The following is a 60948-nucleotide window of genomic DNA, read 5'->3' on the forward strand; positions in this document are numbered from 1 at the left end:
TAACAATTAACAAAGTACATAAAATATCTTAACTAAAGCTACATGCACACATATACAAATTAAAAAGTACATAAATTATCTGTGTGAGTGACATATTATACAAATTAACATTAAGTACATAAAATATCATAACTACAACCAACATATACACATTACTATTTACATACCTATCTATTTATGTATAAATCAAAGAAATAATATAAAAACTTTTGGAAAGTTCACATTCAATTCATACTCTTTATAAATATAGGATGATGTGGTGTGAGTGCCAATGAGACAACTCTCCATCCAAATAACAATTTATAAAAGTAAACCATTAAAGGTCAATGTACGGCCTTCAACACAGAGCCTTGGACAACAAGCTATAAAGAGCCCCAAAATTACTAGTGTAAAACCATTCAAATGGGATAACCAAGGGTCTAGTCTATATATAGTCAGTACATTTACTCTAAGTAAAATATAATCTTTAGACTGTATGTAGCCATCGGTACAATTCCATCATCATGCAGTAATATAGTTTTCAATGAGACAGGTTTTCAACAATAACTGAGACCAGAGTCCCCCAGACAACAAGCAACAAGCTAGAAACTGAGAACACCTACATTATCACTTCCCTGTATTTGAAAAATTCATAACATAAGATAAGGACTTTTAAAGTCTCGATATACAAATTAAAAAAAACATCTATAAAAGTCTTGGAAAACAACAGCAGTTATAAACAGGGGAGACAATTATTGGCTTAAAATACAAACATTACTGAAAATCAAACACAAATGTAACTGGAAGACAAAAATGTCCCTCACCAAGACTATAAGTTACTAAGGCCTGATTGTTAATGATACACAAATGTAACAGGAAGACAACAAATTACCACTAAACTACACGGAAGACAACAGACTGACTTATTTTAAGGAATATTGTAACTTTCATACTTTTTTTTAAACTCCTCTTTAGGTAACAAGACTTGCAAAATCAAACTTTATTCAAAACATGATTAATTACGAACAAAATTTCTAAATTCAAAATTTTAACTCAAACTTTTAGTCTGATTATGACATGTATAAGTAGAACCTTTTTGTCACAAAATAAATATTTCAGTGCAGCATTAATATTATTATTCTATCAAATATTGTTTAAAATATATATGTGAGCAGTGTCAAGAATTGTTTAAGTTTTTAGCAAATAATGAATCTGTTTTGATACTTGTTGAAATTTTTGAGAAGTCTTTAGATAGAGATTTGACAGACATGATGGCCTCCTTTGTAGAAAGTGGTTTATTATTGATATTGTCAGATTTCCCGACACCAAAATAATTTGTGTTTACTCCAAGTCTATTCACTTTTTCATCAATTTTTCTACATTCTTCTGTTGTTTCCTTTATTCTTTCAATCTTTGCTTTTTCATAAGCCTGTAATATGAGAAATGTATTTGTAAATTTAATATTTAAATTCAAAATTCAAAAAAAATATTCTGGCTTCATATTCAGAAAGTATTACAATAGACAATATTTTATTCACACAAACACATTTACATTAAATGGTTATGGCATACAAAATTAAGACAATAAACTGACAATAGTTCATACATTTTGTATGATGCTGAAAGAAAAAAATTGCTCTGGATTGACTGAAAAAAACAATTTTAGCCGTCAGGTTTGCAATGGAAAAAATAAATGTGGTTTGATATGAAATAAGTTTAAAGAAAATACATTTTATCAATGAATATAAGAAACAATTTCCTCAATGTTATATTTTTGATTGAAATATATAAATACAAATAGGCATAATATATATATGTAGTAATGAGAATACATGTTTCTATAATATTTTGATACTAAGGGAGATAATTTGCTGTTTTTATGGGTTTTTTTATAAATCATGCAATAATTGTGGAATATTAGTAAGTCATATTTTTCATTTATTAACCCAAAAGATGAATTACAAAATTCTTTGAAGTCTGATTGGTCAGTGAATTATAACCAGTATATTTTAGGTACAAGAATGTTAAAATGTGGAATTCAAAGATTTGTATAATTTAGTATTAGTAAAGATATTTAGCACTAGCTTAAGAAATAATTTACTTGATAAATAGTTAATATAAATAATCACAATTTTAGATAAGTGTAAAGCAAATTATTATGTAATCCTCTGAGGGCTAAATTGACAATAGAGAATTAAGGATTAAAGAAGTGTTATATTTACAAAAAGGATTTCTTACTTTTTAAGATGATTTAGGTTATGTCACAAATAGATATAGGAAGATGTGGTGTGAGTGCCAATGAGACAACTCTCCATCCAAATAACAATTTAAAAATTAAACCATTATAGGTTAAAGTACGGCCTTCAACACGGAGCCTTGGCTCACACCGAACAACAAGCTATAAAGGGCCCCAAAATTACTAGTGTAAAACCATTCAAACGGGAAAACCAACGGTCTAATCTATATAAACAAAACGAGAAACGAGAAACACGTATATATTACATAAACAAACGACAACTACTGTACATCAGATTCCTGACTTAGGACAAAGACTGGATATTTGCAAAATAGATAAACTAGCATTATTATGTAAATTAGATTATTTGAGTATTAATGTTATGTAAATTAAATAATGAAAGACAATATATATTAGTTGACCAGGTAGTAAGGGACAGTCAGTATTGACACTTGCTTTATTGTCACGTATTGGACACTGTGTTATAGACTTGGATTTATGTTAGACATGCTGTTTTATTATGTCTCATAAACTTATGTGATTATTGTGATTGATAACTATATTGAATGCTGATTAATAAACATTATATATTGAACTTTGAATCTGTGTTACGTTGACATGTATTCATATCAAAGCTACCAGCTAGTTCCCCCAAACTAGAAAGATGAATAACCAGGTCAGGAACGAACATAGTACTGGCCTTGGTTATAGAATAATCAATATTTACTTTGTACAAAAATTTTAATATGCAATTATCTTAATCTTATGCATGTTAAGTTAAAAAAAAATTCAACAAATAAAGTTTTGTAAACAATTATTAGTTAATTATGAAAATTTAAATAACAATTCATTTAAATGCAGAATTACAGCTGACTACTGGCATGGCAGTCAGTGGCTGATGGGCCTCAACCTCTAACAGCAATAAATCCATAAAACTGAAGTTGTAACAAACCTTTTTCCTCTCCTCTGCTTGTTTTTGTTTCTGGAAAATCTCTTCTGATGATTTTATTTTATTTACTTGTGATCTTTGTTGGTATTCTAAGAAACGTGCTGGTGGTTTTCCTGATTTTGGTCGAATATCCTCAAAATTAATTTAATATCAAACACAATGCAATCTTGTCCGTCTTTGTTTACATTTTCTGAATCATCCATTGTCTTGGTAGTTAGTCCCTGGAAAGCAAAAAATATATTTTATCTTAGCATCTATTATTTTAATACTACTGTAGAGTTTTCCTAAAAATCCATTCTGTATATCAATATGTATAACCAAATGTATGAATTAAATTATTTTGGGGGCATACATGTACATTGTACATTATTTTTCTTAATTTGTAAAAATAATACAGATTTTAATTTCTTATTTTGTTTTTATGCAGAAGATTATATAGGAAACGTGTAGTGAGTGTTACATACATGTATGTACCATATTTTAATGTTAAAACATACTGTGGATTCATTATTATCCGTTGGATACCAATTTCCATGGGTATTGTGGGTACAGGTCAACTACAAATACTACATTGTACAAAAATGGTAAGTAAGAACTACATTTGTATTTTGGCCAGGGTTGGCAAAAACACGGGTTTTATGAGTATTGCCCAGCCTGGTGGCAAATACTGGGAAAACCCGGGTTTTACTGGGTTTTAGTGGGTAATACTGGACAATACTGGGTAATATAAAATACTGGTCTGAATTTAATAGAGTATTCAGTGATCAAAGACAAATGTTATACATTCAAGATATATATAACCTTTTTTGCTTACAAGTCTGGATTGGTGAAACTGTAAATATAAAGCAAAAATTGATGTTTTTAAAATAAATATAACTCCTATGTTAGGATTAACAATTACATGTAAGAAAAATTATATTTGAATTGTCTATGTACTGCCACTAATTAGTAAGTAATTATTCAGATTACAATTAATGCAGATTTGTTTATGTAACAATAATCAGCCCTTTCAATTCTATAGTGTTAATGGCATGACCCCTTAGGGTGTTTATTTAGCAATATGAATGTATAACATTTGAAATTAACAATTCCCTTAAATATTGCAATGTTTTTTCTTTTTCTTTCAAAGTATGGATTAATATTGAAACAATGCTTGGTAATTAACAAGGTTTCCTTAAATGTGCAAATCTTGTGTACTCTGTTAACATAGAAGGGAATGAAATTGAAATTTTCATTATTTTAAAAATGACTGTCAATGGTTTATCTGTATAAAAAGTATATATTTAGCTGTAATACTATGAAACTACACCAAGATTTTACCATTTGGTGTTAAGATAAGCTTAAACAAGAGGCTGTCACAACGACAGCAAACCGGATTTATTAACATTTATTTGTGTCCTGGCAATATCACAAGAACCATTACTGATGATTGGTGAAAGTGAAAATCGTCAATATCAAATTTGACCTCTATTTTGTCATCAGTATCAACATATTAAAATTTGAAAAGCTTAGATTGAATGGTTCGTGAGAAAATGCAACAACGTGAAAGGAAACACAATTTTACAATCTTTCAAGAACCATAACTCCTGAACGGTAAAAGTCAAAATTGCCATTATTTAACTTGACCTTCATTTAGTTGTCAGTAACAACATATTAAAATTTTAAAAGCTTTGGTTGAATGGTTCATGAGAAAATGCACGGACACGACTGGAAACACCATTTTTCAATCTTTCAAGAACCATAACTCCTGAACGGTAAAAGTCAAAATCGTCATTATTGAACTTGACCTCCATTTTGTCACCAGTAACAACATATGAAAATTTGGGAAGCTTTGGTAGAACTGTTCATACGTAAATGCACGGACACGACTGGAAACACCATTTTTCAATCTTTCAAGAACCATCACTCCTGAACGGTAAAAGTCAAAATCGACATTATTGAACTTGACCTTTATTTAGTTGTCAGTAACAACATATTAAAATTTTAAAAGCTTTGGTTGAACGGTTCATGAATCAATGCACGGACAACATTTAATTGCCGCCCGCCCGCCGAGCATCCCCAAAATCAATAACCAACATTTTTGTCACAAAAATCTGGTCACCAGTAACAACATATTAAAATTTGGGAAGCTTTGGTAGAACTGTTCATACGTAAATGCACGGACATGACTGGAAACACCATTTTTCAATCTTTCAAGAACCATCACTCCTGAACGGTAAAAGTCAAAATCGCCATTATTGAGCTTGACCTTTATTTAGTTGTCAGTAACAACATATTAAAATTTTAAAAGCTTTGGTTGAACGGTTCATGAGTTAATGCACAGACAACATTTAATTGCCGCCCGCCCGACCGACCGCCCTGCCGCCCGCCCGCCGAGCATCCCCAAATCAATAACCGCCACAAAAATCCGGTTAAAAATCATACTGCCCAGTAATGCCCAGTATTCCCATTTCTGAGAGTATTGCCCAGCCTGGGAAAACCTGGGAATTCCCGGGCGGGTAATACTTTGCCAACCCTGATTTTGGCTTTGTAATATTATTCTTTCAAAACAAAAAATGAATGATTTTGTCCTGTAAATTTGTATGCTTCTGATTGAATCAAAAATGGGTTGAAGGCATGATTTGGGAAGACATACAGTACATTCATGTCAGTAATAGCAGACCTAAAAACAGGTACACAGCAACTAAAATAAGTATACTGGGTTTACCCCATTTCAGTGGTCAACGTCACAGTTATTCTTCATATCCATCTTCAGGTCGAGCTGAAGACTGAACAAATATGTTACAAATAAATAAAATTCAGGAGTCGATTTCACAAAAAAACTTATGACCATGATTGATCCTAAGTATACAGTTCGTTCTTATGTTGTACATTGTACTGTTATACAATGTACCACTGTCCCAGGTTAGGGGGAGGATTGGGATCCCGCTAACATGATAAACCCAATGACATTATTTAAGCATCACAGTGTCTGTCCCAAGTCAGTAGCCTGTAATTCAGTGGTTGTCATTTTTTTATGTGTTACATATTTGTTTTTTCGTTCATTTTTTTAAAATAAATAAGATCATTAGTTTTCTCGTTCGAAGTGTTAAATTAAAGGGTACAATCAGGAACATATATATTGACGTTAGATAAATATACTGTTCCCAGGTACAATTAATGTCATCAAATGTGAAATACATTTCATTTGTTAACTTTCATAATTACATTGGTTGCAATGAACGTAACATTGATTTCCCAGTTAAATAAAAACCAAGACATTGATAACGGTTGATCAAAAAGTTTTCTAATAATTCCTAGGCTTATGTATCTTCTCAGTAAATCAAGATATGGATAATCATCTTTATGAAAATTTGCTGCAATTACTTGCAATTACTTGTATCAGGTCCGTTCACGCCCAATACATTTTCGCACCCTTCACATTCACACCTCGCACATTTGCTCCCAAGGTCCGATCGCACCCAATTTAAAATCAAATTCCAGTTGAATAATTTATTATGAAAAAATCAAGATGGTTGTTTGTAATTGAGTTGAATTAAATAAGTACTGCATGTATTTAACTTGGTATGAATAAAACATTGTTGATTTTAAATGAAAAACACAAAAGATTTTAACAGCTTGGTCATTTTGATCTGAAACAATGAAACATAAATTTAATAGCAATACACTAACCGACATGCTTAAAATTTATTCATCACAAAAAATATGTTGTAAGAGTCTCACTTTATTTTGAAACATTTTGAAATAAAAGTTAGCAATACACATACCAAAACAAGAATAAGATATACATTCAACACAAAAAAAAATGTTGTCTCACTTTATTTTCAGACAATGACAACAAATATACTTATATGAATACACTTGCCAAAACTTGATTACAAAGTTATTTTAAAAACACAAAAAGCAATGAAAATTGGGTGCGAAGGTGTATATAGGGTGCGAAAGTGAATGGGGGGGAATGTAACCGGGTGCGAACGTGAATAGGTCCGAACGGACCCGATTCCAATTTTCATGAATATTTGCCATTTTATGAAAAAAGACTCAGTTAAGAAATTTTTCTTTTTTAGCAATACTAAATGATTACTCTGATAAAAGGAGGTTTTGGGAAACAGTTCCTTCTGTAACTCGTCTAATAGAACCTGCCGCATATCATTATTTTTTTTTTTATCATAACCCATTTTTGAGGGGTATTTTTGGGGGACTAGTCCCAACCTGTTTTTGAACTGTTTAATGGGCAATTTGTTTTTATCTTTTTTCGACATACCTTTTCATACGATTGCAAATATTGTCCACAGATTGGATGCAAACTGACTGTATTACTAGGCTGGTCCTCTCCCTTGCAACATACGGGTATCACAGATACCTTTGTTGTCAAGGGCCGGTAACTAGTAACCATTTTCTGTGTCGGAATTCCGACACAAAAATATGCGCATCCAAACTGGCGCATTTATACGGAAACGGATGTTAAGAACGTAAATACGCCTGCTGGAAGGACAAGAATGAGATGACTATTTATAGGAGAATTTTTATATATATCTTTACCGTTTTATATTTATATATATATTTTTTAACTTGATAAATTTTTTATATACATGTCTGAATCTGGTCAAAATGTTAAGAAAAAGAACACTGATGAATGTCTGGTATGTTCAAAGCCACCGTATCAATCTAAGAAAATATCTTCCAAATTATTAGATTTTTCGATAAAGGATTTGTTGTTAAAATATGGAGGGATTTCAAAGGATAAAGGGGTGATTTGTCGGAATTGCGAACGCAGATTAGAGACACTTCACAAGAAAACAGTAGAGTTTTATGACGAGTGTCAATCGGCCGCCAGAAAAGATGACTTTACAACACCAGTAGTCTGTAACAAGAGGTTACCAACTTCACCTCTTGTTGGGTTTCACCCTAAAAGAGCTTCTCTTGAAATTAATGAGGGTAGGTAACAAGCGAATTTCATCCCAATGCAACCAGTTATTATGTAATACAGTCATACAGTGTTAATCTGAAAACAGAAATCATTTTGAACAAAGTTATAAAGGCACACTACTTATGAGTGGAAAAATAGCCTACATAGATATATATAGGGAGATGTGGTGCTAGTGCCAATGAGACAACTCTCCATACAAATAGCAATTTATAAAAGTAAACAATTAAAGGTCAATTTACGGCCGTCAACACAGAGCCTTGGCCAATTTACCAAATTCAAAATTACTAGCGTAAAACCATTTATACAAGCTAGGAAAGCCAACGACCTAATACATGTAGATAATTTTTATCTGAAGTAAAGATTCTGGTCAGTTTTATTTTCCTGTGATGACACAATCCAAATGCTTCAACAACTAAAAAAAATTCCAGTTCTAACACATGTCTAAATTGAATTATCTTTTATAAAAATGTATATATTTGACTATGTATATATTTGACTGTTAAATTCTGTCCACTTACATACATGTATACATAGGGATCAATATTTCATGGAAATCCAAATGGATCATATTATTTGACACCAAAATTATATATTTTCTTTTGCTTTCTTTTCATTATAAATGCATGAAATGTACAAAAATGTAGTAAAGTTCTTCAAATTAGATTTCCTTTCTTCTTACATGTATTGTGATTCTCCTATTGCAATTAGCATTACATGTTCATTTAGCTGGGTATTTTTAGAACTTTAATGCCCATATTCACTTCCATTAATTAATAATTCTTCAGTAATAAATTCCACCAGTCTTTGCTTGTTTGATTGTTGATTTGTTTGCCATATATATTTTTGTAAATCATAGATACATTTATATATATATCTAAAATTGAGAATGGAAATGGGGAATATGTCAAGGAGACAACAACCCGACCACAGAACAGACAACAGCAGAAGGTCTTTAGTGCAAGGAGAGATTTAAGCACCCAGAGGCGTCCATCTGCTGGCCCCCAAACAAATATATATACTAGTTCATTGATTATAAATGTCATACCAAACTCCAATTTATACAATTTATACACAAGAAACTGAAATTAAAAATAATACAAGACTAGCACAGGCTTTTATAATTGGACACATATTGTCAAAGTCTTAAATTTAAAAGAACCTTGATATGATCAGGATGCAAGGAACAAACATATAATAACAACTTAATTCTGTGAATAGATATAGACAGATGTGGTGTGAGTGCCAATGAGACAACTCTCAATCCAAATATCAATTCATAAAAAAAAAACATATTCTTGTTTGTACAAATGCTTTACTTTTATTCAATTAAGTTACATTTGTAATGAGACACATATATATTTTACAGATTTTCAACAACCAAGTCAACATGCAAGTTCTGAGAATATGTTTGTTGATTTATCTTCCAATGCAGAGCCTAGCAATAAAGGTGTGTATCTAACATGTCTAAACATGACAATTTGTTCAATTTGTTCATTTAATTTGTTTAAATTTATGTGATTTGACCAGTGCATGTACATGTATGATTTTATGGGTTTTTTTTTCAAGTGGACAGACATGCTAAGCACCATTAATCTTTGGTAAATTTATAAGGCTCCATACACCATAGATCTTTGGTACATTTACATTTGTATGGAACATGTAAACCATATATTTAGTGTAAATTTATATTGCAACATACACACTAAATACATGTTCAATATATCTATGGTAAATTTAATTTGTACTTCACCATTCACCATAAATCTTTGGTATATTTATATGTCACCATTTGATATATCTTATATCTATGGTGGTACATTTATATCTAAATCATAATTATTTTGTTTCATTCTATATATCTATGGTAACCTCTTACAACAATAACTCTTCCTTGCAAGCAAAAAAAGGGATGTCCTCATTAAAAACAACATACATGTAAAAACTACAGTAAAGCAAAAATACTTTTATACTGTCATATTATGCTAACTTTTACAAGTTAAGAGAAACTCAGACCCATGTTTGAAACCATATGGGTTTTTTTATTTGGGAAGATAAAAATAATCTAACTTGTTACTGTACCTTAATGAGGAATTGGAAAAACTATCAACAATGAAACAAATCTATGTTTTAATGAAAACGCTACCAGTATGTCAATAAGCTATTTATTTAAAAAGCCCTTATTTTACGGCCAGTTAGTAAATGAACTATGTTACTTTTACACACAAACTCCAATAACATTTATTCAATATACATACATGTACTACAAGAAAGTGTTCATGAGTTTTTACTGCTTGTTGTTCATTGATGGCCTGCTTGTAACAATAATCCAACAGGTCTCTCTGAATACTATTATGTAGTATTGATTCAAATCAGCCAAATTTCTTGACAATAATGGAAATGTATATTAATTGTTATTATAATTTTTTGTTCAGTTTTATGTTACAGTTATACAGTTATTTTATGTTATGGTATCCAATCAACTGAAGACAGAAAAGATACAGCGCAGCATACAGAATGCAATTCATCTGACAAACCTTGAAACTTACAGGAAAAGAACATTGAACATATAATTTATTGTACATTTGGCAATTAAAGTTATTTGATATACATGATTGGGGACTGGGTTTAAGTAAGAGGTATACACTTACCGATTACACCCAGATAAATGTCCTGATACTCTTGGCATTGAAAGTAACTTTTATTGCATATATGTGCATTAAGTTAACTTATTAATAGATCTAGTTTTGAAATAAAGTGTATGTTAATAGTATGTGCAAAGATAAATTTTATCCTTTTAGATTATACATGTTATATATGCAAAGAATAAGAATATGAAACATAACTGTTAAACAGAAAGGAAAATAAGTAACATAAACTTGAATTGAACACTTACATGGGAGATAATCCTGATAATCAGTGTCTATGTATTTCGGCTTCTTTTTTTTAATATCTTTTTATTATAAAAAAATGAAATTTGTCAGTTATTATATACATTGCATACTTTTTCAAACAATATTATTTTGTGGTCAAAAGGCTCTGTTCTCATAGTTTTTTCCTCTGTATTAATTTAAATGTTAAATATAAGCATTTATATTCATTTTAGGAATTCCTGACCATAGTTATGCTGGTGAAACCATTACACCAATTTTGACACAACCGGAAAATAATGTAAGGACATGTATTGATTCTGACCATGATTATGTATACATGAATAGAAATACACTTTACAATCCAGTTCTACCAGATATTACAACATTTTTAAAGACCACTACACCAAGCAGAAGTAACAACCATTTAAACCAGGAAGAGAATCCATCTTAATCAATGTCATTCAAAATGACAATAATATATATGGTGCATTAATGAAGATGGATAACTTTAGAAATGGAGTTATTTCTGAACTATGTTCAGAAATAGACTCATCAATTTCTACAATGGGAAACAGGAAATTGCTGTTTGTCAGTGAACTAATGAAAAAAGATGTTAGTAGCTTGAAATCGCTTGAATGGTCTAAAATAATCAAAGAAATGATGGAAAAATTACCAGTACTTTGCACACTGCTCTTTTCAACCATGCTTCCACCACAACAACGATCCTGTTACACCAAGATTGAAAAAGTTATACCAAAAGCTGCATTTGTTTATGCCATTTTGATGCAATCCAGAAATATAGAGTTGAGCCGTGTACAGAGAATGGTGTCAATGTTATTGATGGATAACATTTGTGATCAGAAGGTATAAAAAAGTATAATATAGACTTCCACTGTTCTTTTTGCACAAAAAAAAATTAATACATAAAAAGTTGTTTCATGGGTGATGGGTATCCAAAAGCCAAACAGATAAAGGACAGAGAACCAGTCTAACTGTATTTCCTGAAAAGATTTGTTTAAGTCAGTCAGATATCTGTTTGAAATCTTTGAAATTGTTGTGAATTGGTATAAGCCTAGGACAGGTTATTTGGGAACATACCAGTTAAAGAAATATTCAGTTCTAGTTGTTTACATTAACGACAGTTCCGAATGTCTAAATTGAAAAGATAGATTTTACTGCTTTATAGTTATTGTACTTATTTGAAAAAAAGTTACTCAAATATAATTAATTGCATTAATAATCGATAATATCAATATTCATAGCCATTGAATATTACATAAATATCATTATTATTTACTTTTTCAAGTCTTTTATTTATGTGATGACATTAAAATCGTTCACTTATTCTGAAAACTCTTTCGGAACTACTCAGATGTTTTCTACCCTAAACGCTGTCTGCTACAATAGTCTGAATAGAGAATAGAGCATGGAGCAAAATGAAGATGAAGAAAAGAAAATTGACCTGTTCCGAGAAACCCCTGTTAGATATTTAGGTCTGAACAGTTTAAAAATTGTAATTGAGACTGCAGTAAAACCAAATGTCTTAAAATATATATTATACATAAGTTATTACACCTTACATGATCTTATATAGTTAATGGCTAATGCAGGATAGTCCAAATCAAAAATGACTCCACTCTCCAGTCTTACTAATTATTACTCATCTAAAAAAAAGATGTGGTATGACACAACGCTCCCCAATAGACAGAATGCAGAAATTAACAACTAGAGGTTACTTAGCTGCGGAACCGTAGCTCATAGGTCCTTATGTTATTTTTTGACTATTTGCGGACCATCAAAAAATAACATAAGGACCTATGAGCTACAGTTCCGCAGCTAGAGGTTACTGTACGGTCTTTAACAATGAGCAAAGCCCATACCACATAGTTTAAGTCAGTTTTACCAATACAAATTTAAAGGACACCAGAATCACACAGACTATGCAAGGGCTGTATAGCCATGCAGTCAATGTCCTTAAAAAGGAAGCAAGTAAACTCGTACCAACGAAAACTCGTACCATGTTAACTCGTACCAAAAAAGTTAACTCGTACCAACGTAAAGTCTTACCATTAAAAATATATTCAAAAATATGAATGTTTTATGGTGTTTTTTCTTTGTAAATTTAATAAAAAAAGTTGAATTACTGGAATTTTATACTGGATTTTAATGAAAACTTTTTTTAATTTAGACACTAACATTAATGCAATTTCTTATAACCTTGAAACTTGTAAGATTGGTCTATCGTTGAGTAGTGCTGAATATTATATATAATAAATTTCATACTTTTAACTGTTGGTCATAAACAATTTACAACCTTTAAAACACAATAAATTAATTCTTTCAATGAATAAAATCTGCCAAGGTATTGTCTATTTAATACACATGGAACATTAGCTTCAAATTGGTCATTGTACTTTCAAATTATATACATTTTACAAACTTAAGAGGTATCAAGGAAAAATAACAGTATATTTTCATAATTAAACACCAATCAAATGCATTTAAATAAGTTGGTACGAGTTAGCAGTGGTACGAGTTTGCAATGGTACGAGTTTTATTTTAGTGGTACGAGTTGGCGTTGGTACGAGTTTACAATGGTACGGGTTAACTATAATTCCTTAAAAACTTCCATTTGTTGTAGTAAAAACAACTGAATCAAGAAAACTATTGACCTAATTAAAGACCTCATAAAAAGTCAGAGAAAAAAAACATGACCTTGTGCAATAGCAACATACTGGAATCAACAGATTGAAGTTTCATGAAAGTGCATAAAAATGTATATAAAACAATGATAAATTATTTAGTTTGCTTTTAATTCAATACAAATAACAATTAATTGATAATAATAACAATAAAACAATATTCAAAGATCGAATTACGTACAGTCTTGAATTCGTAACTTCTTCAAACAAGTTTATTTAAACATGTTAAAGGATCGATAAGTTTACCAGTGAGGATCCTTTCTAAATATCTGGTCGCGGTAAACAACATCTGATTAAAAATGAGGAAGTGCTATCCCTTTTGAAATAAGTTTTCTACAGGTACAACCAAACTTCAAAACCAAATCTTTATATTAATAATAATACATACATATTTGTATATTTCAGAGTTGGGGTAATTGTAATTGTAATCGTTAATCAGCTGTAATTGATTACAATTTGTCAAGTAATCAGTGTAATCATTAATCAGCCTCAAATCTGATTACATGAAATTTAATTTAATCAATTACTTTTCAAAATAGCCTGTAATCCTGATTACATTTTGATTACATTCTGATTACAATGAAAAAAATCTAAAACTGTGTTTATGTCAAAAAATGAACTTTTTATTATTCATAATTAATAAATATTTTACATGTTAAATTATTTTTGTTTACTTTAAGCATGCTAATTTGATTTGCATACTTCAGCAAAAATATAAAATGTTACAGTATTGAAAATTCATCACAATTGCATGTCTCTAGCCTTTGAATAAAGATATTGTAAATATATTCACAATTTACAGATACATATATACATTTGATAATAACTGTTACATTCAAGTAATACTTTTCGTTATAAACTTAAATTATATTCTTTTGTTAAAATTGTGATTTTTGTCAACTTTGAATTGACAGGTAGGAGACTAATTAAGGTTTTATTGCAATTACCAATTGAGCATAGCTGTAGGGCAATACATATGATAAAGGTTAAGATTTATCTAATTAGCACAAACTAAATAAAAGTGGACAAACATGTTGTTTAAAATAAACAAATTTTGTTATGGATTTGGACATGCAAAATGCAATGATTTTAGTACTTATAATTTGTTTACAATATGATGAAACAATTCTATTAAAAAAAATCGCATACTTTTTAACTGTTAACTTTATTTCATTCATATTTCAACTTCCATAAATTGCACCTTGTAATACATATAAAGCCTGGAAGAGACCAGAAGACAAGTTACAGCAAATTATTCATAAAACTTTATTCATTAAACTTTTCAGAGATCAATGGCGATAAAGTGTGATAGGTCATAACCAATGGCAAAATGTGCATGTACATGTATATATACATTGAACTTTTGTGGTTTATTAAACTGATGAAAATTGAAGTAACCATTTTATAATAATTAAAAAAAATCCTATACTTTAATAAATTGCAATTCGGATGAAGAGTTGTCTCATTAGGGCTTACACCACATCTTCCTATATCTATATACTAGCTATATTTTTAAACATTTATTCATTGACATCAAAAATGTTATTTTTTTATTCATTGTAATCAGATGTAATCATGATTACTTTGCCAATGTAATCATTAATTTAATCAGATACTTTCAGAAATGATGTAATCGTTAATTTAATTTAATCATACAATTGACAAAGTAATTGTAATTTAATCAATTACATTGAAAGTAATCAGACCCATCTCTGGTATATTTAGGTTATGCTAATGAGGTTGGAGAAGCTTTTAGATCAATGGTGAATGTTAATCTGGTACGGTTTACATATGTGGTTGCTAGTGGTTACGTGGTAGCAGACGCAGTTCACAAGGGTCAAGAGGCATCACAGGTAAAGATAAATATAGATATACAGTGAAACCTGTTTTTAACTATAAGAGACTAGTTACAATCACAGTTCTCATTGTCTGGAGCTTGGTTGACTCAAAATTTCAGATGATTTGAAATTTTCACGTGGTCCTGAGCTTTTTTCCATGTAAATGGATGTATTTCGACTCCTGATGAGTTTTTTAGGTGATCACCTTTATCCTTACATTATTCACCTAATGGGTCCAAATTGGATGAGCTGAAATTTCACCAAAGCATTAAAAACTCATTATTTATCTCAAAATTAATACAAATATGTCAAAACATGGCCTCCGGATTCAAATGGATTGAAGAGTTTTATCTGACAATACACATGTAATTAAATTTCTAGTTACTGACTGCTGTATTGATTTATGACATGCTACATGTATTTCCATGAGTGTTTACCTAAGATTATCTTTATAGAATTTTTATAGATAATTAGTGATACATTGTTAATGTTCATGAAAAAGTATTTAAAATATTTACAAAAAAAGTAATTGTGATTTACGCCAAGGACGTATGTTAGTTATATGTCCTTGTTTTTTTACATCCTTGTTTACGCTAATGAGCTTGAATGCAAATTAAGTGAGGATGAGGTGATCACCTAAAAACTAATTAATTTACATCTTTAATCTTGTTTTATTTTCTTTTGAACATGTTGAACAGAAAGAGTGGGATGAAACAAAAAATAAATCAATAAATTGAAAATGAAGAGAAATATGAATTTTCTAAAATCTCTTGTATCCTAGAACATCAATTTTGTCAACTTTGAATGACCTACATTTGTAAATGATGCTTAGATTGATTGGAAATCACTTTCTCTGTTAACAGCCATTAGAAAAAATTGTAACTGAAACAATTAAAGTCATATGAAACGAGTGAGTACTCAGTAGTGTAAAATAATTTTTGTCCAATTCTTGAACCAATGCATGTATCTATAATACTAAAATTACGAGGTCCAATTTGTCAGCCGTCATCACGTAAAAAGGATGAATCAAAGAATTCAACTTTATATATAACTAATATAGTACAATGGTGTTGATTAAAAATTACACCTATCCAGGTCCATTTGTTTTCCATGTAAATAATATTGCCAATAATTAAGAAGTTCCGGGTCGAGTCAGACACCGATACCAATAGTATATTCAACTTTTCCTATCACCTTATCTGTACGTTCCGCATCTGAAAGGCGCACCACCGAACGATGTTTTTAGAATTTTGCTGTATACTGTTGAGTAAAAAATACTCCATTCCAGGCCCTGTTGTTTATTTTAACAAACTAATAATATTACCAATGATTGATAGGTTCCAGGTCGACGGGTTCAAACAGAAAGATTTTGAAAGCAGAGAAAACTGTGCATCTTATAATCGGCATGACTTTATCAGATGACAATAGCAATACTAAAATAGGGCATACGCATATAGTTATATACTTTAATTCAGTCACAGACCCGCGATATCACAGGTGTGTTCTAGTACATCATAAACTTAGTCCTCTGTGCCTGATTTTATCATTATTTTCGCAAATATATCATATAATTGTCATTTTTTTTTCTCTCTGTTTGTTATGATTTAACAAATATGGCTGCTGATTAAATGCCGTGTTTTGAAGCTGAGTTTTACCGATTGTCACCTGATAGTAAACAAATCACAAAAAGCATGGGTATTGAGCACGTGTTTAACATGTTATTTCAATGACAGATCCATGCGTATTGTGGTCACCAGATTTTTACGAGGAGGGTTACGCTCGTGTCACTATGCATACGGAAAATATGTTGACAAATTGCTTCCTGGAAGCAAGTAATTAAAAATAAGTAAACTTCTTATAAAAAAAAAAAATCATCAGAAAGAAGTATATGTACATAAGTTGTATAATGAAACTATTCATTTAGTTATAAAAAAACATGCATATTTTTTTTTAATTTGAGGTTTGTTATGACTTTAAGTTACATGTAGTAAAAATAATGTTATTATAATAATGAAAGACCAGGACATTACTCTAATACCAGAATAGCGATCCCCATCCCATATTTATCTGGACTTATTTTAGCTTTACCAAGCTAAGCAAGAGTTGTGTCCCTTGGTCTGTCAAAACATCTGGTTTTCGTTTGAGTCAAAATATGTGTATCTTGAAGTATTTCTCTGGTCCGGCTGACTTTGAGATAATGAGAGTTGACTGTTTTATAAGGGAGAACAATGAAGTTTTATACAGTTTCAATCTATATGAAATTACCGACATTTTCAGAGAGACCTTATGTGTCTTATGACACAGGGGTTTTGCTTAATAAAGGTGCTCTCTTAAGCACATTGGAGTGTGCATGTATACCAGTAGTTCTTTATATCATTGTATATCACTCCAAACGTGAAAACATTATTTGAAGAATTTTTTTTTAAAAAGTTGTGTAAAAAATAAAATCACAAAAATACTGAACTTAGAGAAAAATCAATTAGGAAAGTCCATCATCACATTGCAAAATCAAATAACAAAACGCATCAAAAATAAATTTGTTTAACAGAAATATGAAATGTAAATACACATACATGTACTGATATATCTAACAAATAATGTCTTCGTATTCACTGATATAAGGTTATATAGATTTTTAAAGAGTGTTATTTAACAAATTAATAGTACTTTCAGACTTTATTCGTTACTGATTCACAGAGTTATCTCGCGTTTTATAGGTCTTTCCTTCAGGTTCAATAATTACTGACAGTTCATATTGTCAGATTGTACATGTTATCTACTTATAAAATACTTGTTCGTATCAATTGTCTAATTTATTAATCATGTTAATCTTTGTTAATTGTGTATACAGGAATATAATTTATAGAAGCATTTTTAACATGGCAACAACAAAAAACCAACCAAGCAAAAGCAACAACAACAAAAAAAAAACTATGAAAAAGGAGAGGTGGCCAATATGACAATCAGACATGGATTTAAATACCACCTTCAAATCAGTACAGTTTTAAAAAAAAAACTGACATGATAAAATGAGTAAGGATAAAAGTTTTTCCAATTCACAAAATTTTTAAATAATTTACAAATAAACCGACCAAAAGGTTATAGTTATAATGGTTTTCAACTTCATTAATCATGCTTTATTGGCATTTTGAACCCCTTTTTGTATTCGAGCAGCACTGATGAATATTTTGAAGACAGAACACATATATATCTATGATGAGTTTCTTTACTTTTCAGAAAACCTATCAGGATGAGAAGAAGAAACAAAGCCGAGTTAGAACAGCAGTATTAGATACTCTTATTTGGCAGGGACTAGCCTCCGTGGCTATACCAGGCTTTACTATAAACAGAGTTTGTACATTTAGTGGTCTCCTTCTGAAAAAATCTACATCATGGCCTGCTCCTATGAGACATTGGACTACAACCTTCATTGGATTAGCTTGTATACCTTTTATAATAAAACCAATTGATAGATCTGTGGACTATTTCATGGAGAATTCTTTCAGGAAATGGTTCCAGGTTGGACCTGTTTTAAAAGAGTTGGTCCATCATGAACGGAATGATTGAAAACTGTCAGCCTTACTTGTAATATTTAATTCCAATAAACCATTATTTTTATATCTATGCATAAATTAGTAATACTCAATTTTAATTCATTTAATCAAAGCAAATGATAAGAAAAATAGGAAAAAATTGTATGTTTAACAAAATGTCTAAATTATTTGTCTTATGTGATAGAATTTTTTAGGAAAAGAAACCGGGTCAGTATGGATCATTTTTTGCCAAACCTAAAAACTAAACATTTTTGTATTTTAGTCAGAAAAAACATGTCTTTCTGATCAAATAAAATTTTCTTAACTTTTTTGAAGCATTTTTCCTAATGAAATTTTTTTTTTTAAAAGTAAAAAAATCGAAGGATGATGATGGATTTTTGAGTGCATATATATATTTATTCATACATTATTTAACAATATTTCATTAAGTTCCCTTGTGACTCAAATAAACATAAAAGAATGCAAAAAATAGTAAAAATAGCTTCAAAAATATATTTGGGACATTTAATTATCATTACAACCTTGTATGCTTTGATTTTACACAATATCATGTATGTAATTTGTGTTTTTTTTCATGAATTTGAAACAGCATTATAAACCATGTTTGACTTTTTTATAAGATTTGAAGAAATTGTAATGGATTGTTGACTATTTTAGTATGCAATGGTTAATGTATTGTTATTTTTTGTTATTTAGAATATTTTTATTGTTTTATAAGAAAATAATTATTGCTTGCTTTATTTATTGCTATATATATTTTGCCAATTTCCATGGTAGAGATTGATAATTATAATGATCTTGTACACACATTTTTGATCTATCTTTATTACTCTTTCTGAAAAACAACTTTCAGGGGCATATTGTAATCTGTTTGTCAATCCATGTGTCTCAAGCTGGTAACTCAAATGTCCCAATCTGTCAACTATGATGTCCCAAGATTTGATGTTCCTAAAGGGTATGGGAAATGTGCCTTAATGGTCACTCAAAATACCCAACCTGGTAACTCGAATGTTCGTAGATGGTAACTCAAATGTCCCAAAATTGCAATTCTAATGTCCCTTAATGGTAACTCAAATGTTCCTTGATAGAATTCAAATGCCCCAAGCTGGTAACTCTAATGTCCCAAGATGGTAATTCTAATGTCCCTTAATGGTAACTCAATTGTTCCAAGGTGTTAACTGGAATGTCTTGATGGTAACTCTAATGTTCCAAGCTGGTTATTATAATATCCCAAGATAGTATACTCGAATGTTCCTTGATGATAACTCTGATGTCCTAAGATGTCTTAGATGGTCACTCAAATGACCGTAGTTGGTTACTAATGTCCCAAGATGGGATGGTAACTCTATTTACTTAGATGGTAACTCGAATGTTTTGATGGTAACCCCATTGTCCCACGATGCATGGTTACTCTAATGTCCATTAACGATAACTCGAACGTTCCAAGATGGTAACTCGAATGCCCCAAGCTGGTAACTCTAATGTCCCAATATGGTTACTGTAATGTCTCAAGAAGGAATGTCACAAGATGGTAACCCCAATGTCCCATGATGGTAATACTAATGACGCACTATGTTAACTCGATTGAAACTTGGCAGTAACCCAAATGTCCTAAGATGTTAATTCAAATGTCTCAAGATGGTTACTCAAATGTCCTAAGATGGTAACTCGAATGTTCCTTGATAACTCTGATGTCATAAGACGGTAACTCAAATGTTCCTTTATGGTAAGTTTGCCCTATGCTGGTAACTTAAATGTCCCAAAATTGTTACTCTAACGACCTAAGAAATTATGCCCTAAGATGGTAACCCAAACGTTCCTTGCTTGATAGAAATGACAGATATACAGATCTAAGATCAGGAAAAAGTAAAATCACAAAAATACTGAGCTCCTAGGAAAATTCAAAACGGAAAAGTCCCGAATCAAATGATAAACCTCATTAAACGAATACACAACAACTGTCATATTTCTGACTTGGTACAGGTATTTTCAAATGTAGAAAATGGAGGGTTGAACATGGTTTTATAGCGCTAAACCTCTCACTTGTATGATAGTCGCATCAAATTCCATTGTATTTACTATGATGCGATACAACAAAACAGACACAACAGGGAAAATAGTTAAAATAAGGGTACAGCAGTCATCACTGTATCACAATCTCAAAACAAACAAATATTTTTTTAACAAAAAAGCTCAGAGAATATCCATCAAATTAAAAAACCACATGCATTGGTTTCGAAAAGGGGACTTTCGAAGGCCTTATTTGAACAATTTATTATAAGGTTTTTAATTGTACAAAGTGTGCTGGTAAGAAGAATAGACAATTTAGTAGTTGAACAATGGATTGAAGACGAAATAAATCTATATTTGTAAGGGGTTTTGTGTAGCTTCGGAAGCCAATACATAGTTGGGACTTTCATTGTATTTGGCTCTGCTTGTAAATCTGTAACAAAACTGAAAAATGACTTACATGTCCCCGTCTTTCCACCAACAATACGGTAAGGTCCACGTTTAATGGTCGCACATTTTCTTTAAATTTTGAAACTGATATAACTTGAAAAACAAACAGTATTATTTATTTACTCACATGAAACAAACCGGGGTGTGGTATTCAGTACGTAGGAGAAACTGGACGATATTTATCTAAACGCACTCAAGAACATCTGTATCGTTTTAAAAGACCAAATAAATTCAAAAGTATCATTTACCAACACCTTAAGAAGCACAACCATCCGTTTAAATATTTAGCAGTTCAACCTTTAGAAGTAGTAAATAAGCAGCCTGGTGAATCGCATTCAAAGTTTGTACGATCACATCACGGAAAATAATTGAATTAAATTGGATTAAAAAATTACAGACAGTTTACCCTCTCGGTCTAAATGATAATATCATGGGAATTGGTAATATATCTAGAACCAATTCCGTTAACATTTTGGATATAGTTTCTAAAACTGTTCGTAAAAACCGTTCTCACGGTCGAAGAACAAATCGCAATCAAAGAAAATTTCGGGCCAATCATACCAATATTTCGGACCTAATTTCTATTTCAAAAAACAACGGCAGACATTATCTGTTAAGGGCATACGATACAGTTACAGGGAAGGCAGTGACGTTGCTAACGTAATTTGTTATTTTCGCGACGTCAAACTGTGACATATCGGGAAAAGATGCATTTTTCGACTGATTTTTATCATTCAAACTGATTTAATTTGAAAACGAGTTCATGGACCCCTATTTTTCAAAACAGCATTTTGTTTCATTTTGCAGGGAGATTATGTGACCCAAATTTTATAAAACTGTAAATAGAGGATTTTTCTTAATTTTGATAAACATGCAGTAAAAAATGACGTTTTTTCCTCAATTCATGAACATTTGATAAATATGAGTTATTTTTTAATAAAAAAAAATTGCATATTTTTTAGGATATTTTTAAAACACAGAAATTACCGATTATTTAACAAAAAACAGTTTGTGTTTATCTTTTATAACAAAACAGTTATGTCTTTCTTTCGAAAAAGAAATTACGGCCACAAATCTGAATTTTGAGCAAATATACAAAATTTCGACCTCGTTTTACTAAAAAAGTAGCACATGAAGGTATATTTTTTATTACATATTTAATTTAATCAGGTAAAAAATAGCCTATATGCAAATTGTCATGAACTTGTAAATACAGGATCAAAACTGTATCGTATGCCCTTAACAAAACTCTGTTCGTTACCGGTTAATAAGTTAAATAAAATTTTGGAGGATTGCAACACAATTTCATATAGCAGTCCTAAGTATGAAATTGTTCAAATTATTATGGCATATTGTTATTCTAAATTATTTCCCAAAATTGATCGCCCTGAAGATCATAAAAAACATTTTCTTAAAATTAAGTATGTCAATAAAGGCTTTGATTTTGTAAATATTGCCGGTATATTTAAAAAACAAATTCCTGGTTATTTTGACAATACTGAGCTACCTCTTATTTGTTATATTTACAAGAAATCTACCCGGAAATTTGTGTTTTATTATAGTCAATTGTGTAAAGATGTTAATATCAGTGAAAATACACCTACTTCATGTAATTGCAGTAATTCTGCATATATTTATGGACCCATTTCCCATGTTATAACAGGAGATCTTAACATAGTTCAAGACCGAGAGTTAAAATCATTCCTCAGTAAAGGACCTAAATATCGTCCCCCGTCAATTATTAATTGGAATGAGTCGTAATATCATCCACGACTCACTCCATACTTACTGTATGAAATGGATAAAACAGGAAAAAGTTGACAAAAAATCTTTGGACTCTTTTTTTAATTCAGTAATGAAGATAGTTGATATACGTATTCAACATTTTAAAGAACATTTTACTGTTAACAATAACCGCAATAAACCTATTTCTCGTATCAAACATAAACTAAAAGAACTAGCCAAGGAATTTGTTTTTGTCCCGGCCGATAAAGCTGCTAATAATATTATTATTGTTTGACGTAAATTTAACATTGAGGTTCTGAAAAAGGAAATCACCAATTCACCAACATTCCAACTGACTCCATTTTCAGAAAACGAAATATGTAACAAACATAAACTTTTAGCCACCGCTTTACAAGCAGAGCCAAATACAATGAAAGTCCCAACTATGTATTGGCTTCCGAAGCTACACAAAACCCCTTACAAATATAGATTTATTTCGTCTTCAAGCCATTGTTCAACTACTAAATTGTCTATTCTTCTTACCAGCACACTTGGTACAATTAAAAACCTTATAATAAATTGTTCAAATAAGGCCTTCGAAAATAGTGGAATAAATTACTTTTGGAGTGTCAAGAACTCGTTGGAAGTACTTGATAAATTGCATGCTCATATTGGTGATTTTGAATCTGTTCAAAGTTTTGATTTTTCTACCCTGTATACCACATTGCCTCACATTCTCATTAAGAAAAAATTCACACACCTAATTAAATGGGCATTCAAAAAATCAGAATGTGAATATATATGTTCAAACTCTTTTAGGTCATTTTTTAGTAGCAATAAACAAAATACTATGTTAATTGGACATGCTTTGATCCTTTATATGCCCTGGAATTTTTACTAGATAACATTTTTGTTCGCTTTGGGGATTCCGTATATCGTCAATGGGGACTAACTGTGCACCACTATTGCGGACCTCTTTTTGTATTGTTATGAGTTACAATTTATGACAAAAATAAGCAAAGACCCATCAAAACAACATCTGATAAACAAATTTAATAATACTTTTAGATATTTGGATGATATTTTGGCTCTCAATAATGACGACTTCAGTATGTATATTAATGAAATTTATCCTGCTGAACTTACTTTAAATAAAGCTAATACTAATAATGACCACTGCCCTTTCCTCGATCTTGATATCTATATCACTAACGGAAAGCTGAATACTAAAATTTATGATAAAAGGGATGATTTTTCATTTCCTATCGTTAATTATCCGTTTTTAGATGGTGACGTTCCCTTGTCACCATCTTACGGTGTTTATATATCTCAACTTGTACGATTCGCTCATGTTTGTAACAATGTTTTAGATTTTAACGAGAGAAATCTATGTATTACTGAAAAATTCTTACACCAGGGTTTTCGATATCACAAACTAGTCAAAACTTTAACTAAATTTTATCATCGGTATAAAGACATCATTCGTAAATATAGCTCAACATGCAGACTTTTTATACGTTCAGGTATTTCACATCCAATTTTTTATGGAAATATTCTTTATAAAGCACAAAGGTGTCAGTATTCATCTCAGAAACTTACAAAACCTTTAAATAGACTGATTAAGAAGGGATATAATTACGATACTGTTGTCAAGTCATTAAAGATTGCATATTTTGGCGTTAATATTGAGTCACTGATAAGGTCTTTGCGTCGGAACTAAAGACATTTATTCTAAAAACAGTTGTTGGCATGACACGGGTTATGTTCTTCTCATATATGTTGTGATGGTATGATACTAAACCCCTAACGGGAAGGATTGTGCCTGATGTTCATATGATGAAATCATAATCTTTCAGTCAGTTTAATTGAAGTCTGGAGCTGGCATGTCAGTTAACTGCTAGTAGTCTGTTGTTATTTATGTATTATTGTCATTTTGTTTATTTTCATTGGTTACATCTTCTGACATCAGACTCAGACTTCTCTTGAACTGAATTTTAATGTGCGTATTGTTATGCGTTTATTTTTCTACATTGGTTAGAGGTATAGGGGGAGGGTTGAGATCTCACAAACATGTTTAACCCCGCTGCATTTTTGCGCCTGTCCCAAGTCAGGATTCTCTGGCCTTTGTTAGTCTTGTATTATTTTTATATTAGTTTCTTGTGTACAATTTGGAAATTAGTATGGCGTTCATTATCACTGAACTAGTATATATTTGTTTAGGGGCCAGCTGAAGGACGCCTCCGGGTGCAGGAATTTCTCGCTACATTGAAGACCTGTTGGTGACCTTCTGCTGTTGTTTTTTATTTGGTCGGGTTGTTGTCTCTTTGACACATTTCCCATTTCCATTCTCAATTTTACTGATTGATTGATCGTTGCCAACATAGTTTTTATAGGTTAATGCAGCTGGAATGCCAGGAGAGAACAACGGACCATCCGCATAAAAAACTTACAATCCTATTATATTAAGACCAGGAGATGAAAGACATAAAGAAGCGACATAAAACGTGTTCATGTGCAGAAAAGGCCTATAGGTCAATACCGCTGTTATTACAATGAGAAAAATGATAAAATGGTTATTAGTTGGTAACTTGAGTTTTCCCCAACTAGAGTGGGATGAAATTTAGATTATAGTTGGGAAATAAAGGAAAGGGGAAGAACACTATAAATTGTAGGACATAAAGGTCAAGGTCACTGTTACTAAAATATGTTTTTTTAAATTTGGTTTCAGGACGATATTCGTCTATGAATCGTAAGACATGTTTTAAGATATTACTATTACATGTTTATTTGTCATCTCAAGCAAACTTGCCATTTAATGAATTAAAATGGCTCTCAATGTATGGGGGAATCGGTTAGCAGTGTCATCTTTCTAGTTTATATATTAGTTTTAATGATGTTATATGGAAGAAGCTTTCATCATATACAATCTTAAACAATGTTGTACAATTGAAAATCAAACTAATAAACGAAATTGTCCCAGACGTCCTTTTTCTTGTCCTGGATAAGTATTTCATCCAGGCGTACTCTGAAACCTGGTGTATTAAAGTGCCTGTACCAAGTCAGGAATGTAACAGTTATATAAATTATCAATTGTGTGGAACTAATATTGTAATCTGCATGTCAGTCTACCCGTTTGTTAGTCCATTAGATACTAGTATTACTGTGACACGTTGATCAGCTATCACTTACAAGAATGGATTCCTAATTGGCCAGCAGCTTGAGTGTGAATAATTGTAATGTATGAGTACTTTTCTGACCTATTTATGGTTTGCTAGAACTTTCAATTTTTCAATTGAATATGTTGGATTACTAGTAAATAGAATTTGCTTAGTAACACATTTCTCCGGTACATCTGAGACCAATGATGTCATATTTTGTAAGCAGCATAACAGTAATCTCTTGTAATGTGTGAGCACTTTTTCGGGTTATGTTATAATTGTTATCCCCATAGCATATATTGTACAAAAGAAAATCATATTTGGTTTAATAAGAAACTATATTTTGTACGTGTTTTTAACAGAAATATCAATGATTTGCTGATGCTTGTAATTGATGAATACATATATAGACTTTTATAACTCAAAAATACCCGGAGAAGAAAACTAACACTTGAAATAGCACAAATTTATTTTAAAAGGGGTACGTTGCTGAAACACTTCGAGGTCGGTAGTATGCCGTAACTCTGTATTCTGGATGATTCCCGCAATGATGCCAGAAATATTCTGCTCGGGACAAACAACTATCCATGTTATCATCTGAAATATACATCAAATTATACAAACGTCGTCAACTTAACGTAGAAATAGAAATATGTTATGCGACTGCTAACAAGTGAGAGGTTTAGCTAGCTTTAAAACCAGGTTAAACCCACCATTTTCTACAAAAGAAATGTCTGTACCAAGTCAGGAATGTGACTTGTGATTCCTTCGTTTGATGTGTTTGAGCTTTAGATTTTGCCATTTGTTAGAGACTTTCCTTTTTGAATTTTCCTTGAAGTTCAGTTTTTTTGTAATTTACAATTTATAACGTAAAGATGGTTATAGTGAACATCAGCCAATAGTCATAGATGAATTTATTTACTGAAGTTCAAATTTCGTAACTCGATGCGACGGAGACAAAGCAAGGGTAATGAATTTAATATTTTTCGTTGAATGTTTGATCAAACTGTTGATTTTAACGTTACTGATAAGTTGTTATGTAGACAAAACGTGCATCTGCATACGAAATTATAAACTTGGTACTATTGGTGAGATTTTAAGGCAAGAATTGCAAATGATAGAAATCTGCTTTTTAGCTCACCTAGCCCAAAGGGCCAAGTGATCTTTTCTCATCACTTGGCGTCCGTCGTCGTCCGGCGTCCGTCGTCCGTAAACTTTTACAAAAATCTTCTCCTCTGAAACTACTGGGCCAAATTTAACCAAACTTAGCCACAATCATTATTGGGGCATCTAGTTTATAAATTGTTTCCGGTGACCCGGCATACCAACCAAGATGGCCGCCATGGCTAAACATAGAACATAGGGATAAAATGCAGTTTTTGGCTTATAACTCAAAAACCATTTAGCATTTAGAGCAAATCTGACAAAGGGGTTGAAGTGTTTATCAGGTCAAGATATATCTGCCCTGAAATTTTCAGATGAATGGGACAACCTGTTGTTAGGTTGCTGCCCCTGAATTAGTAATTTTAAGGAAATTTTGCTGTATTGGGTTATTATCTTGAATATTATTATAGATAGAGATAAACTGAAAACAGCAAAAATGTTTAGGAAAGTAAGATCTACAAATAAGTCAACATGACCAAAATGATCAATTGACCCCCTAGGGATTGCCCTTTTTGTCAATTTTTAACAATTTTCATAAAATTTGTAAATTTTCACTAACATTTTCCACTGAATCTATTGGCCCAAGTTCATTATAGATAGAGATAATTGTAAGCACCAAGAAAGTTTAGTAAAGTAAAATCTACAAACACATCCCCATCACCAAAACACAATTTTGTCATAAATCCATCTGTATCCTTTGTTTAATATTCACATAGACCCAGGTGAGCGACACAGGCTCTTTAGAGCCTCTAGTTTACAGTGATCATACAAATATGAATCTAGACTATTCACATCGTTTATCTACATCATCAGTACTGCAGTTTTATTCGTATAAATAATTTGTAAATCATTGTATAAAACTAGACCTGTTTGAAGGTTGGCCGCACCAAAACCATCATAGAACATGTGCTTTAAAGTAGTATCTGCTGGGCACTTTTCATTTTTGATCCAACATCCAGCTCCCGCAGCTCTGAAATGACCTAAAGAGGACAAACTAACTAATGTGTTGAAGTAGTCCGTGCTCAATTACGAGCATCAACTGTTACTGGTTTTTTTTCTGTTCTCAAACGGTTAAAAAATTCATTCGACAAAGTATTTGTACAATGGGTAACCAGATTACCAACAGCTACATGTTTTGTGTCTAATGAAGATAAAAAGCGTGCTAAAGAACTTACTTATTAGAATAGTAAATATTCGTTCAATTACTTGTATGTCAATTCAACATATTTGTGACCACGTACTCGCACCACAACTATCATTTCTAGATAATATCAACTTTTTTATTTATCAATAAAATTTGAATATCTATGAAACGAATGAAGATTTTTTTTCTTTTTTGCAACTTCAGGGGTCGACTCAAGTCAGTACAACCAATGGCATGATCACATCACTAAGAGTTTTATTTCTCTCAACTGCACTAGTTTCAAAATGTTTTTAATGCTTGAAATTCTCAGCCGAACAAATTTTACTTTTTTAATAAATACAAAAAGTTAATCACAAAAATAATTTGTTTTGACGTTTAGGTCTTCCAAAACATACTCCTTATCAAACATTTTAAAGTAAAAGGAATATAGACAAAGCGAGAATAACAACAATTGTGAGGCCCAACTGAACTTATTGGTTACAACACAGGGCTTATCATACGGTGTCCCAAACTAGTATTAGTTTACTCCGCTAACTATTCTAGAAGAAAACATTTATTGGTTGTAAGAAATTTTATCAACACTAAAAGTATAAATAATATAAAAATTAACCTTACTTACTATGTTCGGCAAGATTTGTTGATAAAAAAATCAATACCTGTTGGCTTAAATATGCTGACTAAAGGGTATAATTTACTACTTCCGCACCATTTCCATTGTGCATTTACTCGTGATAAACATACTGATTCGTTATGAGCACCATTTAATTTTTGATCAGCATACTTGTCCTCGAAAAATCCTGTTGCATTCCATCCTGTTCTAGGACAATAATATCTCGCAAAATAGCATCCTTCCCCTCCTAGTGTCATGGCACCTTTGATAGAATAAATGTTAACATATATGAACTCATAAAGTCAATACTTTTTAACGCATTTACACGTTACAAAAGGATTTATCGATGGAATTACTCGCAATCATAGCCTGACTATGCATTATTAGTTACCAAAGGTACGAGGCTTATAATTTAATACGTCAGACACGCATTTCTGTGGTATTTTTTCCCTGATAAACCTATTATTTTTACTTTGTCTTATATTTCGCAACTCATACTTACTTCGACTCATATGATAATTTTGTTCAGTTACTTTTATATGTGTGATTGTGTAAAGTTTCCTGAGCTATTGATTGCATTAACGCAAAAGACAGGTCCTTAATAAACTTTCCGTTTAAAAAAAATCCAGAATAAAAAGAAAAAATCTTTACCCGTGGGACCATATATAACTGCAAAAGATGAGCCACTTCCACATTTGTTCACCATTTCCGGAACTTTGTTGAGACACGCGGTCTCATTTGTCCCAGATTGATCACTTTGTTCAGCTTGTGTGTCTCGATAAAACTGATTGGATGTTGGTCGTCTGTGTTTTTCAAGCTCTTGGTGATTGGGACATTTGTCAAATGAAAACCAACAACCTGCAATATAAATAGATGTACTGATGTTCACCTATATCTCTTAATAATACGCTTGTACAAGTCAAGAAATATATTCATATAGGATAATGACATGTTTTGTTAAACAGGTTTCATTTGGAAAAATTTCAAGCGAGACTATAAGTGCAAGCTGATGAATAAATTCAGCATAGATACCAGGATTTAAAAACAATATTTATGCCACACGCACGTTTCGTCTACAAAAGACTCATCAGTGACACTCGAATTAAAAAATATAAAAAAAGACAATAAAGTACGAAATTGAAGATCTTTGAGGACCAAACATTCCTAAAAGTTTTGCATGAAGTCATTTTCAAAAGATAAAATGCCATTATTTTATATGTACAATGTATCTACTTAGTATTCTTTTTTTTTTGTTTATAAGAAAAGTAATAATACGACTCAAGAAAAACAGAGGCTGCAGTTTATGTGACTCATGCGACATTGGTCATGAGTACCATAACATTATGACTTGCACAATATTTTTATGATAACGAATATTTTCACAACAGTAAACTGCTGATCAAACCATTAATGTCTATAACATGTATCAGTGTATTCAACTATTTGACTCAATAAATATCGTAAATTAAAAAAAAAAAAGAGAAAAAAAAAGAAATTGATCGAGTCTTTGAAGTTACTTTCTTTGTATTGTTCACAAATGTATATATATATTTTTTTTATCTTATAGTAAGGTTCAGATATACAAATAAGAAGATGTGATGTGATATAATTGCCAATGAGACAGCAGGGGAATTTATTGGTGTGATATTCATAAAAATGTGAATTTCATTGACATGATTTATAAGTAGATTTGAAAACTTTGCAACAGTTTATTTTCAAACGTTTTTTAACTCGTGCATAACTGAACAGACATTTATTGTTAAACTGCACACCTAATACAGCAAAATTGGTACTGTCAATATTATTTCTAAATCTGGTTCGATACCTCTGCTAGCGGACTGTTAGTCCCTGATGGTATCACCAGCGGCCCAATAGCCTGTTCTTCGGTACTGGCATGGGCATACGAATATTGTGTTTTTAAAATTAATGTTACACATTTTTGTACTTATTTCAAATTTAGGAATATAACTACCTCATACAAAGCTCCGATTCCTTCCCTGCATTTGGCTATATATTTTTTCTCATCTATAAGCTCAATATTTTTAAAAACAAGTCTACGTTTTTCAAATATTTTGGCCTCGACTATTACCAATCAGATTTATTTTTTTTCGATTATGGATATAACTTAAGTAAAAGGATTGATTGTATGTCCTCCTTACGAAATTCATTGTGATGGTCATTTTTAACTTTCAAGCTTTATGTATTAGCCATAATATATATGTATGATTTTGTTTTATCCTAATACGTGGTTTCAGTAAAAATATCTTGTTGTGTGTCAACAATTCTTATCACTATGTTCATGAATTTCATTTACAAAACATATATGAATAAACGGAATATGTTGCTTAAATTGCATTAGGACATCAAACCGTCAACAATAACCAAAAACCATCTAGATACCAACATGAATCTGCAAAAAAAAGTAAATTGTAGACCAACCTTTATTTTCAGGAACTTTATACAGAGTATTTGGCATTGATCCATCAGGCAGATATACTGGAGTTGGGTGTTTTGCTGGAGGTTTTACTACGCAGTTTGAAGTTGAGTGGGGACTACCGCTCAGATATCCAGTGTCTGGTTGGAAAGTCTCTACGTAATATAATTTATAAATGCATAATATTTAATTGATATCAGAATAAACTTGTTAAATGAAACCTTTTATGATATTTCATCGACGGGTATTGCCAATTTCATACACGTAAGATACTTTTTAGAAGCTTATATGTAGACTTTTTTTTGGGGATGCGATATATTGTTATTTTGCAGGACCAATTTATGTCATTTCTTCTCATATATTAAGCTGCACACCAATTTGGCGTTTCATGATCTCTGGTAATATAGGTAACTTTATTGTTTATTGTGTGCAATACAAAATAAAACTTCACACTATTGGTTGAATTTCTGTTGTGCTGGACATTTTTAGCCAATCAAATAGCCGTGCTGTTACTTTTTTCAAAATTTTACTCATAATTATTAGGATCTGAAATGGTCTATTCATAATTTTTGAACTCACTGATATGAGGAGTACATTCAGTACTATCGGTATTGTATAAAACGTCACACTATTGGTTAAATTTCTGTTATTTTATACATTTGTAACCAATCAAATAATTGTGCTTTTACTTTTTTTTTTTTTTCTATGAACACATTGGATTCTGAAATGGTGTATTCATATTTAAAAAAAACTTACGGATATGAATAGGACCGACATTGTTCCTTGGTCCGACTTGATTAGGAAGAATAGGGTCTTTGAAATTTGTCTGATTGACAAAATCTTTTAAAAGACATCCTGGTTTGAAATTACCATATCGAGGAGCAGAAAAACTTCCCACATCAGAAATCTACATAAAAAATATAGTTATACAAATTAAAAAGGGACCGTGAGTTAATTAGAAATATTTTCACAGAACTAGTCTATGTGTTTTTTGTTTTTTATTAAGATACTTGATGGAAGTGTAGCATATTGTCAAAGACATGTTTACTGTGCTCTCTTTGTCTGGTTCTGGATCTCACTCCATTTGAAGCATATTTTGTTTTATTTGTTTAATGTAAATGGAATTAAGAAAAGATAACAACGGTCAATGGCATCTAATCTGGCTTTGCCATTGAACCAAGCTCGGTGAATCACGGATTACTAATATCACTCGAGGAAGTTGAAATATCTTTGAGAAAGAACAGGCGTGGTTTTATTATTTTGGCATGAAGTACATGTTTTAACCGATAATTAATGAGATTTCAAACTCTCAGACTTTTGCATGATATACAGTTTCCATGTTTTAAAGTTCCTCCATTTAAAAGCCTGTCTAAACAAATCGACATTACCATGTGCGATCGTTTTTATGTAGATTCACCGTTCATAAAGATTCAACTCATTCGAAACGACCGGGGTTTTCCAATGCAACGATGACAAATCGAGATTAGAAATGATATTTAATGTTTAAATGATATATGTTTCGTTATTGATTCGGTAATCGACATTCAGAAATTATTGCGATGTTTGGTATATGCAAACATTGCGAATGGGTGAGTATCGCAACGATACGAACTCGCAATCTGTATGCACTTTTGTTTTCGAAAGCGCAATAATTAAACTCGCATTGAAGTATCGAACTGATAAATGCGCGCATCATCTTAGTGATTCCAACTGCTTTGATTCTAGTACCGCTCCAGTATGTTATGTTGATTGCTTGGTAAATTCATGTTTTACATTTAGGTTTTATAAAAATAAATGTGTTTTATTAAGCCGAAAAGTTATATTAAATGCTAAGACATATTGTTAAACTTCAACCATAAATAAATTTATATATCCATTATTTTCAATTATCTATACAAAGTGTTTTCATTATTTATAGAGATAAGCACATTTGGTATTTCTATAGCAAATACCACTTACATAAATATTGTTCGAAACATTGAACCAATCACTTTGGAATTTCTTCCCATATGTTTGAAACTGTGGGTAACCAACTGCATAAAATATGTTTTCTGTTACTTGGTTTCCTATCAAAAAATTAAACAAAAAATGTATACTGTACGTGACATTTAAAAAGAATTTAAAAACAATGATAATTGTAACAAAAATACCGATTTCCAAGTTAAATAGATAAATTGAGATAATATTGAGAATGGAAATGGGGAATATGTCAAAGAAACAGTGCAATACACCTGACAAAATAAACGCTCGACTATATATGCCAATGGGACAAAAAATCTTTCTAATTCAAGTTAAAACAGGCATTGTTTTTACAAAACTGGTTGGTTTAACCTGTTTTAATAGCTATCTTAAACTCGAACGAGTATGACAGTTGTTTATAGTTTCATTCTGATATTGACAAAATTGTGTGAGCAACACAAACAGTCATAATATTATATATATTCGCAGTCGCATACAATGCTGTTATGTGGACAACAATGTGGGAACAACACAATCCAACATAATGAATATTTCAACAACAAAACACAAAATGGCATATACACATACACATACATATGGCATGTAAAGCTGATGCCCGCCGCTTGGAGTTGTATTTATACGCTGTGGTAAAGACCAAATGTTTGCCTTCGTCTGTTTTCTTTTCATAGGTTGGGTTTTTGTTTCCTTGACATATTCTTCATTTTCATTCTCAATTTTATATAGATATATAACATAAATTGTAATTTTTCATATAAGACCAAGGATAACTATTGCTTTCACGGCTATGAGACACCAACGAAAAAACACTGTTAAATCTGCCGTCTTCACCTACCTTTATGCATTTATTGATATTTTTTATTTTTAGCATTTGTTCAGATAAAGGTAATATTATTGATATTTATTATATTGAAAGTATACATACAGATCTATGATAATGTAATAACAGATTAAAATAGTATTTGAAAAATTATTTCATGGTAAAATGCCCTACCCTTTCACCAATAACAAGTAAAAAACTGTACCTCCAATCTAAAACAATCAACTAATAAAGTAATAAGATATGATAAAACACAATATGACGTTGTGCATTTCAGTAGGTCGTTTTAATTTATGTCAAATATCTTATATATGAAGAGCATTCGGTTTGAATGAGTATATTTTATTTGTGAGTCACTGTATTCTCCAAGGGTTGAAAAGAATAAAGATTTTTTTATAGATTTTTACTCAGTTATACCGTAGTAGACTATACGGTAAAATTATATTCTCTTTGTTGAAGGACGGACGGTGACCTTTATTAGGATTTAATTTCTTAATTAGACTGTGGTGATTTAGTTGTCTCACTTGGAAATATGTCTCACCTCCTTCTGTGTATATCGATAAGCTTTGGCAATGATATTATATAACTTTAATAACCTTATGTGACATAGCACCGATTGTTAAACGTAATTAAAACAATGATATTCATGCTGCAGAAATATTCTTTCTCATCATTTGAGAGTTGAATATGTTTTTTTTTTATAAAAATGTAGCATTAAATCATAACTTAGAACGTTTCAAGTTAGTAAATAGAATTGGTCTTACCAACGGGATCTCCAGGGTTATGTCCGGACATGATAGTTGCTAGCTTTGGATACCTTTTGCTCCATAGACTATTAGTGTAGGGTATTTTCTAGAACAAGAAAAAACAATTCTAGGCTTACGAAATACAATTGCAGAATTAATCATGATTTATAATATTCAAATCTGCTGAAGACAAATTTTATAGATTGGATTTGAGTATTTCAATTTAATATATTGGTTCGACTGTTGAATGCATTTTTAACAACACTTATTGGACATAAAACTACATACAACGTTTTTATATGATGATGCCGCTTTAACATCTACATCCTAACCATGCCAAAAAAAAAGTAAAATCACAAAAATACTGAACTCCGCCAAAAAGTCGATGGTAAAAGTTCCTAATAAAACGGCAAAATCAAATGACAAAACACATCAAACGAATGGACAACTGTCATATTCCTGACTTGGTACAGACATGGGCACCCCGAGTTCGTCTCTGCTTTTTGTGGGGTGCGTGTTTCTCAGTCTTTCTGTTTCTATGTAGGGTTTTATACTTGTTTGGCCTATTGTCGTTTTTATTCTATTTGGTTATTGCGATATCGGACTTCATTATAGTTATGAATTTTGCATTTCCTTTTTGTAACTTCAGCCTCTTTTAACATTGTACTATGGATTCAATGTACATATTTTTTTTGTAAAATTGTTAAAATACTCTCTTCATAAATTGATTCTACATCAAATACACTGCAGAATCAATTGCACTTTTTATGGTTCGAATCTTTATGATTAATATTTGATATCGAGAGTTATATGTTGGTTATTGTTTGGTTGCGTTTGCTAGCTACTCTAAAGCCTCGTCTGTCATTTGTCGTTTTACCAAAGAATTTCCTTAGTTGGGTGTACAAACTGAGATGAATATTACACTTTATAAATTTCGTGCGTCCGAAACGCTTAAAATCAATAAATTTACATTCGCCGGTAACAAAACCAAAACCTTTAAATTGTCAAAGCTCTTAATGAATAACATAGGAGGTATCTACTGAGAAACTAAATACACTCTTAATTAGAAACATCCAGATGACATGAAACAATTCGAATTTTACTCCAAAATTGTTTACATTTAAATATCTTAACATATCTGATGTATGCCATTTTCCATCCGCTCCTCTGTCATCTAACTGCATGGAATACTGTGTTGTGTTGTAGAATATATTTTGATGTACAATGTTGTCCCTACCGCCTCCGATGTTTACATGAACGTCGTTCTGAAATAGACCAAAAAAATGCGATTTGACACATTGATGATTTATTTCATTATATATCCAAATCTGTATTTTAGACTAAACACTAATAATTGAAAATATTCGGGTTTTTTTTTTGCAATAAACCACCTCTATTTTTTCCGCCTGTGACATCTTTTTAACTTTCTATATATTACAATTAGTACATGAAATGTGATAGGTGCAACCAATTACTGTCAATTCTACCACCCAACTGAGTCCACCCTCGATATCAAGTTTGGATAGTGTTACTAAAACTTTTTCTTGCACTTTAATTTCGTAATTTATTTGAACTTTTTTATACCAGCGTCACTGGTTTATCTTTTGTTGTAGAAATGAGCTTTGGCGTATTATATTTTTATTTAGGGGAGATTTCATGAGTTTATTGGCTGTGAATAATTTTGTGGGTATTTATGTTTTTCATCGTGTTTTTGCTTTTGCATGATGTTGTCTATTTTTATCGACCTATGATTTTTAATTGTATCCTTTGTATCACTTCCCTATTTTTGACACATTGTTATATAATAGTTCGTTGCTGTCTGTGTTACGTTGTAATGGTGTGCTTCTGTTATGCTGTTGTTTTCCTCTTATATTTGATGCGTTTCCCTCAGTTTAAGTTTGTAACCCGGATTTGGTTTTTTTTTCTATCGATTTATGAGTTTTAAACAGCGGTATACTACTGTTGTCTTTATTGAAAGACTGATAAATAGTTATCAAAAGTACCAGGATTATAATGTATACGCCAGACGCGCGTTTCGTCTACATAAGACTCGTCAGTGACGCTCATATCAAAATATTCATAAAGCCAAACAAGTACAAAGTTGAAGAGCATTGAGGATTCAAAATTCCAAAAAGTTGTGCCAAATACGGCTAAGGTTACCATCCTGGAGTAAAAACTGATCTTAGAAATCAAATTAACTCCTAGATAGATATATCAATAACTTCACACTCTTAGTGCACCTTTTGACTAGGAATTATTCATTGATATGTACTATCAAGGATTTGTGTAGTAAGAACCTACTTTCTATACAAATCCTTCTTATCTTACTATACAAATTCTTGGTACTATTTGCATCCTTTGTTGATGAAATTAATAAGATAGTTTTTGCGTCTTTTGTTAGTATATTGGACGGTCTTGTTTTACATTGTTAGTGAATTGTGTGTTTTTGGAGTCAAATGTTGACGAATGTGGGGGTTTTAAACCCTATGTTTATCAATAGGTCATGTAGGTTAGCCTTTTAGTGTCAAGTAAGATTTATTGCCATTAAAGACAGAAGGTAGATTAAAACTACTTACCGTTCCAGAGTTACATATTTTTAAATGGAGGTTTTGAAGAGGTAAAATGTGTTGTCTGTGAAGAATTGTCTTGAATTTTGTTTGTTTTTCGTTCACTTTTCCATCAAATTATTGTGTATTGCTTCAATGAAGCTGTTTTAATTTCAAATACTTGTAGTTAGTCATTCTAAATTATTCTAAATTCATTTGAAAATTACAAAACATGCTTGAAGAGACATTAATCAAAATATTCAGTACGAAAAACTTATTATGTATTGCCTCTATGAAGTTGATTTAATTTCAAATGTTTGATTTTTCAACGTGATGTTATTCATTGATTTTTTTTCTAAATGTATTTCAAAATAACCAAAAATATTAGAAAAGTCTTAAATCAAAATAGTCACTACGAAAACCTTGTGAAAGGAGATGCAACGTCGTTACAAAGGAAACATGAATAACGAAATCAAACAATAAATCTTGACTCAGAGCTGTACGAATTGATCATTAAAAAATGGAAAACAACATGATTGATGATTTCATGCATCCAAAGCGCTTTTCTGGATTAACCTTCATCAGGAACGCTCAAAGCCAAACATTTGAAATCCGAAGTTGTACCGAACCCGTTGAAGAGCTATATGACAAAAAAAAATACATAAAATAAATAGCCAAATTCATCCAAAGTCAACTTTGCCTGATGTAGTTGAAACCTTACTTTCTTAATAATTTCATTTATAAATTAAAAGTCTGCCATTAATCAGGAAATACGCTTATTTATAAATTTCTAGATTTTCTATTGTCACACGGTCCAAACAGATTTAACGTTGGCTTACTTGCTTTGTGTGTATAAATGTTGGCTCAAGCATTGTACGCTGCATTATAATTAACATGCAATAACATTTATATACAATTTAAATCCCCGCCAATCTGTTCATTGCAGATGCCAATCTTAATTACAATGCTTGAGCAAACATTTATACAAAGCAAACAAGCTGACCAAACCTTCAAACCTCATGCGTTTGAAAAGTAGCCCTAACACGATTGTGGTTAATGACATACATGATTAAAAACGTTGTGTTCTATCAGTACTCCTGAGAGCTGGTCATCCAACATAATCCCTCTGACGTCTGCGCCAGGAACCAATCGTCGTGTCTCTTGGATATGATTGTATCGTATAACATTACCTCTCTAAAATTGTTATATAGTTTTTCATTTAAATGTTACTTTATTTTTGTAACATTGACACAGCTGTTTTCATTATTGATTAAATGATCAAATTAATTCCTAAAAAATCAGTGTATACTATTTTTATATTGGTATAGAAAAAAACAAGCTATATAATCCTGGTATGGTGTCACGGTTTGCTATTGTACATCTTGAATTGTTACTAATTCTAGAGAGGCTATATGATAAAAGTGGACAATTCACCTCTGTAAACTTGCTCTAAATTCCAAAAATTATAAAAACATGTTTTTTACAGTGAAAACATTGGACGTATCTCCCAAAACGGATTATGCACGTAACTTGGCTCCGTATATAGATATAGAAAAAAAACTGCACATTCTGAAAAGATCTTATCCGAATAGAAATCGAAAAAAAGACTTCCTTTCCTTACCTTCTCATCCTTTGGTTATAGGTTACAAATATTTTACCAATTTTTGTATTTTTTTGACATTTTGATATCGTTGCTTTTCCATTAGAATTTTGACATGTTGTTTCTATCGTATGGTCACCTTTTTAACATTATTACTTTCGTGTTGTATCATTGTCATATTGTCACTATTGTTTCGTTTCCTAATAAATTTATTACTTGACTATGATACTGGTAACATATTTATACTTTTAAGATGCTGTAAAAAAAAATGATTTATCGTTTTTATTTTGAACAATTCTTTCATGGTGGAATACAGACCTAAACATCAATTACGTTCTGAAAAGTTGCGATTCGTTACCACATTAAAAAGTTTTAGTTTTGTATTTAGCAGTCGATTTTTCCAAAATAAAACGTCATTTTTTAAATCAAGCTACGGATTCCATACCCATGAGAAATGGCGTCCAGATTGAATAGCTCCACAATCACTTGCTTTTAAGCACATTTTAGATATATGGTTGTGCTCGAATATGTGATCATTTCCCTGCAATGAAATGCATATATTTCAAAAACTATACATTTTATTCTAATTTTCGTTGTTGATCTGCGGTTTGAATGTTGTGTCGACTATTATAAAAAGTAAACTCACAAAAAATGAACTCCGAGGAAAATTCAAACGGAAAGTCCCTAATCAAATGTCAAAATCAAAAACTCAAACACTTCAAACGAATGGATAATATATTATTTGTTTGTTCGTTTCTCTGTTATGAATATATTATTTGTTTGCTCGTTTCTCTGTTATTAATGTTCTTGTGTGTGTCTTTATTTCTGTCACGTAGTTTTTAAGCGATTTTTTTTTACAATGCGGGAGGTTGTGCATGCATTAAAAATAAAAACCCACCATTTCTTCTTAAAATGTCATGTACCAATAAAGGCAACAGTAGTATACCGCTGTAACTCATAAATCCATGGACAAAAAACAAAATCGGGGTAACAAACTAAAACCGAGGGAAACGCATTAAATATAAGAGGAGAACAACGACACAACACCGAAACGGACCAAGCAACAGACAAAACACCACGAGAATAACAAATATAACATCAAAACCAAATATATGAATTAGGGATAGACAAGTACCGTGCCACGTCTTATCTCAAAAATAAGAGAAAACACAAACGACTCAACGTTAAAATGCAGCACACACACAGAAACTAGCAATATTATAACACTGGCCATCTTCCTGACTTGGTACAGGACACTTTTAAAGGGGAATAAAAGTGGTGGGTTGAACCTGGTTTTATGGCATGCCAAACCTCGCACTTTAATGGCACAGTTAAATATAACATTGAAATGAAAACAAATCTGTTATATGACAATTGTTATCACACAATTCCTTTCTATGCGTTTCTTTTTGTTGCACTTCGGTGTTTCTTTTGTTTCCTTTGTTTCCTTTATTAAAGTTGATGTGTTTCCCCCAGTTTTGGTTTGAAACCGGGATTTGTGTTCTCTTATAGTTGATGTGTTTCCTTCAGTTTTGGTTTGTAACCGGGATTTGTTTTCTGTGGATCGATTTTGACTTTTGAACACCAAAATACTACTGTTGCCTTTACATTACCAGATAAATGAATTTTGATGCTTAGATGAATAATGGAAGAAAGTGCAGGAATTGGTTTGTCCTAATAGTATATATATTTTATATATATATATGCAAATGCATGACGAATTTTCTTTGGTGTCGCTCCTTTGATTTTTAGTTTTATTCAAGCAATGTTAATCTCTGAACTACAGACTACATGCACAATCTCGTTTCCTATCCTACATTGTGCAGCTTACGAGGAAAACTGGAAGTTTTACAAATATGATGATATTTTCATGTCATTTTCTTTCACACCAGAGGGACATTCAAACTCAATGGTCGAACATAAACTGACAACGCCAAAAGGAAAAATACAAACAAACAAACAAGAAATCATAAAACACTACATAGAAAACTCAACACTGAGGAAAATGAACCCCATCAAAAACTAGGTCTGATTTTATGTGCTCTGGAGGGTACACAGATCCTGCTTTACATAGCACCCGTCGTTTTGCTTATGTTAGTACAAACCCCATAAGAAGTCTAATTCGGTAGGCCATATTCGTAAAAACCGGTGCGAGATTGTAGTTATGCCATTAAAACATATCATCTGTCATCTCGGAAACGGATATCAAATAACGGTCGACCAACCCGTAATGGCATCTGTAAAATTTATGCAGAGATGATTTCAACTTCACCACTTGGAACTCTTGGTTTAGTTGCTCCTGGTGAGAATCATCCATCTATCAGGGAAATACGGTCAAAACGCCGACGTACCTCACTAAAACAAAATTAGGTAAAAAAAAATATGCAGTTAACTATTGCTTTTCTTTGCTAGTTGATTTGTTTTTTCTAAGGTTTTAGTTGTTCGAGCTAAGTGATAATAATTTCAGTTATTTGTTCTGTATTATTTGTAATAGTATCTTCAAACAACATATGCTTACTCTAATATCGATTCCTTTGTATGATCCTTTGAACAAAGTATTGTGATGCACGTGTATACCAACTCCATCAACACTTATACCGTCACTCCCTACATATTCCACTCTACCAAAGTTAGATATGATATTATCTGATATTTCGTTCCCAGAAGGAGCAAGTGTAATCTGGTCCCCACCTGTATTCAGTAGACCAGTAAAATATTTGAATATTTTTGGAAAATAAAGAATATAGTACACGCCCGAATTACATGATTTGGGCGAATTAGGTGTCACTATTGTGTACATGTATATGAAAAACAATTATCAAATGAAGAAGGCTTTTAATTGTGTACCCCGCACCCGCGTTTTGTCTACAGTAGAATCTTCAGTGGGGCCAAATCGAACCGTATTACTAAAGTTTAACCTGGTACGGTAGTGACGGACCGACGAACGGACCGACGAGCAAAATAAAAACAATAAGCAACTCTACTATCGTAAGCAGGACAAACAGTATAATCTATATTCATGTTTTTTGGACATGTGGTGTCAATCTCAAATAGTTCTTGTAGAAAACAAGTTTACGTTGTTAATATAGACAGATGTTATCGTGAAAAAATACTGAACTTAGAGGAAAATCAATTCGAAAAGTCAATAATCACATGGCAAAATCAAATGACAAGAAGCATTAAAAACGAATGGACAAGAACTGTCATATTCCTGACTTGGTACAGACATTTTTAAATGAAGAAAATGGGGGATTAAACCTGGTTCTATAGCGCTAACGTTAATGACAGTCGCATCAAATTCCGTTATATTTACATTGATGTGTTAAATAAACAGACACAATAAATAAAATAGTCAAAATATGGGTACATCAGTCATCATCGTATAACAATTTTAAAAGGAACAATTTAACAGAACACAAAAACATCTACTATCTCCGAACACATTGATTGATTTGAGTGTCTAACGTCAGAAAATTTGTATACGTCACATAAAGTTGTCGTTCAATGTGCATACAAACAATTTTAAAATTTACATAGGCAATTTTAGCATACAGGATTAATTTAAAGGAAAGACAACAGTATGGAAAAAATGTAAACATTAACAGCAAATATCTGGGAGAAAAGGGATTAAGTCATACAGACATTATAAATGTTGAGTACCTACCAGACATACTGATTCCACCATCACCATTTCGAATATCACATAAGTTAACTTTAATGTTGTTTCCGTTATAGGAAGCTATACCATCTGAACCTGAAATATACGTGGGTTGTAAAGTAGAAGAATAACGCGAAAATTCAATATAAATTTTCACGAATATATAAATCTTGGATCTTTCCATTAAACAGCGTCAAGTTTATTTGTAAATCGCGAAATTAAATATTAACGCAAGTGGACTAGCCAGGGTTAAACATGAAATAAAGTATCCACGAAAATGATTAGGTTTACAGTACTTGAGACAAATCAATGGACTTCAACACTAATTCAATGCATGCACCAACGATTTTAAGCGTTATTCTCGTTGTGTTTTTTAAAAGATACTACAAAATATTTTGAGATCCGGAATTCTCCACTGAAAATACTTGTATGTGATTTTGTATTATCAAATTCATGTTTGCATTAACCCTGGATGGAACATCATATATTCAACACTAGTATACACTTTTATTTAGGGGCTAGCTAACGCACATCTTGCGGTGTGAGATTTTCATCGCTGTGTTGGTGGCCTTTGGGTATTTTCTGCTCTTTGGTCGGATTGTGTCTCTTTGAAAATTTCCTCATTCCATTCTTAATTTAATTAGTTAAATCTGTTACGCTACCTGTATTTTGAATCTTCATACGGGTAATCGTGAGGTTTTGTACCTTATTTGCATGTATACCATTTTGTCGGCAGGCCTCAATTACAAATCCCTCAAGTACAATATTTGCAGAATTCCATATTATACTGTTTTTAATAAAAAAAAATACATTTTCACATTACGTTATTTAAGTACAAATTTCTTCTTTACTAGAGTATAACACAGTATATGCCCTACACTCTTATAACATAACTAGATGACATTTAAATGAAATGTAATGGTTGTAATAAATATGATTCCTTAAAGTAACCAAAATAAGGATATGCTATCACAGGTTCATATATATACAAATAAAAATACTATACAAATTCGATGTCACCTCTTAACTCTTAGCCGAAGTTTTCAATTAAGGCCACTTTTGTACGATACTCTAGATGAACCTTGCAAGAAGTTCGGTCAGAAAAAGTTGTTTATAAAACATTTTAAATTCTTGTATTATTTTCTAATTCAACACTATCATCTTATAAAGATTTTGTATACGGCTAGTTTGTAACACATGTTTCAATTTGTTTAGATTAAAAGGAAAATCAGCAGTGTATCCTCCAAAACATCTCGAGATATGCCTATCTATACTTTGCTCTTTGATAACACTTAAATTCCATTCCTGCAAATTTTCTTAACTTGCAAGACGGTATTTCTCTGCTAGGAAAAAGCAGATCAGAATTTGATTTCACATCCTTTTGCTCTTCAATCGTTTAAATGAATTCAAAGATCCAGTTAGTTTTAGTTGAAGTTCGGATCGAATTTCTCGAACATGACAGGTTTGGAAAAAAAAAATAATGGGATAATAATATATGTGTTCTGATAAAGCAATCATACTCAATGCATGTCGGGACTATTGAAGCATATATTTGGTCTTTTTCTGTGTAAGGTGTATCTTTACTTGGCCATACATATAAAACATCATTGTCACGATCAACGAAATATTCACCCTGAAAAAAAAATGTTTTTGTTTATTTCTTTTCTGTTAGTTACTGCAATAACTGAGACCGTATTTAAAACACAGTTGAGTGGACAACCATGAGCATAAAATGATAGAAAAGGTGTCTACATTTCATTAATATTTTAACTTAAGCCAATAAGGCTCATGACGAATGTCGTTCTTTTGACTGTATAAAATTTCAAACAGGCCTAGCCAAGCCCCTTAATATATTAACAAACAACAATACAGCAAGCAATCAATCAACGAATTGTTTGTTATATCATTTTTAGTATAGCATATTTTGAAATAAGGCATGCCATCACTGATGCCATACGTAAAAACGGACTATTTTGAAAACGACTTCCATATTATTAACTTGGCTTACATGACATTTAAAGAAAACATGACGAACAGTATAAACAGCTAAATAGGTTACTCGATATGTGATAACGATAAGAAAAATTAACAAAATTAGGCTTACCGGTTCGTCGAGTTCAGACATAACATTGACAAACCGGAAATAACCGCCTTGGTGATTAAATCCGACAGCAGTTGGATTAATCTCATTATAGTGACCTTAAAAGAAAAAGAAAAACATATCAACCAGAAACTTCTTTAAATTGTCAAAATGTTTTGTCAGTTTAATAATCCCACTACACAATTAATTTATATTGTATTTGGTTGGGCTGATCATAATAGCACACAATTTTAAAAAAACCGGTTATTTGAAATTAGTCTTTTAAGGTGGTGAGCAAAATATACGGATCATGGCGTTGTAAGTAACTGCTTTGGAGTGTTTTTGTTGAAATTGCAAACAATAATATATAATGATACATTTATAAGCAGAAACCATGATTTAGAAAAATTATATCACATACCTGGTCGTACGCCAAATTTTGTTTTGCTAGCCAATGTAATATTTTTGTTCACAGGATCGAGATGTTGTATTCTGATGGCACGGTCTGCCCAACTCCACATCCTAAAAGTGCATGTGATAGTACATTGTATTAGCAAGGAGATAAAACCATGACAGAATTAGGATACACTACGCAGTAAGCTTTCTGATTTCATATGATCCTCATTTTTTTTTATGACAGTGCCTTTTAAATCTGTTTTTACCGTGAGAGTTTTATTAATTGTGAAAGACCAAATGGTTTAGTCTAATTGCTTAATTCCCCTTCATTTGAACACCGACGAGACGTTATCAATTTACGTGAAATCTGGTGAAAAAGTTGAAAACATGTTGATAAGGCCTTTATTTTTAGTAAATATGAAAACTTGAACGAGGTAAACCACACACTCCTTGTTTGGAATTGACTATTCGTTTATTCCTTTTTGTTTTAATCAGTTCTTCAACGTTTTATTATGTTTTTTTTATTTCGGCCATGAGCATCACTGAACAGACAATAATTGAGGAAATACGTAATTCGCCTTTTTAGAATCTAAAGAACCATGGGTAATCTCACTGTTCGTACACCAAAATGAAAATAGCGTTACGTCATTGGTTGAATTTAAATTGTTTAAAACGATATAAACAAACCGCAATGTTTTGTGCACGCGTTTGAAAATATTACCCAGAATGGATAATATCCTGTTACAGTCATTTGGAATCGTAAATGCTATTGATATTTACCAGAATCCATGTGCCCAGACATCGTGTTCATCATGCCATTGTTTTGGTCTGTCAGATAAGTAGGTGAAGGATTTCCCATCACTGTAGTTTTGATTTATATTGATGTAGTCCTGAAGTATAAAATATGAACAATAAATCTGGAACGTAGCGCTTCAGGACAACAAGACCTTCCCTTAATGCTGTCAAATTCGAAGAGCATAATTCAATGAAAGTCTATTCAAAATCAACTTCGTATATAGAAATAATGAAATGTGATATGATTACCAATGAAACCCTTATCCACAACATTTTAAATGAATTGGATGTAACCAATTATAGCCATACGTACGGCTTTAAACAATGAGAAAGTGAAAACCTTGGGTGGGCTTTAAAAGGTCTTGACATAATTGACACAACACAAACGTGAAAACTTACTGCCTTATTTACAACAATGTACAACAATGCAACTAATGATCAACTGTTAAGACAGACGTGAACCAAAGATAACCACAGCCTCCTGACTTTGGACAGGCGCATATATTTATATATAGAATATGGTAGGGTTTAACATATTTCAAGGCGCTTCCCCTAGCCTTTGACGGTACAAAATATGATCAAATTATATAACTTATTTGAAAAGGGCTTACGAACCATATCTCTTGCACGTAAAAGACACCCTTGTAGGCTTCGAAAAAGAGCAGGCTTATGCCGCTGGAAAGGGATTAATATAAATTGCAAAACTTGTTTCCCAATCCACTATGAATAACTAGGTTTAAACTGAGAGTTTAACTCCTAAAATCGATTTGCTCCAACGTTGTATCAATAATCCCTAAAACAAAAAAGACACAAAGTACAGATCTTCGTGTACTCGCAGTTACCGACAGGCAGTTCAAAGTCAATAAAAGCTAGTGAGTAAATAATTTCTCGGACTGAAATATCAGTCAGTTAACACCCAATAACTAATGGTCTAGGTAAAGACGTCTTTAACTGTCAGAGTACAACATGACAGTGTTAATGTCAAATTATACGCATAATTTTTAAGGCATCATTGCACTCTTCGGATAATTTGAAATTGGCGAAAATTTGCAATAATGTTCAACACAATGTATAATTTATGATGTTATGATTCAATCAAATGACTTCTGATCCGACAACTGAATCGGAATTACCGGCAGAATTTAAAAACATTTCACCGTGATCAGATTACGGAAAACTGCAAATATTCAAATTTTACGGAAAGTTTAAATATAAGACAATATGTTGAGACTTACCTTATTTGGATACCTAGCCAACGTTAATGGTTTCTCATTCTCGAAAATTTCTAAAGGTGCAAGGTGTTTAGAATAAAATCCAAATGTTTCAAGAGAACCAAGATCTGTTATTCCAACATCAGACAGTCGAACTTGAAGTACCTAAAACATTTACCAAAGTTGTATATATCTCGTTTCCTTTCTGTATACTCAGAACACTACTATAAGTTATATGGTTCGCTACTGACCCCCTACGGATCCATAGAGGGTTAGTAAAATCCACATGGATTTTATTCACCCTTTATGGTCCGTAGGGGATCAGTAGTTATCGCATTTATCGCATGCTGGTCTTTTTCTGCTGCGTTTTGTTGAAAAATAAATAAATGAAACACAACAACAGTAAGAATTGACGTCACCATTAACAGTAGACGTGTCGTCATTAACCCCCTATGAAATTTAATACCACCTACGGTTCCATAGGGGGTCACCACGTGACGGCGTTAAAGCAATCACGACGTGATAATTTACTCGCGGTGCGATAAACTACAATACTCATTGTAGTTATACGACGTAGGTACGGATGTGAGCTCTTCTTCGGAGATTTGTGTAGACTATGTCAATGGGACAGCAACATAATAATGTAATACAAAAGACTGTCAAGTCCAATGCACGCGCGATCTGTTAAAAGGAACTTATATATGTTCTAAAAATCTATAAATATGGAATTCAATTGCACAGCCTATGAAATATCGGCTATCTTGTCGATCAAAACAGGGATAAGTGTGGTTCAAAAAGATAGTATTTATCCGTACAGGTAGCATCATTGTAAATATAAAGGAATTTGATGATATTGTTGAAAAGTGAGAGGTTTAGCGCTATCCACCATTTTCTACATTTGAAAATGCCTGTACCAAGTCAGGAATATGAAAGATGTCGTTCATTCATTTGGTGTGTTTTGTCATTTGATTTTGCCATTCGATTAGGGACTTTCCGATTGAATTTTCATCGGAGATCAATTTTTTTGTGATTTTACTTTTTCAATATAGATTACAGATATTCTGAAATTTGAAAAACAAAGGCGTCACATAAAACATTGTTGGATAAAAAATTACATCATACAAGTGATGTTGAAACGTAAACGAAAACTAAATATGGAACATTGAGACCAATTCAAGACCTGAGATGGAGTCATATGTGATCTTCAGACAGTTTCCAATCGATTCAGAGCCCTACTGTGGTTGGACTGGTAACTTATTATTTGATTTATGAAAGAAGTTTTTGAATTAAGTGCAGGTACCCAAGACTCGATCCATAGACGTTTTGGCCAAAACATACTTTAAAATGCCTCTTAGTTGTACACCGGTGATATTATTAAAAGTGAAAATCATAATCATTTGCAAGGATTTTTTTCTTAAATGATTATATTCGTGATACTTGATTTGACCGGTTTGAACCCTATTACAATAGCTTTTATTGAGCAATAATTGTATGTGCATGTATCCTATTAATAGTTTTGGGGGACTTGAAATGGTTGTCATTATATAATATTTTTCCTATAATAGGATTCCATAATATAATATTAAAAATGAAATGATTTACTTTGTTCCTTGCTATGGACGGTAACCGCTGTAGAGAACCTGTATTTGTCACACTTTTAAATGCGGAAGAGTTGATTCTTTTTCCTCCAATCTATAAATAAAATATAAGATAAACGCTATATATGCAGCTTTAAAATAATGCAAAACAAAACTCATCTGGGTCATAATTGAAAGTAAATAAGCGAAGATTGTCAGTTTTTGTTGATGCGTTTTGTGTGAATCACTTGATTTCCTTGTTTATAAAGTATGAAAATAATACACGCTGTTAGTTTTAAACACATTACATACTCAGTTGTTATGACTCATTAAAAATGTGTTTCACTTTCATCTTTTTGTTACTGGTGGTATAATTATTTCATTTTACTGTATAGGCTTAACCTATAAGGATTACACATAGTTTTAAAACATTTTCAAGACAAAACAGGTAACTTAAACAAGCCTGAACATAGAATGGTTCTTCCGACTCTATTTTCAATACGATTGCTCATTTTGTCAGATTCCTTATGCTTATAAACTGTTTTGTTAAAATTAACTTTAATTTAGAAAGTAGCCAGTGAATTAAAGAACGTTGAAGTATTTTGTAGTGAAACGTATTTCACGTTTAATAGATATCAAAGGTACCAGGATTATAATATAGTACGTCAGATGCGCGTTTCGTCTACATAAAACTTACCAGTGACGCTTATATCAAATAAAGTTCCAAAAGTTGTGCTAAATACGGCTAAGGTTATCTATGTCTGGGATAAGAACATCCTTATTTTTTTTCGAAAAATTCAAAGTTTTGTAAACAGAAAATTTATAAATGACCACATTATTGATATTCATGTCAACACTTAATGGCTTGAACTTGTGATTACCACAGTACTCTGTTACAGTAACAATACAGCTCGTTATAAAAAAAGAATTAAATAAAAAAATCGGTTAATTTATTAAGGGGAAGTCCATTAAAACTGACGGAAGTCCATTAAAACTGACAAAATCGAACGTTACAAACCAACACTCCGTATGTTCTGATCCTCACGTGCTTCGGTACTTATACATTCCGGCATTGCAGGATTGTGCATGTATGGTACATTCTTGTATCTTTTTGTTTTGTTTTCGTTAATGAGCTTTGTCTAACACCTATTTTTTTTTTTTGTTGACACATTTGTTTGTTTATAGTTATTGAGATTATAATACAAAGTTGACTGCTGAACTCCTATTTTTTACAATTTCACCTATCAGTCTGGTTGTTTTGTACCCATATCGTTGTCAATAAAATGGTTATAATCGCCTGTCATACAAGTGAGAGAGAGGTTTAGCCAATTACAAAACTAGGTTTGATCCACCATTTTCTACATACGAAATTGCCTGTACAAAGTCAGGAATTTGACATATGTTATCCATTCGTTTGATGTTTTCTAGCATTTTATTTGGTACTTTCCGTTTTTGAATTTTCAATGGAGTTCGGTATTTTTGTTTATTTTACTTTTTACTACTAGTAATATCGACCTGCTAACATTGGTTTGTTTGAATATTTACAACTCACCACGTGAACCTCCTGACCTTGATATGCTCTGATGGTTAACTTCCTTGGTCTTATGTTATGAACTCGTAATGTTGACTCTAGCTCATAATATCCAGTTGTCAGTTCGATAAAAACGTCTATGAAAATAAACATCAACAACTTATTTACAAACAATCTATTTTCAAAGAATCAATAAAACTCATCAGTGAAGCTAAAATAAAAACATTTTTTTTCAATCTCATACAAAGTTGAAAAGTTGTGAAAATCTAAATTTCGAAAATGTGTGACAAAAACAAATCAAGGTTTATTAACTAAGTGTAAGGAAAACATAAGTATTTCGGGTGAACATAATAAATAAACGTATCCATGATATGATAATTAATGTGAACCCAAACGTGCTGAATACTATATGTGGTACCCTCAGAAACTGGAACGATGAGAACAAATGAGAAGTAAAATCACAAAAATACTGAACTCCGAGGAAAATTAAAAACGAAAAGTCCCTAATCAAATGGCAAAATAATGCAGTGGTTTTGTTTGATTAGACGTTTTTATATGTTTTAATAGCATAAATTTAAAAGCTCTAACCTTTATCTCCCCTGCTCGGCTCGTCACTTCTTAAAAGAGCCGTTTCTATTGTCTTTACTGGATATCCCAAATCAGTTCTAAATATATAATGAATAAAAATATGAAGTTGTGAATACATATTCTTCAAAATTGTATGTTTTTCGAGATTACACTGGTATTGCGACAATGTTTAGATAAGACTATAAGTAGTCATAGTAAATTGGTAAATCTTTGAATGAAGTGATATCATTATTATCCGACAAAGATTGTTCTATCTGTAAAAAAAAATGATTTTACACGAATAGCGTTATACAAATCTTTACAGCGGCTGTTTATTAAAAAACTTATTATTATGTAACATAACAAAAGACTTGATGTACGATAAAATTGAAACTGCTAAATAAATACAGGTAGCCTTTGTGAGAAATAAATAAAGATAAAAAAAACATACTTTATTCAAATAATTATATATGGTGAGAGGTATAGATATATAGATCGATAATGATTGCAGGTACATGTATTTGTACAAGGATAGATAATATTTATAAGGGTGTATGTTAATAATTTATAGTGGGAAGGTTTTTTTCTCATTTGCCTTCTCCCCGACAAATGAGTCTGTAAAACATGGGGCCCCCTTGGTTGCTTCCCTTTGCAACTGAGGGTTGATGTAACAGGTGATTGTTTATAAAATATGTTTAATATTAAGAAAAAACATATTATTTTTAGAATGTTGCTACATTAATTTTAACATAATTTCCTAATACAAGAGTTAGAATTATTTTGAATATTTCAATCATATACAAAGTTTAAGAGAAGTTAAAACCAAAAATATCTTGTATTCATTTATGTAGGATCATTTTCAACATTCAGTCTGATTTAATAGTCACAAACTTCTTGTTACCTTCACTTTGAAATATCAAATATATATAGCTAATTCAATTTGATAATTGGAGTCGTGGCATTGTCAGCAATTTTGAAACGAAAAAACGAAAAAATTTCCCAATGCGTCTTTTTAATATTTACATTGCATTCCGTCCCCTCGTATAATTATCTTGTTTACAAGTAGCTTCACATTTGAGTACCAGTATTGTTTTTAAAGAAATCTAATAACATTGTTTGAATGCCAATAGACGTATCAACACTTAAGTTGTACATGTTGTTTGCCGTTTTTTAAAACTACTCATATTCCCGCAAAAAAAGTACACCCCATTAAATCAAATTTGACGTCATAATTTTTTAATTGATAATAACTTATTATTGCTGATGTCAGAAAATTATTCAGATACAAATATAGGGTTTTTCTGATGAGGGTGGGTTTAAAATACCCATAAATATCCGTGAGTGTCTCAAACGGTTGGATATGGAGTAAATCGGAGACAATTCGACTAAATACCCAAAAGGTCGAATACGCCAATAGGGCTTGAAAATTATTGGAGGAAAAAAGAAAAAAATTAAGTGTATGCTTACAAAAATCTGCAAATTAAAAACTGAAGAAATATCTGAAGTTGTCGGGTTAAGCTTTATGTATGCAATTACGTTTATGAAAGTATTTCTAATCTGTAATTAATTTGTGTTTTATTCTCAATTTCAAAAATATATTTTCTCATATATCATTTGATATTTAAGACATCTATGGTATCATTATTCTAAATCAAAGTAATAGTTGAGGTGAGCTCCAGTTTCTTCTGATTAAGATTTAAAGTGTTCTTATTGTTTGACAACTGCATGTTGAATGGTTATTTTCGTGTTTGAGTTGTTATTTCACTGAGGTCGATGATTGTAATACACATTGCTCATGAATTTATATATCTTATCACATCCTTTATCATTTTTAACTAATAGGTGAATTTAAGTTCCTCTGCATTTTACATCGATTTTTTTTATGTTAGAAGTTAAGCTAGAAATGTGTTTCGTTTTAACTAACTCGTTTACCTCAAGTATTACTGGAGATACTGTAATCGGGTATTGTCGAGACCTAACTGGTAATGTATATCCCTTATGAAATAGTTCCGTAATGTTTCCTTGTCGGAGTTTGACTTTATATCTAGTTTCGTTGGTTACATTACCACTTCAAAACTTGTATAATGTTTTTGACTCTTAAATAGTTTGTCCTCGAAGCATCACTAAAGAGACATTACTCCTCAAAATGCGACTTTGGCGCGGTCTATTTGATTCCGTAAACGGTATGAATACATTTGCGGAAGCCAAATGTATAAAGCGCCTTCCAGAATCAAAAACCAAAGAGAGCATAACTGAAAGGTCTTAACAATAGGTTATTTGTCTCAAGAAAAAACTTGCTTTTTATTGGAGGAAATTATTTGATGATTGACAGTACACGAATGGCTGTGTCGATCTTCAGTTGTCATAAACGTGTTTGATGCTATGGAATGATAAGGAAATTTAAAAAAAAAAAAACAATGTGAACGCCATTGTAAATTCAAAATCAAAAAATCAAAAGCTTACCCTGTATTGTTGTTTGAACCATGTGGACTAACATAAATATGGACAGTATTTACATTGTCCAATAGAAAACCATGGTTGACATGTATACTTAAAATAATTCCAATGAAAATATAACAGACCATGCTAACTTGCCACTCAAATATTTATAACGGGAAATTTACAACACAACGATAAGAAATTGTACGAGGTTAAAATTCAGTATCAAAAGTTTCACAGACGTGTTATCAAACATACTACATGAACTATATCAGTTAAAAGTATTGAATGTTTTTTATTTGTAATAGAACATTGTTTTGAACTGTTTAAGGTATATTGTAGTCTAAACCAAACATACTACTTATCATTGGCTTCAAAAAATCTGCAGACGAAGTTTGTTCAATATAAGGAAGTGTTGAGTGCATGGAAATAGATATCTATGGATTCATGTTCGTTGATATTTAATTTCGTGGTTTTGCCGAAGTTTACATACAAGCCAATTGGAAATTCGTGATTCATCTTTACTAACGAAATTCACGAAAATTGGTATCAAATGAATGATAATGAATCACACTACTTAGGTTGTTTATTTTGTATTTCTTATTTGCCGCACCAAACCCATCATAAAACATGTGCTTTAAAACTGTATCTACTGGGTATTTTTTATGTTTTATCCAACATCGGCAGCCCTGAAATGACCTATAATGAAGATATAAAAAATACGATCAATTTGGATTTGAACGTTTGGAATGATATTGATCATAAAGTTTTAGTTACTTATCAGGGTTTTTATTAACGAAAAAAAATAAAAACAATTGGTTATTTTATTTCCTGAATTTAGCACTGAGTGTTTTCCATTCTTTTCATTGTTATAGATAACAAATGATTCGTTAAGTTTTATGGACCTCATATTTATTAATATAGCGTTTTGGTCATCGTCGATCGTCAACTTTGTAGATGTAATGGCTTTCAAACATTTTACATCCGAGCATAGTTTTGTGTGGACGTAGCGCGAGTCTGGCGTATAAAATAGTTTTTGACCTGTTAGCTTTTGATGGCTATTATTCGTTTGTTTCTCTGTCCTTTATTTCCTCCCATTCATCTGTTTATTCATTGTAACTCTGTCGTGTAATGTTGTCATCTTAATGTCATAATCAACACTGCCATTAAAGCGGGAGGTTTGGCATGCCACAAAACCAGGTTCAACCCACCATTTTTTCATTAAAAGCCCTGTACCAAGTCAGGAAAATGGCCCATGTTACATTATATTTCGGTTCTGTGTGTGTTACATTTCGGTGTTGTGTCTCTGTTGTGTCGTAGTTCTCTTATATTTGATACGTTTCCCTCAGTTTTAGTTTGTAACTCGGATTTGTTTTTCTTCTATCGATTTATGTATTTTAAACAGCTGCATACTACTGTTGCCTTTATTGAGTTCGTTTTGTTTTGTTGTTGTCATTTCTTATAAATTTCAGTAAACTTTCCACTAAGGTTAATTCTAAAAATACCCAATTCATATCATTGCCCTTTCGTAGATATTACCACAGCTAAATAACATTTCTCACTAATTATATTTCCTCTTTCTTATTATATTGCAGTTTACATTTCAATATTGATACAGTGTACGCTAATCACACGTTGTTCACACGAGACGTTCACTTTGTTGAGCACAATGTCCCGTTACAATTTTTATCTCCGTCTTAAATAATAGTTTTATCTTTGCCTTAATTAATAATGAGGTGTGAAAATACGAAACAAATATCTGTATTGTCTTCGAATTAAATGATGAAAATATACTAGGCATTATTGCCTGTTGGCTTATAAATGCTGACCAGAGAGTACAGAGGATTACTACCACAGTATTTCATTGCGCAAAAGCCCGGGATAAACATGCAGATTCATGATGACCAGCGTTTAGTTTTTGTTCTGAAAAAGTCGTATTCTATCCTGATCTAGAACAATTATATCTAGCAAAATAGCATCCTTCTCCGCCATGGTCATTGCACCTTTATAAAATTAAAATAACGGTTTTCAAATTGCAGTTTTTCTAGATTCAAAGACATAATGCTCTACACATTGGGGTTTGTCTTGATTCGAAGACATAATGCATTACACATTGGGGTTTATCTTGAATCGAAAACATAACACTTTATACATTGCAGTTTATCTATATTCAATGACATAACGCATTACACATTGGGGTTTATCTGGATTCAAAGACATAACGCTTTACACATTGCAGTTTATCTAGATTCAAAGACATAACGCATAACACATTGGGGTTTATCTGGATTCAAAGACATAACGCTTTACACATTGGAGTTTATCTAGATTCAAAGACATAACGCTTTACACATTGGGGTTTATCTAGATTCAAAGACATAACGCTTTACACATTGCAGTTTATCTAGATTCAAAGACATAACGCTTTACACATTGGGGTTTATCTAGATTCAAAGACATAACGCTTTACACATTGGGGTTTATCTAGATTCAAAGACATAACGCTTTACACATTGGGGTTTATCTAGATTCAAAGACATAACGCTTTACACATTGGAGTTTATCTAGATTCAAAGACATAACGCTTTACACATTGGGGTTTATCTAGATTCAAAGACATAACGCTTTACACATTGGGGTTTATCTAGATTCAAAGACATTACGCTTTACACATTGCAGTTTATCTAGATTCAAAGACATAACGCTTTACACATTGGGGTTTATCTAGATTCAAAGACATAACGCTTTCACATTGGGGTTTATCTAGATTCAAAGATATAACGCTTTACACATTGGGGTTTATCTGGATTCAAAGACATAACACATTACACATTTGAGCTTTTCTGAATTGAAAGACAAACATTTACGAGTCAAATGATGTTTTAATACTTGAGGAACAATATGTCCAAAAAGGCACATAAAATACTAAAAACCATGTCAGGTCTACTCACATACGGATGAGGGAGTTGAACGCGTAGTTAATAACTGATATTTTGAGAATACATTTTAGAAATCATGCGTAGAAACACTGACAACTCGATTGATGATAAATCGGGATAAAAGCGATATCAAGCAAAGCTTGTTCTACCTAAAGAGATTTTATAAAATAAAATGAAAAAAAGAATGATATGAGTCTAGTTTCGTAGGTTTACCTGTCAGTGGTTAATTATAATTTTAAAGAATGAGAATGATAAGAAAATATTGCGATCAGCCCTTGCTTTGGAACTTTCTAAATAAGAGTTATAATTTTAAAAAGAAATGTTAAACTTTGATAAGCACATGGCGTTATTTTTTAATCGCTTTTTCAGTCTTTATATCGAGTTTAATCTATTTTCTTAACAAATAGAGATTAAAAATAAGCGAAAATTGTCTTTATTTTTTTAGAAAACAAAATATCATATCCCGAATGAAAAGGATATACTTGTTACCAAAAATAAAAGTGTCGCCTTATAGTTTTTCGTAGTTGCTACAAACCAACAAACCAACAAACGGCCATACAAAATGTCATAGAGTCATATGCTTACAAAATGTTTAAATTAAGTCCATTATTATTTGATAGATGCATTTGCCTGAAACATACTCTCTAGTCTGAGAGAAAATGATTCATTTTTTAGCTGTATTTGACGTTGAACTAGCTTTCAGTAACTGGGAGTACTTTAAACCGACTTTTTGTCGAGATAAGTATAAACAAAAACGCGAATATTATTTGTCGCAAGTACGTAGGACTTGGATCTAATCTATTTTACTACATCATATATACTTGAAAATCGCGAACGTGAGTCGCCGTGTAGTGGCAATCAACACATAACGCAAAACAAAGTATCTGCGAACATAAATTTGTTACCATACTCTTATGCACATATAAACATTCAGTGCCTTCTATAGCCAAATAAACATTACTTTTTTCTCCTCATTAATAAGACCATACATGGCATATTATGGCTAAGTACCAATTGATTTGAACTCTGATTGATCGTTGTCTCATTGTTGATTATACCAAATCTCACCATATATGTTTTTTTGTAATCTTAATAACAATCCTTTTACATTCCACAATGGCACTTGCATAATATGAAAATAAAAAGATGTGGAATGATGGCAAATGAAACAAAAGTAACCAAAAATTAATTTAATTAAAACTCGTGACGTTCTCAAGAAAGCCAGATAAATTATCTAAATTTCCTTCAACAAATAGATCGACCTGTAGAACGTTATCATTTTTTATAACTGCAAAGGAGAAGCCAGTTCCACATTTGTGTACCATTTCCGATACTTTGTTAAGACAGATGGTCTCATTTGTACCAGATTGGTCTCTTTGTTCAGCTTGTGTGTCTCGATACAACTGATTGGATGTTGTTCGTCTGTGTTTTTCAAGCTCTTGATGATTTGGGACATTTATCAAAAGAAAACCAACAACCTGTAATAGGAATCTAGTGCAGAGATGTTTAGTTAAAACACATAGCGAGAAAAAAAAAGGAAAATGTACAACCTAAATCGCTTGTTCTTTAACGTGTGTGAAATTGAGTTCGTCAATAGGATATAGTTTCAGCAATTCATTTTAAATTGTTATGTGACTTCAAAGATATTTATCTAAATATGCCCTGTGATATTCTTCGATTTTTAACAAAAATGTTTAAGAAATCAATGAATACTTGCATCGGGCATTTTTTTTTCATCTTCATGTATATATGTTACAGTAAATAGGTGAAATTAGGAATTACATGTATATATTACTTTTAATTTTACATTAACCTTTCTTTTATTCAAACCATACAAAATTAACATATCAAAAACTGGGTCATCATGTCATTTTACTTTTTAAAACTTCAACATTTTCAATGAGATCAATAATTCTGTTAAAAAACATGTTGACCTTTTGGAAAAATAATTAACTTAGGTGATCTTAGGTAAAATTAAATAAATCAAGAGTTCAAAATTGATACATTAAGCTGGAAGCTTATTAGTTGAGAATCAAATGAAGCTACAAATATTGATAGGTCATGGAGGTCCTTTTCGAGATATTTGAACTATAAAATATGGCGGGAAATGGCTGACTCGAACTTTTACCTTATATTTGCATTGGTATTATTTTGGTTTCAAATGAAAAGAAAGAAAATCAAGAATCTGCTGAAACTTTGTCAAATTAACTTTTATGAACTATTAAATCTTGTGTTAAAAGATAAACAGGTGGTATAAGGCAAAATATTTTACCTTGTATTATATTGAAAAACACCTAGGAGGAAGAACATTTGACACATATTCTTAAACCTAAGTACATCCTTAAAAAGCATATATTACTAGATAACATTTGCTCACTTAAAATTATGTTAAATTTCTTCTTAGCACATTCGTAATTTATTCTCAAAGTTAGTGTGTGTCAGTTTTTTTTTAAAAGATGACTTCTTGTCAACTGTTACCTATTGTAGTATTTTAATCAGTAAGACTTTCAAGATAACAATACGAATACTAAAAATCTGGACTAAAAATAAGGCGTATAGGTACAGTTTTCGTTTTGTTAGCAGGCATGACGTAAAACAGCGAATCAAAGAATTCAACTTTATTTATAACTAATATAGGACAATGCTGTTGATTAAAAAATACTTCATTCCATGACCTTTTGTTTTCCAAATAATTAATATTACCATTAATTGATAAGTTCCAGTTCGACGGGTTTAAACAGAAAGATTTGAATGCAGAGAAAACTGTGTATCTTATAATCGGCATGACTTTTTCAGATAAAAAAATCATACTAAAATAAGGCTTGAGCATAGTTATATACTTTAATTCAGTCACGGACCCGCGATATCACGGGTGTGTTCTAGTGCTATAAAATGATGCGAAAACAAGGAACAGTTAGATAAAAAAAAATCTCCAATCGGCAACCAAAAACTATTAGACTAATATAATTTTGAAGTAAATTATAGTTGGTATTTTTATAAAGGAAAATTATAACCTCAAACGGGTTATTATGTTATGCCTTTAATATATTTCATTAAAACGTGGTATCCTCCGGGTTGATTCTTTGTTCTAAAAAAGATACTCCATATACATGTAGGTATATAAAAGAATGTGTATCGTCGTATTTACCTGTAGAAGAATGGTTTGTTTTTATGTGTGTGTGGATTAAATCAGCCAACAAAATAGTTCATTCTTATTTCGCGTTCGATGTTGACATTCTTTTCCTTTTAATTACTGGAAGATGACATTTTTTTGTGACACGATTTTCATTGAAAATCATACAATATGATATTACCATACCTGTTAACTCTAGTCCATCGAATCCAGGCAATGTGTGCCGCAAAAACTGAGCAAATGTGATAGGATTCTTGTCTGGTAAATTGATAACTTGAGCTCCCTTCTCTTTAAAATTTGCTGTTAACATCTTATGAAAAAACGGAGATGCTGCCATAAGGTGCTCCTTATTGACTTGAAGTGTACCTTGGTTTGTTTTTATTGTTAAATCGTTGTTATTGAAAGGTGCTATCGCTTTGAAGTAAGGTTCATTGGAATGTTCTTGATCTGGTTTTAATTTCTTTGGTTTGACGTCCATAATAATTTTTTAAGTAGCATACAGAAGCTGAAATAAAATGTCATCAATATAAAAGTTTTACAATACACGTACAATTCAATGATTAAAACTAAATCAGCTTCTCTACCTTATCAGAGATACAGTTCACTGTGCCTAGTCTGCTCTCGAGTAAGCAATAAAATATTTCTTGTACCTAGGTTCAAAATATTGTAAAAAAATTGAGCAGTCACTTCAATATACGAATACATAGGCAAGTATGTATTTAAAAAAGTGTCTGTGCTAGCTCAAACCCAGACCAAACGTGACTCAAGACGGCTGCTTTAATACCATGGAGGACTATATTATTTCATTGTTGTTAAAGACTATGCTCATTGTTGCCTATCAATAAATGATGTGTTAACTTTGAGTAAGTTGATCTTCGTTCTTCTATACTTTATAAAGCTTACCATAGTTATAGCTATTCAAAGAATGTATTGTGCTGAAGGACATACACAATAATATCACATACTTTTAACAAAGATAAACAATAGTATCATATCAGAGGCGGATTTAGGGGGGGGTGGCAGGGAGCCCGCCCCCCCCCTTTTGGGAAAAACATGGTTGCTTATATAGGGAATCACTGAAGCGTGACTGGGGCGGGCCCCCTCTTAGGTCAGTTAGTGGGCCCCAACTTATGAAAAATTCTGGATCCGCCACTGCATATACTTTTTAGAAAGATAAACA

At 31.6% G+C, this 60948-nt stretch overlaps 4 protein-coding genes across 4 annotated transcripts; 2 read left to right on the forward strand and 2 right to left on the reverse strand.

The window, feature by feature from the left end:
* Positions 1-1132: 1132 nt before the first annotated feature.
* Positions 1133-3302, reverse strand: LOC134682087 (uncharacterized; the record flags this gene model as incomplete). Its single annotated transcript, XM_063541686.1, has 2 exons — positions 1133-1408; positions 3168-3302. Coding segments are annotated over 2 exons (387 nt in total), but the record flags the coding sequence as incomplete, so codon positions are not given.
* Positions 3303-7501: 4199 nt separating this feature from the next.
* LOC134682088 (uncharacterized) lies at positions 7502-10640 on the forward strand. Its single transcript, XM_063541687.1, has 3 exons — positions 7502-8102; positions 9461-9541; positions 10527-10640. The coding sequence occupies exons 1-3, from the start codon at positions 7757-7759 to the stop codon at positions 10631-10633; spliced, it is 534 nt and encodes a 177-aa protein (XP_063397757.1). The 5' UTR covers positions 7502-7756; the 3' UTR covers positions 10634-10640.
* Positions 10641-12325: 1685 nt separating this feature from the next.
* On the forward strand, positions 12326-19798 carry LOC134681333 (mitochondrial fission process protein 1-like). The gene is made up of 3 exons (XM_063540913.1): positions 12326-12457; positions 15392-15519; positions 18742-19798. Exons 1-3 carry the CDS (start codon positions 12391-12393, stop codon positions 19069-19071), a joined length of 525 nt encoding a protein of 174 aa, XP_063396983.1. The 5' UTR covers positions 12326-12390; the 3' UTR covers positions 19072-19798.
* Positions 19799-26873: 7075 nt separating this feature from the next.
* Positions 26874-60246, reverse strand: LOC134727925 (uncharacterized). Its single transcript, XM_063592321.1, has 22 exons — positions 59955-60246; positions 50712-50827; positions 49185-49274; positions 47607-47747; positions 46357-46466; positions 45602-45702; positions 45205-45299; positions 44621-44733; positions 43763-43887; positions 43107-43196; positions 41961-42133; positions 39888-39983; positions 38908-39036; positions 36415-36561; positions 35315-35402; positions 33713-33819; positions 32510-32660; positions 31759-31908; positions 29971-30177; positions 29366-29581; positions 28432-28545; positions 26874-26998 (listed from the first exon to the last, which is right to left on the reverse strand). The coding sequence occupies exons 1-22, from the start codon at positions 60244-60246 to the stop codon at positions 26874-26876; spliced, it is 2976 nt and encodes a 991-aa protein (XP_063448391.1).
* Between the last annotated feature and the right edge of the window lie 702 nt (positions 60247-60948).

The sequence above is a fragment of the Mytilus trossulus genome, chromosome 8 (assembly GCF_036588685.1).
Source record: "Mytilus trossulus isolate FHL-02 chromosome 8, PNRI_Mtr1.1.1.hap1, whole genome shotgun sequence".
NCBI classification, from domain to species: domain Eukaryota; kingdom Metazoa; phylum Mollusca; class Bivalvia; order Mytilida; family Mytilidae; genus Mytilus; species Mytilus trossulus.

Bases quoted from the DNA above. Each gene is read 5' to 3' on its own strand.
- LOC134727925 (XM_063592321.1), bottom strand. From the start codon at position 60,246: ATGGACGTCAAACCAAAGAAATTAAAACCAGATCAAGAACATTCCAAT. The intron at 43,197-43,762 runs GTAGCGTAACAG...CGTATATTTCAG, and splicing joins TATGAAGATTCAAAATACAG to GTTCAGATGGTATAGCTTCC. The intron at 29,582-29,970 runs GTAAAGATTTTT...ATTCTATCAAAG, and splicing joins AGTTATATATGGTCCCACGG to GTGCCATGACACTAGGAGGG.
- LOC134681333 (XM_063540913.1), top strand. From the start codon at position 12,391: ATGGAGCAAAATGAAGATGAAGAAAAGAAAATTGACCTGTTCCGAGAA. The intron at 12,458-15,391 runs GTCTGAACAGTT...TGGTATATTTAG, and splicing joins AACCCCTGTTAGATATTTAG to GTTATGCTAATGAGGTTGGA. The intron at 15,520-18,741 runs GTAAAGATAAAT...TTTACTTTTCAG, and splicing joins AGGGTCAAGAGGCATCACAG to AAAACCTATCAGGATGAGAA.
- LOC134682088 (XM_063541687.1), top strand. From the start codon at position 7,757: ATGTCTGAATCTGGTCAAAATGTTAAGAAAAAGAACACTGATGAATGT. The intron at 8,103-9,460 runs GTAGGTAACAAG...TATATTTTACAG, and splicing joins TTCTCTTGAAATTAATGAGG to ATTTTCAACAACCAAGTCAA. The intron at 9,542-10,526 runs GTGTGTATCTAA...TTTTTTGTTCAG, and splicing joins TGCAGAGCCTAGCAATAAAG to TTTTATGTTACAGTTATACA.